Here is a 70884-nt window from a genome sequence, read left to right on the forward strand (position 1 = left end):
ATCCAAACAAGAGGGGTTTTTTCGTAAATTGACTATATCTCAGGGGGTGGTTGTAATTTTTACCCAAATATTAAATGTTTGATGCAATAACAAAAATCGGTACACGCACTAGAATAAGTTCTTTTACAGAGATCGTGCGTGTATGAAATGAAATGTTGGAGTACATAGTAGTAAATTGCTTTAACCCGTGACAGGTTCTTATATGTTTGCTCCTCTTCTTGTTTTTCAGCTAAAACCGTATGTGTCCCAGTGTGCACCACAAGCCGCTGACTCAGCTAAATAAATGTGCTTACTCGACAAAATATTCTGATTCAGACAGTAGAATTATGCTTTCAGACGGTAGTTCGTTTTGTACCTCAACCCCTCGGTTTGGTTAGTGTGGATATTGCTCGTATTTATTTATTTCTGCTTATTGTTTATGTATGTCTTCAAAAATTTATGCATGAAGAGAGTAATCAAACTCAGTTGTAAGACTTGATTTTTATGACTTTTGGAGTAGTTGATGAGTAACAATACGAACTAGATATCGACATGCTTTTGATAATTTTTGGTGTCTAGTTCTTCTTCCAATGATCGATTCAATCGTAATTTTATTACTAGTTGATTTGTTTGATATTGAACTTAAAATGTGACTATTGCCATATAAGGCAGTGGAATGATCAAACTTGTCCATTGCCAATGAAGTTCTTACTGAATTATTAGGGCCTGTTTGGCTAAATTTAATTTCGAATATTTTATAAGCTCCTACATTATTTGGATATGGAGCTTATGAGTTATGGGAGCTTCAATTTCGAATCACTATCTCCGGGGGCAACTTAAAATTTATGTCGACCGTTCAATAGTTTTCGGTGACATTTTGCTGGAATCTGATTTTTCATATATTATTTCCGGCTATTTTCTCTATTTTTCCGGTGATTTTTTCGAAAGCATTGTTTATGTTTCGCTGTTTTATTGTTTTTTTTTTCCTTTCTGTTTTCGAAATTCCTCTTCTTTAAATTTATCCCCTTGGGGAGTTTCCATCATCTCCCCCCTATAAAATTAAAAATAATTGGGTAAATTACAAACACCCCCCTGAGGTATGGTCAAATTACAAAAACACCCCTCTTGTTTGGATAATTACAACCACCCCCTCAACTCCTCAAATTTAGTGGAATCTTCGAGATTATATGGAATATTATCACTTGTGTACCCGTTTTATCCCATTCAAACTCTACATTATGAAGCAAGATGATCATAGTATGCGATTTTTAGCTTGTATATATCAGTTTGTGGTGCATCGGAAACTGTATTTTTACACAAAACGAGTACAAACTAGAGCACATTCCACGGAATCTAGATGATTATGTTGAATTTGGCACAATAAGGGTGGAGGTGTAAGAAAAAATCATAGTTAAGGGGGGTAGATGTAATTATCCAAACAAGAGGGGGATTTTTGTAATTTGACCATACATCAGGGGGGTGTTTGTAATTTACCCAAAATAATTTTAAGGCTAAAACTGTCTTTTTATGTTTTAGTCACCATCTATAAAATTAATCGTAAGGGAGAGGAGTGCTGTTAATTTAAGCATGTAGTAGGGGCGTTAAATTTTTGTAGTGAATTTGAATATAAACGAATCTTATCAATCGAAAATTTTACTAGCTTCTACTAATTGGACAATAGAACTTAATAGTAGTAACCGATCGAGGAGTAGTGTAGTCATATATAGTAAAGTTTTAATATTTTCATAAATTGAAGAATGTGTATTTAATTATTTATCAATTCGTTGATGAAAAAACAAAAAATAAAAATAAAATTGGTAGCCTATTAACAAAGAGAATACATGTATGAATTTAATTATTTTCATTTTCCTTCTCTTTTTTTCTTTTTTGGTTCATTTTTTTCTTTTTCAAATAATAAATGTGAAAACATGACGAAGTCATGTTTAGGAATTAGAAATCAATGACGGTGTCCTAAAACCGTGGCTTTTAAGGGAGTTAGATGCTAGACCTATGGGTGGTGTGAAAGAGTCGAGCTCGCCTCTTTTAGCAGGCTCCAGCTCCAGCTCGAGCCCAAAACTCATTTTGATTTTTTTTTATTATTAGAAATAAAATTAGATTATGATAAAACAAATTCAAAATAAATAATAAACTGTAATTATTTTTTTTTTTTAATATTTAAATGTTCTTTTTATATTATTTTTATAATATTTTTATATTATTATACATTATTTAAATAAAAAATAATATGTAAAAACAAAAAAAAATTAAAAAATAAGGTTCGCGAACCGGCTCGTGAGCTCACGAACAACTTAAAATAAGTTCTAGCTAGAAAAACTCGAGTTTAAGTTCGAGCTTTTTTCGAGCCGGCTCATCGAGCTCATTAGCTGCTCATCTCGTTTACCACCCCTAGCTATACGTAGTTATTTGTATCGGGTGGAATTAAACCGTATACTTGAGTAAATAACTATACACTAAGTACACATACACATAGGTACGGTGTGTGTGAGTGATTTTGTATAAATCTACGATTAAATCTACTCAATGCAGATAATTAGGTGTAGTATCTAATTTTCAATTTTCCAAAGAATGTAATGTCGGTTGCCAATATATTCCAATTTTTCTTTGAAAATTAAATAGTGTTCAAATTCTACGTCATAAAGAATCAATATATGATTGATTTCTAAGATTATTTTTTTTATATGTGGATTAGGTGGTCTTTGGAGTTACTGTTGTGGATGAAAAAGTTGTTCAATACTTCCACGCCACTTTACACATTATGATTTCTCTCTCTCTCTCTCTCTCTCTCTCTCTCTCTCTCTCTCTCTCTCTCTCTCTCTCTCTCTCTCCCTATATATATATATATATATATATATATATATATATATATATATATATATATATATATATATTAATACATTCGGACTAGCAACATTCTATTAATTTAGCGGAATATTAAATTATCGAATTAATAGTTTAGTAGGTTTTTATCGAGTCGGGACCAGAAGAAACTATTATTTAAGCGAAGTTATTATTTTATCGAGATTTTAAATATAGAATCTCGATAAATTAATAATTTCGCTTAAATAATAGTTTCTTCTGGTCCTGACTCAGTAAAAACCTACTAAATTATTAGTTCGATAATTTAATATTCCGCTAATATTAATAGAATGTTGCTAGTCGTATTAATTTATATATATAATATAATATAATATAATATAATATAGTATAATTTAATTTACTTTAATTTAATTTAATTTATGATGAGAGAGCCCACCTTAGTACACATCCAACACCCAACTCTCAAAAATAGACTTGTCAAAAAAATCCCTCTTTTTGAAGCACCCTATGAAGCCCCTATGAAACATCATGGAAATTCCCCCATGCATATACTTCCACATCTCTCTCTCTCTCTCTCCATAAAATTTATATATATTACATGCATACATATGTTATACACACAAAAAAGACACCCAAATTAAAATGGAATCTACAACTAGTAGATCCAATTGCAAAAAGCACAAGAGGCACATACAATCCCATGGGGTTTGCTCCATTTGCCTAAGTGAAAAGCTCTCACAATTAATATCCACACCTATCACTAATAACAACAACTCCTTATCACCTCCACCTTCTTCTTCGTCTTCTTCGTACGATCTTTCGTCTCTCTCTTCTTCTTCGAACCCTTCGTCGTGTTCTTCTCCGATGGCGATCGAATATTCGCGCCAACGACTAATGGAGTCATCGAAAAGCAGAAGATCTACTAGGGTTTTCAAGAATGTTGTGCTCAACAAGAGTAGATCAATGGCTTTCATAAGCGACGAAAACGGGAAGAATATTAAACGAGGGTTTTGGTCGAAATTCTTGCCGAAAACAAGAAAGGGATTATTGATGCACTCAAAGACTATGAGAGAAAGGGCCATACAACATTAATTCATTCATTAGTTGAGTTTTTTTTTCTTTCTTTATTTATTTTTTTTAAATAATAATTTATCTATCAAGATCATAAAAATATGGTTGGATAGATGAGAAAGTTTGAATGTGTGATAGAAAAATCCTACAATTATTTATTCATTTGTTATTTTGCAAAATTTGTGTTAACTAATTTCGATAGAAACATTACTTGGTGATGTACTCAAAAGATGATTCTTTTAATTGTATATTTGTTTATTTTTGAATTAAATCTGGATCTGGATTTACTTTTTTTCTCCCTTTATTGCAATGTTGAAATTAATTTAAATCCAATTATAAATGAAAAGTAATATATATAAGTTGATCGATCTAATTTATATTTCTTGCCTTTGTTAATTAAATGATCAGAAGTGTAGGAATTAATATAAGCAGAATCCAGCTTTGCAAGGCCGGAAATGACAGGTAATTTAGGTTAAAAGAAATTTAATTTATTTATTCTTTGACTATAAAGAAGTTTGAACTCCAAAAAAAAAAAACAATAAGAAAAAATTAATTTATTAATATATTAGGCTTTTATTGAATGACTAGTCAAAATATTGGTTGATGGTACTTTTGCTTACGGAAAGATAATTGAATTGTACAAAAGATTTCCTCGCCAGCTGGCAATTTGGACTCTAACCACATTCCTGGTACTTTCTCATTAATCAAATTAATTAATAATCATCATTGAGAATTAAGAGAGAAATAATTTATGTTAATGTTACAAACAATAGCATTCAAATGCAAATAAGAGGGTGTTTTGGTTAACCTTATAAGATGTTAAAAGGAGCTTATAAGATGTTTTAGAGCTTATAAGCTCTTCCAAAGTGTTAGGTAATTTTTTTAATAAAGATCTTATTTTAAAAAAATAAGTTGTTGGAGAGCAAATAAGATCTTTTTAAAAAAATACATCTACCCCACATTTTTATTTAAGATCTTATAATAAGTAAAATAAGAAATAAGATCATTATCCAAACACTCTAAAAATCAATCCTAAAAATAAGATGTAACAGTTTATCAGCTCTTAAAACATCTTATCAGACGTAAGAGCTTATCAGCTGTTTAAAATAAGCTTAGCCAAACACCCAAGAGGGTGTTTGGTTAAGCTTATAAGATGTTTTAGAGCTTATAAACTCTTCCAAAGTATTTGGTAAATTTTTAGAAAAAAAAATCTTATTTTTTAAAAAAATGAGGTGTTGGAGAGCAAATTTTTTTTTAAAAATACTTCTAACCCACATTTTTATTTAAGATCTTATAATGAGTAAAAATGTGAAATAAGTTTATTATCCAAACACTCTAAAAATTACTACTTAAAATAAGATGTAGATAGCTTATCAGCTCTTAAAACATCTTATCTAAGAGTTTATCATTTGTTTAAAATAAGCTTAGCCAAACACCCTCTAAATATAGAAAAATTTGTCATAGGTCCCCAATTATAACAAGTCGAGTGCCCCAAAGCCAATGCATTTCGAAATCATGAACCACCGCACTGCCCTCGGTGGTAGTACTAATCTCTTTGACGGGAATCATACATTTTCCTTGAAAGACATCGAACAATAAAATATGGAAAGCATCTGATACTACAACCGGGATCCTAAGTTTCCGCTTGCCAATTGCGTCTATACACTTGTTGAGTTCAACATTTCGAAAAAGGAGTAAACGACCTTTGAAGTGCTTATTGCCTACAAACTCTTGTCCAATGTAGTCTCCATCGAACCACTAATCGGTTGACGAAAGAGCTCGTCAATTAACTAAGCATCGACAGCCGCATTTGGATCAGTAGTCTTGTCACAGTGCAATATCTCAACAACAACAAATTTGATTCCAAAAATATCTCATGGGTCGGGCTGGGCAATTAGCGTCGAATTACCTATCCGACCCGATCAACTGATTTTGCTAAATATTGAAAACTATTACCGACCCGACTATTATGGGTTGGATAATGGTTGACATTTGACAACCAACTTTGTCGGGTAAACAATGGGCTGGTTGGTTGGTATTATCGACCATCTATTATTAATTTTTTTTTAATATAATAATAAGATATTTTTAAGTGTTTTTTCAGAGGATATTCAAAATTTTCGAAAACTTTTTATGTTGCAAATATATTAACTTTAAATTATTTTTTTATTAAACTTCTAAAATAAGTAAACGTACAATAAAGAATATAAAATAAGAATTATAAAATAAAATAGTACATAGAGAGGTTTATAAACTTGTGTTTTCACTTTTTGAGTTTTGATTATTTTATTTTTTTTAACATTAAGAAAATAAGAATTACAATTAAATATTTATAATATTTTTTGTTATTAAAAAAGTCAGTTGGCCAATATTACTCGACCAACCGACTAAACTGAACACCACCGACCAACCTATTTATATAAGGATTGGTTAAAATTCCCGACAAAAAAATTATCGACTAAAAAAAGTGGATTGATTGGCCGATAAAATCGACCCATGCCCAACCCTAAAATTACTAGTATTTAAATTATAATATAATAATTTACAAAATAATATTACAATAAAAAAATAATGTCATATCAACATTACAACAATCCCGTTAGCTCCATTTGGTTGGAGGGATGAGTTCGGATAGGATGGGATTGGGGCTTCATAGGGAAATTACATTGTATGGATTAGTAAAAAAATATGGATGGTATCTCGGGTTTGGTTGGTTGGATACGGATCTATGGGATTGAATCCAAATGAGCCAAACTCGATAATGGTTGGGAGGATTGGGTGGGATAATTTGGTTAATTACATTACCACCCCTCGCAAGGCATTTTATTGCTATATTATACACCTGTGAATTTTTAAATTATTGCTTGCTCCACCCATTATTTCCTCCCATTTTCCTGTAATTATAAAATCAGCCCTAACATTTTCGGGTAATTACATTTCCACACATGATAAGCCCTTTTTATTATTGTATTACCCCCGAGTAATTTTGAAAATATTGCTTTCTTCACCCATTCTTTTCCTCCCATTTTCATTTAATTATAAAATCAGCCCTAACATTTTTGGATAATTACATTTCCACACCTTCCAAGCCCTTTTTATTATTATATTACCCCAGTATTTTTTAAAATATTGCTTGTTGCACCCAGTCTTTTCCTCCCATTTTCCTTTAATTATAAACTCAGCTCTAACATTTTCAGATAATTACATTTCCACATTTTCCAAGCCCTTTTTATTATTATGTTATACACCTGTCAATTTTTAAAATATTGCTTGTTGCACCCATTCTTTCCTCCCATTTTTCTTTAATTACAAAATCAGCCCTAACATTTTCGGATAATTATATTTCCACCCCTTGCAAGCCATTTTTATTATTATATTATACACCTGACAATATTTAAAATACTGCTTGCACCACCCATTATTTCCTCCCATTTTCCTGTAATTATAAAATCAGCCCTCATATTTTTGGATAATTACATTTCCACCCATCTCAAGGCCTTTTTATTATTATATTATACACCTGTCAATTTTTAAAATATTGCTTGATGCACCCATTCTTTCATCCCATTTTCCTTTAATTATAAAATCACCCGTGACATTTTCTGATAATTACATTTCCACCCCTTGCAAGCCCTATTTATTATTATATAATACACCTGACACTTTGTAAAATATTGCTTTGCTGCACCCATTCTTTCTTCCCATTTTCCATTAATTATAAAATCAGCCCTAACATTTTCGGAAAATTACATTACCACCACTTTTTAGACAACACCCCATTTTACAATTCTTTTATGTATTGACGTTGTTCGTCGGAAGTTGGAAGGAAAAATTTGTTGTTATTTTCACCCTTGTGTTCATTAATATTCTTAACATAATCACTTATGTTAGTTGTTAATAATGTTATTTTTTTTGGTTTTTAGCAGTTTTATGCCACAAATACGGAAAATTAGCTGGTGAATTTTGAAATTTCAAATTTTATACACTGTAAATCCACAATTCGAGCTTGCAAGAGAGGAGTAAAGGAACAAATGTAAAGTCTTTTAAATATTTTTGCATTATTAACAATAGTAATATAATATTATATTATATTAAATACAAGCTTGTCTTCATTCAAAACAAGAATAATATAATTGCAGCACTTTTCCCTCTATCGAGCTTGCAGGATATGGGTAAAGGAAGAACTCTGTAAATTCTTTTTAAAACACTTTATGCATTATTTACAATATCAAAGTTGTATTATATTAAATTACTATATACCCAATCATTCGACCGTAGCATCAATATTCCTAAGAAAATCTACTAAAAAATGGCTCCTAAGAAGTCAAGAATTTTCCTCCAAGAAGACTTCTTGTACGAGTTAAACTGGGATCAAAAGATCGATAGCACGTTCATGCAAGTTTTGGCGTATAAGGCACGGGTCGGCAACTTCGTTGTTGGAAATGACAACAATTCATCACTCCTCATGGCACAAAGTGTGATCCAAAAAAAGCACGGCGAGTTTTTCTCACTCAAGTACATTGGTAAGAAATTGGGGATCCTAAAGACTAGGCACATAGAAATAGTATTGTCGTTGCCTCGAAAATCAACCGTACATGGAATCGGTGCCGGCGGAGCCGCTTCATCGTCGTCCGATGACAAAACAATCACCTCATCACCCGGTTTTTGTTCGACGACACGAGGTGCAAATATTGTCTTTAGTTCCTCCCATTCGCTATCCCCATATGTTCGATACGCGAAAGCGAATGTGTGTGCCTAAGAAAGGAAAATATTTGATCAGCAATATATTACACTCAACAGCTATTCAAATAATTTATGAAAGCGAAACATAAACCAAAACACATTACCTTCAAGATTGTTTTCCAAACCTCACCAGATGCGGTGACCACGTTACTTGTTTCATCGTATTCGACCCCCGGAAGTGATAACATGTAGCCGAAAGTTGTGTGCCTAGTCTTTAGGATCCCCAATTTCTTACCAATGTACTTGAGTGAGAAAAACTCGCCGTGCTTTTTTTGGATCACACTTTGTGCCATGAGGAATGATGAATTGTTGTCATTTCCAACAACGAAGTTGCCGACCCGTGCCTCGTATGCCAAAAATTGTATGAATGTGCTATCGATCTTTTGATCCTAGTTTAACTCGTACAAGAATTCTTCTTGGCGGAAAATTATTGACTTCTTAGGAGCCATTTTTTAGTAGATTTTCTTAGGAATATTGATGCTACTGTGGAATGGGTGGGTAAATCCCTTTGGGCTGGTCACTTAAATAGAGTAGTAACTACGTGAATAAGAGACCCTTTATCACCATGAAATCATGTACCAGAAGCAATAATTGAAAGTAAAGGAGGTGAAAATCTTATCGGATCCATTTTTGACATAATATTCTCTCCTTTCATTGATGTGGTTGATAGACACATGATGGGATGGGAGAGGGAAGAGGAAAAAAGTGCAGCAAACATATTTTTCTTGTTTTTCTGAAGACAAAATTGTATATAGTAATTTAATATTAATACAACTTTGATATTGTAAATAATGCATAAAGTGTTTTAAAAGAATTTACAGAGTTCTTCCTTTACCCATCTCCTGCAACCTCGATAGAGGAAAAAGTGCTGCAATTATATTATTCTTGTTTTGAATGAGGACAAGCTTGTATGTAATTTAATATAATATAATACTGATATTATATTTAATGCATAAAGTGTTGTAAAATAATTTACACATTTCTTCCTTTACTCCTCTCATGCAAGCTCTGATAGAGGGAAAAGTGCTGCAATTATATTATTCTTGTTTTGAATGAAGACAAGCTTGTATTTAATATAATATAGGGCAAATTACCAAAACCCCCCTGAGGTAAGGCTGAATAACGAAAATCCCCCCCTTGTTTGCGTAATTACGAAAATCCCCCTTGACTAACGGTTGACCAATTTTTTTTAACAGAAAACGTGAAAAGTCTATTATACCCTTCTGTTAAATATGTAAAAAATAAAAGAAAAAAAACAAATTACGAAAACCCCCCTGAGGTAAGGCGTAATTACGAAAATCCCCCTCAATGGAATATTATGATTTATTTGTATTTAATATATACTTTTTACATTTCGTTTGTTTAAAATTGAAATATAATTAAACAAATATTAAAAATTATTAAAAATATTTTTACCGTAAAATAAGAAATACGAGAATATTTCAAAAATATGTAAACTCGTTTTGATTGAATAAAAAAATATAAAATATATAAAAAAAAAATACAAAACAAGTAAAAAAAATTATGTTACAAGATATGTTTAATTATTTTATATATTCTTTTTGTATATTTTTAATAATTATAAAATGAAGAAATACGTTATAGTTTTAAAATTAAAATAACTACGTTTTTTAAGTATTATAAGCCCCCCTACGGTGTTACTTTTGACGAAAAAATATAATAAAACATTGACAATTACCATAATATTAAAAAAACTATTAAAAATATTTGTAGCATAAAATAAGAAATACGAGAGTATTTCAAAAATACGTAACCTCGATTTTATTGAATAAAAAAATATATAAAAAAATTAAAAAAGAAATAAAAACTTTTAATGTTATCTTTAATTATTTTATATACATTTTATCTTTTTAATAATTATAAAATGAAGAAATACATTATAGTTTTAAAATTAAAATAACTACATTTTTTAAATACATTACAATTTACCCCCTAAATAATTAATATGCTTACAATTACCCCTCAAGGGCAAGAATGTCATTTTCGGAGGAATATTCCATGGAATCAAAAAGATTCCGTCAGAAGTAACACCGTAGGGGGAATTTGTAAGATGACAACATACCTCAGGGGGATTTTCGTAATTACGCAAACAAGGGGGGGATTTTCGTTATTCAGCCTTACCTCAGGGGGGTTTTGGTAATTTGCCCTATAATATAATATTATATTACTATTGTTAATAATGCAAAAATATTTAAAAGACTTTATACATTTCTTCCTTTACTCCTCTCCTACAAGCTCGAATTGTGGATTTACAGTGTATAAAATTTGAAATTTCAAAATTCACCAGCTAATTTTCCGTATTTGTGGCATAAAACTGCTAAAACCAAAAAAATTAACATTATTAACAATTAACATAAGTGATTATGTTAAGAATATTAATGAACACAGGGGTGGAAATAACAACACATTTTTGCTTCAAACTTCCGACGAACAACGTCAATGCATAAAAGAATTGTAAAATGGGGTGTTGTCTAAAAAGGGGCGGTAATGTAATTATCCAAGAATATTAGGGCTGATTTTATAATTAACGGAGAATGGGAGGAAAGAATGGGTGCAGCAAAGCAATATTTTACAAAGTGTCAGATGTATTATATAATAATAAAAAGGCCTTGAAAGTGGTGAAAATGTATTTATCCAAAAATGTGAGGGCTGATTTTATAATTACAGTAAAATGGGAGGGAAAAATGGGTGGTGCAAGCAGTATTTTAAATATTGTCTGGTGTATAATATAATAATAAAAAGGGCTTGTGAAGGGTGGAAATGTAATTATCCGAAAATGTTAGGGCTGATTTTATAATTAAAGGAAAATGGGAGGAAAATAATGGGTGCAGCAAGCAATGTTTTAAGAATGATTGGGGGTAATATAATAATAAAAAGGGCTTGGATGGTGCGGAAATGTAATTATCCAAAAATGTTAGGGCTGATTTTATAATTAAAGGAAATGAGAGGAAAAGAATGGGTGCAGCAAGCAATATTTTAAAAATTACTGGGGGTAATATAATAATAAAAAGGGCTTATAAGTACGGGTGAGTTCGGGACGGAATTTCGGGAATTCGGGATTTTCGGGATCGGGATTTCGGGATTCGGGATAAAAATTTAAAATCTCAATCCCGTCCCATACTATTAAATCCTGGTATATCTGTATCCCTAAATATTTCGAAAATTCGAGATTGAGATAGGAAAAGCCCATATTTTGACTAAAAACTTAGAAATATTGTATTTTTTTTTTCCATTAGTATTAATTTTTACACTAAACCAACTTAATATATTATATACATACTATTGTTCTTGCACTATTTATTTTTACCACAAAACTTGGAACAAATAAAATTTAAAAATAAGTTGAAACGATATATTATATTGTATTTCTCATCTCCTGGACAATATATATATATATATATATATATATATATAATAATAAAAAAGCCTTGCAAGGGGTGATAATGTAATTAACCAAATTATCTCACCCAATCCTCCCAACCATTCCTGAGTTTGCCTCAGATTCAATCCCACATATCCGTATCCAACCAACCAAACCCGAGATACCATCCATATTTTACTAATTCATACAGTGTAATTTCCCTATGAAGCCCCAATTTATCCCATCCCACCCCATCCCATCAACGAAAAGTGGCCTAATTCCATGATCCATACCCGGGCCCAAGTGCAATCCAACACCCGCTTGGGCTGAACCAAAGCCGAGATCCGAGTGGATTAGAGGAACTATCCACCCGGATCAGCCCAACTAAAATGGGCCTTAGAAGTTAGAACCGTTAAATTTGTAAAATGTGAAATTGTAAATTACACACCCACACTTGAGGTATGCTTAAATAACTTTAAGATCCATGTGGTATTGATAATTACACTCACCCCTCTGAAACATAGTTAGAAGCTCTAATGAGATAATGCATTGGATGCGTTATTCCGATAGAGTTCTAACGGACTGTTACTTTAGCTAGTGGTGGAGACAAATAGAGTTAGGGGGTGACAGGATTCCCCCAACATTTCTTAAATCACCCATAACTCTTGGTTGTCTCTAGCACTTCGTGGAACTAATAGTCCGTTAGAACTCTATTGTAATAACGTATCCAATGAATTATCCCATTAGAGTTTATAACTACATTTCAGGAGGTTAGTGTAATTATCGATGCCACACAGGAACCTTAAAGTTATTTTAGCATAACTCAGGGGTGTTGATGTAATTTAACCAATGTGAAAAGATGCAGAAAATTCCAATTTAGTGGTTAAAGTAAGTTTTGAATATATTTCTTTATTTTAATAGAAATCATAAAATTTAGGGACTGAGTTGAAACATTTGAAAACTGAAGTGATGAAATCAGAACAAATATAAAATTGTCGGCGTCACCAGCCCTAAATTCCATTTCCTCCGCCGCGACGAACACCGCCAGAAGCCGTTCGATCTGCGTTCCGTCCGATAATCGCCGCCAGCATATATTGCCGTTCCGGCTGATAAATCGCTTCTTTTAGATTTTAGAACACGCCAGCCGCTATTGACTGAACTTTGTCGGCGGTGGCCTCCGTTCCGGCCGCTATAACGGCATTCCGGTGAACTATGAGAGGAACTCACCGTTTATTTTCTTATGTTAAAACCCCTCTTCATCAACCCCCCTTTTTATCCAGGTAATTATTTATTTATTTATTTTGAATTTTTTTTGCACTCTTATATGAATGTTAGGTACATCTTCTTGTTATTGTTATTTGTTACATATAAATTTATTTTGAATATATGTTTTTTTCAAGAAAGGCACCTGCTTGATGCCGAGGGTTCGATTTCTTCGTTTGGTGGAAGCCATAGAAATATATACTCGCGGGTATTTGGGTTCGAATGTCGGGGTTTACTGTCGAATAATCGATCGTGTTCGATCAATTTCATGCGGCAATATTCTACTCATAATGCTGCTAAAAATATATACTCGCGAACATTTGGGTTCGTGTGTCGGGGTTTAATCTCGAATAATGGATCGTGTTCGGTCAATTTTGGGCGGCGATACTCGACTCATAATAATGCTGCTGCTGCTAGTATGGAAAAGAAATCGAACAAGATGCTTTTATACTTGACCGGATTGGTATTTGCTATGGTGGGGTGTAGTTATGCTGCGGTTCCTCTGTATCGGAGATTTTGTCAAGCTACTGGTTATGGGGGCACTGTTCAGCGTCGAGAGGTGAAATGTTTTTTTTTTCACTTATTTTTTCGTCTGTTATTATATATTCTTTGTTTATAAATTTCGTGATGGAATGCGTGTTGATCTTTTTGCCAGAGTGTTGAAGAAAAGATTGCTCGTCATTCGAAGGATGGAACTGTCGCGTCTAGGTTTGTGAATATCTTATCTCGATAATTTGCTAGTCGATTTCTTTGAATAGGATATAGACATTGAGAACTTGGATTGAAATGCGTGCACTTAATGAATTTTTAGTCGTTCTTGCTACAAAGTGACTTAAGCAAAATCTTGAAGATGCATACACACATGCATATATATATGTCTGTGTGTGTATGCGTGTGTGTGTGTGGAATAAGATAATTTTTTGTTCCTTTGACTTTTTTTGTTTTTCCTATCTGCATCGTGGATTTTCTACAGAGTTTTCATTTCGTTTCTTATGATTAAGACCATCGTTTTCTGGGACAGTTGCTACATCATATGTTAAGTCTTCCCTTATTTTCACAATCGTATTTGTTTCTTGAATTTTAATTTGAAAATTGAATAAGGCGAGGACATATTATTTACTACTTGGAATCTTCTGTATAGCACGTTCCACGATCAATGTAGATAGTTATGGTTCAAGCTCGACAAAATTTTTGTTTTGTATGACACACATTATTGCATGTGTTTACAGGGAGATTGTTGTGCAGTTCAATGCTGACGTGGCAGATGGGATGCCGTGGAAGTTTGTTCCCACGCAGAGAGAGGTGATCAAGTAGAATTATGCATGTTTTGCCTTGTGCTCAAATAGAATTATACTCATTTGTCGTAATCGAGTGCGCTAATAACTTATAGGTAAGGGTAAAGCCAGGGGAGAGTGCGCTTGCTTTTTACACTGCTGAAAATAAAAGTGCAGCTCCGATAACTGGCGTATCGACTTATAATGTTACTCCGATGAAGGTATGGATATTGCTATTTTCTATAATAAACTCCCTGGCAATTCTTTTCTTTTTCTCCAAAATATACGAGTCTCGATGTTTTTTTAGATCCCGATCTTTTTGAGGCATGGTGTCAGATATTCTGCTAGTGATTTCCTAAACAAGACAGTTATCTGAATTTGTTTGTTGTATTTCAACAACTTTGCTCCCTAATGGAATACGAAAATATGTATTAAGTGTACAAGAATTTGTTATTACGTTTACGTAACCTCGTCAAATGCTTTAATATCTTTGTCTAGTACCTGATTGGTAGTGGTTGATTTGGAATTTTATCTCGTTTTATCCATTTTCAGGCAGCAGTTTACTTCAATAAAATACAATGTTTCTGCTTTGAAGAGCAAAGACTTCTCCCAGGCGAACAGATTGACATGCCGGTATGTAAATTTCCTATTCTCAGTGCGTCGTCAAATGTTTTGCTTGAGGATTTTTTTTATTTTTAACGATGAAAAAATATATGTGTGTAGGTGTTCTTTTACATCGACCCCGAGTTTGAAACAGATCCGAAAATGGAGGGTATCAACAACTTGATTCTTTCATACACATTCTTCAAGGTTTCCGAAGAGAAGTAGTGCTTCCTGCTCGGTTCACTTTTTGATTCTTGGAAGAAAAAGCATTTTCAACTACATTTTATTCCAATAGCCCAATATATATCATATGGAAATAGACGATGTTCTTGCTCTCTTTCTAGGACTTCGTCTCTCCAACCAAACACCCCAAATTTTGAGTTCGTTCCATCATTTGGTGAAATAATGTCGGTAAAAACATTAATTCTCTATATTTACGTGTATTTAGTGGAATGGACAGATATTGTTAATAAACTTTCAAGAAAATATATTTTTTGAATTTGTGTTTATTATGTTGTTGCATTTTCGAAAGTTTGAATGGGGGAAGAGGAATTAAATTTGTATGTCCATTTTGGTTGAATACACAGGGAGAGGCAAATAAATAACTAAACACTAAATTTGTAGACAGGGTTTTTGAAAGTTTGTCTGAAGGAATTTTGTAATGGGTAATTCAGATTTTGTGATATAGAAAACACTTGTTAAAAATTAAATTAAATTTAAATAACAAAAGAAAAACAGTCTTAATTTTAAAAGTTTCAGGGTAGATAACGGCCACTCCATGAGGCGAGCCAAATTACGAAGAAAAAAAATCCCTTCACAACCACCCCTAAACTATGAATCTTCTTACACGTCCAACCCGTTGCAGAGTCAAATTTAGTGATATCTTCTAGATTATGTTGAATATTCTCTAATATTTACCCGTTTTATCTCATACATTTTAAAACATTAAATTGTGGTGCATCAGAAACTTGCATTTATACACAGAACGAGTACGAACTAGAGAACATTCCACGTAATTTAAAAGGTTATATTGAATTTAACACGATAAAGGTGGACGTATAAGAAGATTCATAGTTAAGAGGGTGACTGTAATTACTCAAACGTGAGGGGTTTTTTGGTAATTTGACGTTACCTCAGGGTGGCCGTAATTTACCAAAAGCGGCATTTTCTACTCAAATACGCCACTGGAAATACGCAACACCCGCCGGAATGCACTGATCAAATTTGTTAACCTCTTTCATATCTTTTCATACAAAATCTTTTAGAAAAAAAAGAAAAATTGAAACTATAGCAAATAACGAAAACCATACACTATTATTTGATATAAGTTTAGACAGTAAACTACTTCTTTTGCTCAGAAATGCTTCCACAGTGGAGATTTTCCTACAGAATACTGCCATTTTCAATACCTTTGTCATGCCACTTTACCTATCGTACGATACACCGCCATTCTCACAAATCAACAATATTCTTCTTCTGTAAACATAAGCTTAAAACTAGTAAGTCTCAAGACTTAATAATAGGTTAAAATTTGAAAAAGGTAATCGAGGAAAACATATATTATATACCTGTCAAATCCCATTTCTCATTCGCACTTTATCGAGCGGTATATGTGGCGAACAAAGAATAAAGAGGCACGGAAACCTACAGCTCCGAGCATTAGGAAGAAAGCATAGCACACAGAAGCCATGTACCCAAAGAAGAATGAGGTCTGCATAAAGCCCGACATATCCGACCGTGCATAGTAGTAATACAGACAGTAGCCGTAAATGAACAAGCCCGTTGATCCACCACAAAGGAAAGACCTGATTTGATAGGGACAAAAATTCAAAGAGTTCAAATGTTAAGCAGCCACAAAAAGTAGAACATAATCTACTTATTTATTCATTGTTAGCCAATAAATTTTACATGGAGGAACTTCAAACACTGAAAAGTAAGACCAAATTATTCAGTTACATATCTAAAACACTCTGTTACGGTTTGTTGGTCGGGGACCTCAATGAAGTTTAAGAAGTGCTCTTAACATGTCAACACCTAAAATGATTTCAAATGTCCGGAAATAGTTTGTCCAAATAACAGAGAGATTTTGACCAGGAGAGAAGAAATAAACAACTATGTCATCAAGTGACATAACACATCAGAATTGTTATAAAAAGGCAAAACAAGTAGCTAAGGTTTTCCTTCCCATGCGAGAAATGGAGAGAACTAAAACCACTTCCCATTAGCAACAATACACGCATACCCCTCTGCGTCCCCCATGGAGGGGGGAAAAGGAAGATGACAAGTAAATAAAAAAACTGAACACAAGAGACAGCTCACAAGGGGGATAAAGCATCATCAAGAATGAATACACCACATATTTGGCATCTCTAATGTTTAAGCAAATTCAACATGAAAACATACCTCCACCACCATTCATGATCTTCAGCAGCAAGTTGGAAGTATGTCAACGCCACAGTAATAAATGCAGTGACAATCAGGAGGATAATGAAGACAATGAATAAAATACTGTAAATGGTGTAAATCCTGTGACCCCAGACACTGGCAAATATGTAGTAAAGTTCAATATAGATGGCACTGAATGGCAAGAAGCCGGCCATAGCCATCTGAGGCACAGTTGAACGGTACCAAGGGAGCGGCGGAATCTCTCTAGGATATTTTGTGGTACGAACAGGAGCTTGAAACTCTGCCTTACTGTTCTTTCCTGCAATCCCTCCCAACACTAATAAAGGTGACGTCACAAGAGCCCATATCAGAAAAATCACCACAATGGTACCAAATGGGAGAGCGGCAGTTGCATGATAAGCAATGGCAACAGTGTTTAGGAAGCAGAATGTGAGAAAAAGTGGCCCACAGAACAGGCCTCCAGTTAGTAATAAATTCCGGACCTGTAAAGAGAGAACGTAATCTAAGATCAGTAACAGGTCAGGCAGGCAAATATGTACACACGTAAACTAAAAGATATATAATAGATTGCTGCTGGTTAACTTGTCTCGTTTATGTTGGCAATATTCATACTAATCCAGCACTGGCCTGGCAGAAACTCAAGAGTTCAACTCATTTTTAAAATCAAAGTTTCATAACAAAGATTGGGAAGACAACTGAAGATAATAACAAAGAAAAACTAAGTCTTCTCAAAGCTTAAAAAGCTTCACAGTAAATGAAATCTCTGCAACTTGTCTCCTCAGCTTCATTGACCAAATAGTATCCAGAAAACATCACATTTAAAAAGAAGAAATCCATCTTAAAACAGGAAATCCAGAGAACTTTTACAGAACATAAACATATGTGGCAATTCAAGATGAAACTAAAGAAATGGTGTTTGGCGCAAATTTACTAACCCAATTTGTCCCCTCTAACTGGCAATAGAAAGCGGCCGCTGTATAGCCTGCAATGCCAGACGTAAGAGCATATATGACCACCAGTGCAGTAAAAAGAGCTCCACGGTTGTAAGGATAAAATACACCAACAAGAGCAAGTAAGAATATAAAAGTCGCCCTGGAAAAAGGAAAATTTCAATAAAGTCAATTTATCTCCAATAAAGAAAATATTCCACAATCCAGTAACCATGAGTACATTTTGCCGAGAAAATGCAACCTCTAAAGACCTACTTACAGGGTAAATAGCTGAGTGCCACTTCCAAGAGCAGCAGCAAACAAAGACTTGTACTTCGGGAACCTGAAAACATCACCATGAATGTATTTCCACCCAGTTTCTTCTTGGTCATCTGCTGCCTCCTCGTCATGGGCATATCTTTGGTGAAACAAGAAAATTATTGTTAAATACTTTGCAGTATCATCGTTTTCCTAAATGTTGAGGAATGAAAAGACTATCTTACTTGACAAAATCATTTTTTAGCACACGCATCAAAATCGTAGCAAGAAACCCAGTGAGGAGGAGAACAGTCACGCATGAATTGATAATTGAAAACCAATGGATCTCTAAGTGGCGAGGTAGTGAAGAAGAATGAGAGTACTTCTCCATCCTCTTCTCAAAAGCAATATTAGTCTCTTTCCATTTGGCAGAGTACACGAACTCCACATCAACTTCCTTATCTTCAGTAAGGTCTACAAGAGCACTGGGGTCTGTGCGTGCATTGATCTCAATCACACGATCCTTGTTATAAAATATTTCGAAATGGAGATGCTTAAATAGGTAATATTTGTACTCGCTGGGATCAGCTTTGCCTTCCTTGTCAACCTTTCCGAGGAAACCCCATATGGGCAAGTCATCATAGTACATTTGAAAATAGTAGTCTTTTGCTACCGCACTTCGAAACACAGCAACTTCTTCCTTTGACAGCTGCTTTTTACAAATGACTTCTGACTCTCTGTCAGCCAGAAAGTCAAGCTTGTATGGAGCACTGACCAAACGATCTCCATTTAGCACTTCACCAAGAGCTTCACTTTTATCTTTAACATCACCTGTTAGCACGAAATGTTAGCAAAAATAAGGAATTTGACATGAAAGAAAAAAAGCAAAGGAGAATAAGATTTACCTGGAGAACAAAATGGGAGATCAAAGTAACGGTATGTTTCGCTGCAGATTAGAACAAATAACAGGATATGAGCATAACAAAAGGAAATTAATAGGTGATAATGCTAACATTTTGAAACAAATATATGCAATACATAATCATACTTAAAATAAAATTGCATGCATATTGCAAAAATAAAGCAGTTGATCACCTCAGAGAAACCTTACTCGAGAATACATCATGAAAAGCTACCTTACTGCTTTTAAGGCCAACATCCGTGTGTGTTTGCCAATGTTTTTTGTTTAAAACCAGGTTCCAGCCAAATTTTTAACTAAAATTGAGGACTTAAATTTTTTTAAGGTGGAGTTGTGGCATTCATCAAAAAACTAAATGGGATAATTATACAAGGAATAATCACTTCATTACTCACAATGCTTTTGATTCTTCCATATTTGCTTCTTTTTTTTTTTTTTTGGTTTTCTAACGCTAGAAGGGAAATGAATTGAACACAGTCATTGAAATCCTCTTCCATAAAAAAAAAGTGATTGGCTTAATACCAGTTAACAACCATGAATTTTCCACTTCAACCTTACTTATTTCAAGAAAACCCCCTTCAACAGTATCAAGATGAAGCTGTATTATCTGCCATAGATAAATGGCATGTCCTAAACTACACTCAACCCTAGAAGTTTACAAATTGCATTTAGTACCGTACACGGGTTAGATTTGTACCATAGCCACCAATTTTTTAGCATGTAAAAATCAAAGCCAAAAACCCACTCCCTTCAATTCTGGTCTTGTTTAACAGTGTCCATCAACAAGGAGAAATGATCTCAATCATCCCCAAATTTCACAAACCAACTAATCACCAATCGATCAAAAATTAAAGCAATAACAACCAAATCAACAACACACAAAAATCCCCCAATATGCAATTAAGCCCTAGCAATCAAATCCCCAACCAAAATTTCACCAATGCAGTATCTAGAGTCATATACAATAAGAACATTCGAAGGAAAAATCACGAAAAGGAGAGGAATATTTACCTAGGGTTGTGAAAAGGGCCGACCTTGTTTGCATACAGCGGCACCGGATCGCCGACTTTGTACTTGTGATCTGATCCGTCGGATCTCGCCGCCGGAAAAGCAGTGCAAAGGAGCAGCAAAACGACGGCGCGCCACTCTCCTCCTCTCGCCATTTTTGGTTCACAAAACACCGTAAAGAGTCGCAGAGTGAAATGGGTTTATAATTCAGTGGACCTGAAATATTACAGTTTTAGAAAGAGGAGAGGAATTTTAGAGAGAGAAAGTAGCACAGATCTCGATCTCATTTAATAAGATGGATCAATTTTGAAGGTAACTAAGGCCACGCGCGGTTAGGAGAGAGTGGGATACAAATAGTTGTAATTAGGCACGTCCATTATGATTTTAAGAATTAAGACTAATCACCTACAGCCTAGTTAGGTGTTTGCCACTTTAACCACTAATACCATAAATCAAGTGATGGGGGCCCAGGGGGCGAGGGATTTCGCCTTTTGGTGCAAGTATTTACGATCCACCGGAAAGTGTTTTAAAAATGGGGAAAATGATTATCTAAATATATAGCAATAACAATTATAATAAGAAAAATATATTATATATTATAATTGTATTTATTAGTGATATTTTTTTTTTAGGGAAAACCTTGATATATTAATCAATTGCCAAATTGGCTAAATACGAAGGTAAATTGGCTCCTTCAGTATAGGTGGAAAAATGCAACGAAGCTAAATTATGCGCTAATCGATTATATAAGCGCTTGATAAAATGAACATATTCAAAAAAAAAACACAAAAAAAATATTTTAATAAAAATAAAAGGGACAAAAGAACTCTTTCAAAAACTACTTTATTATCAAGTTATTTGAAAATTATATTTTCTTTCAAATATTTCTAACAAATATTTTTACCAATTATAATAAAAGATCTATCAATCGAATGAATTAATGAGAACACTTTTTTTTTTTTTTTGAACTAGTTTTTTTTTTGCAATTTGTACGCTCGAAATTATGTTGGAGATAGAAGAAAATAACAATTTAGTATATTTTCCGCACCCTATAAATAAAAATCCAATAAAAATGAAATTATCCTCGTTAAGTTTTAAATATTCAATTCAGAGTACATTGTGAATAATTTATTGTGTACGATAGTGCAAAGTATTATTGTTTTATTTTAAAGATGCAAAGTATTATTATTTTATTTTAAAGGTGCAAAGTGCCATAATACTATATTTTACAGGTGAAAAGTGTCAAAATACGATATTTTAAGGATGCAAAATTGAATTAAACCAGTAATTAAGCAAGCTCTGAAATTTTAATTTCACATGATCGTCTAAAATTATTCATGATTATTTTTATTTTTATTTTCTTTTTGTAAAGATATAGTTCAATTGCAACAAAGTCAATCATCAAGTGACCAATTGATCGACATTTATTTATTATATTATTAAGGGTAGAATTATGTTCTTATGTTTGAATTATTATGAAGAGCATAATAATATAATTGTATATTATGAAGGATATAATTATATATATAAAAAGGAAAAGGTAAATAGCAATTAACCCCTTGTGGTTTGAACATTTTGCACATGACCCTCCTTATGGTATGAAATTAAGCATATAACCTTCCTGTGGTTTGTACATTTTGCACATAACCCTCCTTATGGTATGAAATTAGGCACATAACCCCCTTATGTTTTTTTTAATTTTACAACACAAAAGGTATATAATAATAGTTATTGGACGATTGACAATTTATTTAAGTTTAGAAACCAATTTGAAAAATCTCATATGCTACAAATCAAATATAAAAGGACTAAAATCGATATAAAATTATGAACTGTCAATTTCTTTATTCAATTATAATTCGGTAAAATAATTCTACATATTTCAAAGCTTTAAGATTAATAACTTTAATATTATTATTAATCATGACTGTTATTTACTATTTTCTATATAATATATTATATTATAGTTGTTATTGAATTTTATTTTTTTAAGAAACAAAGTATTTATGATAATTTATTCTTTTCCAGTTTTCTATTCAAGGGGGTTATGTGCTTAATTTCATACTATAAGGGGGTCATATGCAAAATGTCAAAACCACAAGGGGGTTATGCGCCTAATTTCATACCATAAGGAAGTCGTGTGCAAAATGCCAACACACAAGGGGTCAAGTGCAAAATATTCAAACCACAGGAGAATTAAATAAGTGCTATTTACTCAAAAAAAAAAAAAAAAAACTAAAATACGAAAATGATCAAAATTTAGATATCAACAATTGTGAAAATCAACCCCTTCGAAGAATAAATATCTTACAATTACACCCTTGGGGTATTTGGTGTTAAAATAATATATAAGTAGGACACGTAAAAGAGATGTGATAACTGATAAACGTCGTTCGAGCTTTAATAATACCGTTTCGACTTCAAACGTGATTTTGTTCATTTTTTATTCTAAATTTTGCAAAACCCGAAAATAAGATTTATGGTATTTTGAGTTAGTTTTCTAATCCAACTTGAATCACCAAAATTGGATGTCAGACGAGAAATATATACATGAATCAATGGATAATGCTCACAACTTTAATGTATTTAATGTATTGAGGTATCTAAAATTCAAAATGTGACTCATTCATGCATAACTTTGTCACACGGCATCCAATCTAGCGGATTTAAGTTGAATTAAAAAACTAACCCAAAGGACTACAGTTTTCGTGTTTCGAATTTTACCAAAATCAAAATAGAAAATATGTCAAAATAAGGTTCGAAGTCAAAACGATATTAGTAAAATTGAAACGGCATTTAACATTTCAGCACATAAAATTCGTAAAATTGGAACATTTTAGAGAATATTTATAGAGCTAACCGATTTTGTTAATTTTAAGAGGAAATTAGATGCTACAATTGGTTATTTATAAATGAGTGGATTTGAATCGTAGATCAACACATAATCACACACACACCCATGTGTATGTGTGCTTAGTGAATAATTATTTAATCAAGTCTACGGTTCAAATCCAGATGTAAATAATCAGATGTAACATCCAACTCTCCATTTTAACCCCGTAAAGGAGTAATATATAAGTCGGAGATATACTTCAGGAAATTGATGAAATTATGAAAACTAAAGGGGTTTATTTCGTAATTACACCTTACCTGAAGGGGGTGGTTGTAATTTAACCCAACTTATTAATGTAGGATTATTTTCTTTTTTCGCTCTATTGCCCAAATTCGGCCTAGGGCTCGCGCAGTAAAGCTCGCCATATTTTCTCTGCAATTCATTGATTCAAGGTAAAGAAAACCCTTCCAAATTCTCGTTAATTTTCGAATAATTTCTTCCTGGGTTGTTATTCAATTGAACAGTACGCGCAATTATAACCAAATTATTGTTTGATGTTCAATTGAACAGTACGCACAATTAACCTTTTGCTATATATTAACTAATAAAAAGCAAAAAAAAAAAAATAACTTTTGTATTATGAACTCGAATTTTTGAGCTTTAGCATGGAATTAGGGGCTAGTTAAGTTTTAGGCTTTATGTATTTTTTATGGGTTTTTTTTTTTTAATTAGTCTGAAGCGTTTTGTTAATTTTGAGGATTTTGAATGAGAATTAATGGGGAAAGTTTCACAATTTGAATTTTTAAACAATTTCTATGGACTTTTTTTTTTTTTTAAATAGTTTTAGTAAATGTCTTTTGACCTGAATCTGTAACGAATGAGGTTTCTTTTTATTTAATTTTTTTTTTTAATTTATGTAGGTAAATATATTTTTTTGTTTCCCAGTCTTAATTTTCGGTTTTTAGTTTGTATTCGAGATTTCAGATGATCGACTGTTCATTTGTTTTGGGTCAGGGTACCGGTTGATGAACGATGGCTGAAATAAAGTCATCCGGTAGATCGATTGACCAATTGCTGGAGAAGGTGCTATGCATGAATATACTTTCGTCCGAATATTTTCGAGACCTTTTGAGATTGAAAACCTACCATGAAGTAATTGACGAGATTTACGTAACCGTCACGCACGTGGAGCCGTGGATGACTGGCAACTGTCGAGGGCCCTCGACTGCGTTTTGCCTTCTCTACAAATTCTTTACCATGAAACTTACCGTCAAACAAATGCATGGCCTTTTGAAGCACCCCGATTCTCCTTACATCAGAGCGGTAAGTAGAGTTCGTGTCGAAACATTTTTTTACTTAGCGCGACTTTGAAAAATACTATGTATTGTGAGGATTAAAAAAATTGGTGCTTTTGCGACTTTTGTGGTTCTGTATTTAATCATTTATAAGCTATGTTACATAGACACGGGAACAGGGATACGGCGACACGCAGACACGGAAAGTAGGACACGGGAACGTGGGGGATACTTGTAAATATTAAAAATATAAGGGTCTATTTGTAAATTATTAAAAAAGTTTTTTTTTTGCTTTTTTACAATATTAAAATTTACACACACACACACACACACACACATATATATATATATATATATATATATATATATATATATATATATATATATATATATATATATATATATATATATATTATTAGTTTTCGTCCAACGTAGGCAGAATAGTTGGAAAGAGAAGAATAATACTGCAGTAGGGCACAACAGAAGTAGAATAGGTTTGGGCTTTTTCAGAAAAAAACCTTTTTTTCCTTCTTTGACACGCGTGTCAATTTTGGATACCCGTGTCCAAGTATTTAAATATTACAGATAAAACGTATCTGACACGGGGAAACTTGTCCCTTTAGCCGTATCTGTGTAACAGAGTTTATAAGGTGTTGAGTTAGAACTGTAAACAGTTATAGAACTATTACGTGAAAATACTATGAAGTGTGGACTCCGTGATTGTGAATAGTAAGTCGAATAAGCTTAGATTGCATTGTGGTGGAAGGAATTGGATTTTTTTAAGCGAAGAATTTGAAATAACTTATAAACTTAATTGGAAACGCGCCATAATAATTTAAAAATAGCTGAAGTTAGGATTTCGGAGATTTAAAATTTCATTGTATTATGAGATCTACAGAAAAAAAGTTCAATAGATTGTTATTATGCATTTGATCCTTGGCCTCATAAACTTTATAAATGTAACAATTTTTTTTTAATTTTTTTTTTAATATATTTCTTTTCCATTTGCTGTTGTATAACCTATGTTTTTTGGCATGAGAATGACGATTATGTACTTGTCTTTTTCAGATTGGATTTCTCTACTTAAGGTACGTTGCAGATCCAAAGACTTTATGGAGTTGGTACGAACCATACCTAAAAGATGATGAGGTATGAAAAAGGTGACTTTTTCCCGTGTATTTCTTTCTTCTCATTCAGTAATTTATATGACGTAGTTTTCAAATTTTTTATCGTGTAATTTTTTAGTAACTATAATATATTAAGAATTTGTCCGTGTTACTTTGTGAATCATAATGGATATCTGTCGGTGTAGTAATACCAAATTGAAATTAGACGAATACATGCTACACGGTTTTTGTTAATAGCAACTAGTTAATAAGCAGTGCATAATACCATTTATCGACTAGGGAATTACGGCATCTTTTTCTTGTATCAATCGGGATTTAATTGGAAATTCCGAGACGTTCTTCCAATTTTAATGACTTTATAATCGTTTATTGCAATGAATTGGTGATTTTTCTATGTGGACAAAATCTCTTCCGTATGATTCGGGATTCTTCTGTTTTGTTTCTGACACCTGATGGCTCAGGTGGAGCGATTTTACGATTCCTCAGTGGTGCGTCAGCATGATTCTTGTTCAGGTGACCATGTTCGGAAAAAAAAAGTCTCATTAGTTTTCAGGATTTAATATGTATGAAATATCTGGCTGTTCGTGGTTTTCATTTCTTTTGAAGGTTTTGAACTGCTAATGGCATTATATTCTCGTCTCAAATTGTATAGTGGTGGTTTCTGTGGGAGCATGACTTTGTAGCCGTGCATTAACTTTGATCTTTTAATTTTTTATACTTTTGATCGTGACTATCAGATAGCTTAACGTTTTATGGACATTGTTAATTTCTATCCAGGAATTTTCTCCGGGTTCTAATGGCCGAACGGCAACAATGGGCGCGTATGTAATTGATTTGCTTCTTGGACAGGTTAGCCGTTACCAGCTTTTGTTTTTATACTTTTATCGACTCAGCCGTTAAATATTCTCGATTGGTTATTATTTTTTTGAATTTTTTCAGTACTACTTCGACACGCTTTTCCCCCGAATCCCAGTTCCAGTGATGCGAACTGTAGTAGCGAATCTCGAGAAAATGAAGCTGCCCACTAAACACTGCGGAGTCACGGGCGAGTCGACGCGTGGGTCGGAGGAGAGTGCTCGGAGACCACCTTCTGTCAAAGCATCACTTTCAGTCTCTTTCGGTCAACGGGCCCCACACCGTGCTTCCACTAGGGGCTCCTCTCCAGTCCGCCGCACCTCCACTCCATCTTACGATAGAGACGAAAACTCCAGAAGGTCGCCGAACACTCGTCGGAGCCATAGTCGTGATTTACCCGATCGAGATTATTCAGACAGAGATAGAGACAGAGATAGAGACAGAGATAGAGACAGGGATAGGGACAGAGATAGGGATAGAGACAGGGATAGGGACAGAGATAGAGACAGAGACAGAGATAGAGAGAGGAGGTACGATTATGACAGAAGGTCACGTGAGAGCTATAGAAAAGATTACGACAGAAGAGAAGGTAGTTCTCGTCGGAGCAGAAGCAGGAGTCGTAGCAGAAGTCGGAGCATACATGAAAACAGTAGACACGAGCAGAATATTCCTAGTACTTCAAGACATGAAAGCAAGGAAAAGACGTCTGCGTCCAGTAATTTAGCAAAGCTTAAGGATTTGTACGGTGATCTGGGTAGTCAGAAAAAGGACGGAGGCGAAGACAAGGGTGGTCCGAGCAAGCCTAGCGGTACCGAGGAGGTGATAAGGCTCGGTGGTTCTTCGTGGAGGTAATAGGGATTTTTCATTATTTTAAAAACGAAAGAAAATGCACTTTATTTATAATCCTCGTTATTTACTTTGGTTACTTTATATTTCGAACTCGATATCGTCATGGCTGACAAATGACGATGAATGTAATAGCCTTGATGTGTAATGAATGAAGAGATTATTCGTGTATATTTTAAAAACCTTTTTATTCGATTTATTGCCTATTCGTTGAAATGGTTTGGGACAATGATTATTTACTGCAATGGTGATATATTCTCTTTCTCAATACGGGGTTTCTTTAGATGCTGCTATATTTGGTGAAATTCATCGAATAGTTTTTCGCATTTGATTTACACACAATACACGACTAGTTACTAGTCGCGAGTCTTTTGTTCTTCTTGGCACAAATTCTTGGGTTTTGAAAAAAACAGAAAAGTTTTCAACGTTTCAATTGATCGAAATGAATCGCAATTTCGAAATACTCCACATCACAAATTAGTAAAAAAACACAAAATAATAATGTATCCTTAAACACAATTACACAACCCAAGAACCAAATACTGCATCAATGGCTCAAACTAAATAGCATCTAGTTTGAGAAAAAAAATAAAAATTAAGAAAACACAACTCTCAATGCGACAATTGAGTTATTAATCGGAAAATAAAAATCCCGGTTTACTGCAATTAGTGCCTTTCTGTTATATCGAACTGCTAAAAAACTACCGATATTATTTTATCTGCAAAAGCCCCCAATGATTCAATTTGTTTTAGCAACACCACCCCCTGAACAGGGGTGCTGGTTGCTAAAAAAAAGTTAAATCATAGGGGTATTTTTGCAAATAAAATAACATTAGGGTAGTTTTCAGCAATCCGATACAACACAGGGGTACAAGTTGCAAAAAAACTCGTAAAAATCGTCGTAATTAGCAGATACCGCTGGTCTTCTTCCTATCGGCCACCATCTTCCTCCAAGCAGCAGTGATCTCCCTCTGCACCTCAATGGCAGTCTTCTTAACACCCTCATGGTGCTCTTCCTCAACCTTGAGCTTCTCCGTAACCCTAGACGGGAGCGTGTCGAGCTCGTGGAGGACCTTCTCGATGTCGATGACGAGCCTCTCGGCGAGGGTCCTCGAAAAATCTTCTCGGACCACCACGCGAAGTACGGTGATGTGCTGCGCGTCAGCCGGCATGGTGTACGCCGGGACGATCCATCCGAAGCGGCGGAGCATCTCGGAGATCTCGAACTCGTTGTGGCGGCTGTGGTCTTTCAGGCTGAACGCCACTAGCGGCACCCCCTCGTCTTTCGACACTATGGTGAACTTCCCCGTTTTCTCGAGGCCGTCCTTTAGGACCATCGCGTTTTCTTGGCAGTTCTCCATTATGTTGCGGTATCCCTGCATTTTGTACGTATCCAATGATTAGTTTCTTGAATTTTGTTTTTATTGTTAATGTTGATTACTATTTCAACTTCCTGTTTTTCTTTTTTGATATAAATCGATAAATATAGTTAAACCTCTATAAATTAATACAGTCGGGACTAGCAAAATTCTATTAATTTAGCGAAATATTAAATTACCGAATTAATAATTTATAAGTAGGTTTTGACCGAGTCGGGATCGGAAGAAACTATTATTTAAGCGAGGTTATTAATTTATCGAGGTTCTGCTGGCACTTGTGTATTATATCGAATTGCTAAAAACTACATATGTTGTTAATATTAACAAAACAACCCCTATGATGCTTTTTTTTAGCATAAAGCCAGCAAATGGTGAGTCTTTAGTGGTAGCTTGCTAACAAAACTTAATTATAGGGGGTATTTGCTAATATTAACAATAATAAAAATATGGTGTTGAAAATTTAGTGAGTAATTATTACCTCATAACCCAGGCGAATAAGTTGATAGTACTGAGCAATTATTTGACTAGAACCTGCAATACAAATATATATATGTTAAAATTAGGTGCGTAAATTGGGAATAGCCTTTTCAGAAAAAAATCATTTTTTTTTTCAGAAGTGAAAAACTAGTTCTAATTCCGTTTCGAAAAAATGGGAGTTGGAGTATCGGAAATTGGAATAAAAAATTCGTTCCAAAATCAGAAAATATGGGATCGAAATATGTGGAATTCGGAAATTTATAATTTTTGATCACCTAAAATATAAAATACACAATAATGTTGGTATTTTAAGTGTAATATTCGAAGAAAAAAATTAGAATTTTCGGAACTTAAAATTGGATTGGAAATCGGAAAATCTCAGATATATTCCAATTCCGATCCAAATAATTTCAGAAAATTCATAACTCCGAATTTCGGATTGAAAAATATTGATCCAAAATCGGAAATTTTCCGTTCCAGTTTCCACCCCTAGTTAAAATTCATTAGAGAGAGAGAGAGAGAGAGAGAGAGAGAGAGAGAGAGAGAGAGAGATGCGAAAACAATGAATGACCTTTAGAGAAGTTGAGAGTGAAAGTAGGTTGGTCAGTTCCGAGATAGTTAATGTGAAAGATGAGTTCATCAGGCAAGTCATCTTTGGTCCTCCAGACAACCCAACCAATACCGGCGTACACTAGCCCGTACTTATGTCCGCTCACGTTAATACTCTTCACTAACGGCAATCTGAAATCCCACTCCAGCTCCGGGTACAGAAATGGTGCAATGAACCCACCACTTGCTGCATCCACATGAATTGGTGTGTCCCATCTGCACACACATATATATAAATTTTAAATAAATTAAACTTGTCCCGGAATCGGATTTTTTTTGTTCGTATAGGAATTGGGCGGGAATCGGAAATTTCATTCCTTTTTATTGGTCTATAATATAATACAAAATTTCGCAGTAATGTTGATTTTATATATTAAATGTAATTTTGAAACAAATGGCTAGAAATTTATTCCAGTAAAATAAATCAAAAAATAATTGGAATATCGGAATTTTGACCTAAATTAAAATAAAAAAATCGTATTGAAATATGTGAAATTATGAAATTGTGTTCCGATTTCCACCTCTGCGCATATTTATAGTGCTTATAATTACTCCCTCCGTTTTTTTTTTAATTCTAAAATGTCCCCTTAATCATTTAACTTTTTTCCATATTAAGTGTCATTTTAAAGTTTCGAACCTGAATTAATTTCATTTTTTTTTCAATTCTACCCCGACATGCATGAAAAATAGATTAATGAAACTAGAAAGATGAAAATCCACAGAGGGGTAATTTGGTCAAACTACGAAAATTGCGCACATATCTATCTTAAGCGATAACAAAAAAAAAATGAAAAACATCATACAAGAGTTAGACGTATAGTAAACGTACCCCGTTTCTTTATTCTTCTCGACGAGGAGATCATTGAGTCGTTTGACGTCTTCGAATTCTCCGTTAAGCGTGGACCCCAAGATAGCGGCCACGCAAATAGTGTTCTCGTCCACCATCTCGACCGCCTTGTCGGGGTTCATCACGTAGTAACCTTCTTGGAGCTTCACCTCCTTGAGCTCCACTTCGAAATATCTCGCGAACTTCTCCCAACAAACTTGAACATTAGCACCGGTCACGATATTTGGCTTGTCGTACGGCTTACCGAGCGCTTTCATCTTGTTTTGCCATTTCCTCTTGAATGCCAATCCCGCGAGCATTATCGCTTCCGATGATCCGACGGTCCCCACACCTACGGCCGTCTCTTCTTCTCCGAGCGGCGCGTTGAATAGATGCGCGATTATGTTCACGCATCGATTCTGTTTTATTTTTTTTTGGGAAAATAATTTTTTTTAGTTATTAAAATTATGAATATAAAAAAGATAATTTCAAAAAAAAAAATAAAGAATGCTTTCACTAAAGGGCTCTTTAACATTTTTCTTGTCCTAATTATGATATATTATTAGTTACTTTATACCTTTAATTATCATTATCTTGAGACTTAAATATTAATTATATTACCACTACTTGTTTGAAAAAGTTGGGAGGCTAGCTATCAATGGCCACACTATTGCACTACGTATTAAAATAAAAATTATATATTTGACTTTTAATCATGGAGGGGTGGGACCACTAATTAAAAAAGAAACTATTTTATATAGATATTATTATTCTTTAAATAGGTAACACAAAATTCTACAAAACCTACAAAAATAAATACATCCCCGGCCCCACCATCTCCAACTTCTTTGATGAGACAAATTTCAAAATTAAATATAAATATTTAAAAGATCTTTTTTAAATAATAAAAGCAAATTGCAAGGAAACTAAAAAAAGAAGGATAAATTGCTTTCACTGAAGGGTTCTTAATTGTTTATTATTTTCCATGTGATCCAATTTTCATCTTTTGAAAATTTAGGGTAAATTACAACTGCTTCCTCTAGGTAAGGTTTATTTACGAAAAAAACCCTTTAGTTTTTAGAATTACATCCACACTCTGTAATTTGTAGATTTCTTAAAGTAACACCCTTTTATTGGGGTGAATGTAAGAAATTTATAGATTGCAGCGGGCTAAATATAATTTCTTAAAATGAATGTGTTTTTTGTAATTACACTCTACACCAGGGAGGTGATTGCAATTTACTCTAAGATTTTGGGTAGTCGGCAGATACGACAAAATAATGAAAAGTCAAAATAATACTTATAAAACAAAGAAAATATTAATCAATAATAAAAGAATAATAATATCAAGAATTAAGTGAGGACAATTATTGATGCCCTTGGGGGTACCCTTGGTACAATACTTTGTAGCATACAATTATTGATAAGGTACAACCCCGCCACGTCCCCATCAATTAAACCAATCAGAACATGCGCTTGTCAGATAATAATATAATAATCATACAAATGAGAAATAATATTAATAGTCCAATATTTCAATATTTATATTAATTAATAATAACTAGGTATATATTGAATAAACATTTTTAAAAAATTATGCATAAATACTATACATATATTCTACGAATTGTAATCAATTAAATTATTTTATTTTATTTATTTTCTTGATTAACTATATGAGGAGAAATTAATATATATGTATTTATTTATATTGGGCTCAATTTAAACAACTAAAATATCCTACAATTAGTTATATTTAGTATATTTCTTCCGAATCGACACAATAATTGGTTGAATTTTCTTTTCAATTTTGGGCATCATTTGGTGGTGCTTCATATTTTAATCTCCACCAACTTTCTTTATTTTTCAAGAGATTATATAACAATTCCTAACTTAATATACAAGACTCATTTTTATATTAATTTAATCTATATATAAAAAAAAGTTCTGTTCAAAACAGCTTATAAAATGTTAAAGAGCTTAAAAGCTCTTTTCGGAGTATTTGGTAATATTTTTAAGAAATATTTTAAAACTTTAAAAAGTAAATTGATTAAGATCTTTTTAAAAAAATACTTTCACCACATCTTTCTATTTAACATCTAATAATTAGTTTATAATCTCATTATTAAAAACAGCTCATCAGATGTTAAAGCATATCAGTCGTTTAAATTAAGTTTCGCCAAACAGACCCTTAAATACTAACAATTCTCTAAATAGATCATAAAAATAATACACGTATAATCTATTCTAGAGTCACGATTGAGGATCACCTAAATATAAGGGTAAATTATAAACTTATTCTTTTTTCCCCATCTTAATTATTTCAAAAAAAAAAAAATGCAAACTTATAAAATTGAAAAACATGACAAAATAATTATAATATCATTCAAAATTAATACTAAATGAATTTGATATTATTAACTAACATATACATGTAGAGAGAGAGAGAGAGAGAGAGAGAGAGAGAGAGAGAGAGAGAGAGAGAGAGATGACCTGTAACTCAGTGGTGACAGGGTACTCATCCATATCAACATAGTTTTTGTTAATGGAAGCCATAACAAGCTTATCGCACTCTGGTTCCATCCACGTGGTCACAAATGAGGCCAGATTCAGACGTGGGTTTCCGTCAAGCATCAGCTCGTCGTTTATTATCTGGTACGCTGCTTCCTTCGGTATCGAATTCTCCCCCATCTTAAACCTAATTTTTTTTAATTCAACACTTATTAATTCATTACTTAACAATTAATTAATTAATTAATTAATTAGTTAATCTTTTTAATTACTCACCTTGGAAGAGCATGCTTAACATATCGAGAAGCAAATGTGGAGTGAACGGACACGTCACTTTGAGACACTGTCTTGGAGAGCACCATTGTGACCAACCAGAATGTTTTAGAGAGAGAAAGAAGAGAGAGAGAGAGAGATTATTATGAATGAATGAATGAATGACTAGTTTGATGAATTGTGAAGGCATGGTAGGGTCAATATATAGAGTGAAAATACAAGTGGGAGAAGTGGGGCCCACTTTTTTTATTACTTTTTTTTATTAAATTATTTTAGGGTCTATTAGATATAACCCCCTTAAACATTCAAATAATAGGGGTAGATCCAAATTTAAATTTGTCATTTTGATAAAAACCCAAACTTTTCTAAATTACATAAGTACCCTCAATCAAATCCCACAAATCCCGTTACTTTACCTTTTGAAATAATATCAAATCCCTCTCTATTTTCCCGTTAAAACACTATCCCCACAAAACCACTCTCAAAATCTGCAAAACGTCCCATAGAAAACCATAAATTTATACACCGGCGATTGACGATTTTCTGCACTCCGAAATCCCTCCCTATTTTCCCGCCGGGTTCGCCGCTTCCACCTCCGACCGCCGCCACCTCCGTCACCGTTGTCGCCGGTGGCCAACGACGATAACAACGATATTGGCCATAAGCAACACCTCCACCATCGCCTAGTCCTCCACCACCACCACATCCGACCACCTCCACCTCCAAGACCGCCAAAAACGACCAAGACCTCCGCCGCTCCCGCATCCAAGGTCGTAACAATCAATTTAGGAGTGATATCGTCTTTCGCCGCCGTCGCCGTCGTCGTCACTGCTCCAATCTAGGGTTACTCAAATCTAGGGTTTTGATAATTTTTCGGCCCATAGTTGATTAACGAGATGCATAGTCGAATTACATCTGTATTAATATACTATCCCATATCATTTAATAGACTATCCCACTAGTATAATTTTACTATGGATCTCGTTAATCAACTATGGGCCGAAGAATCATCAAAACCCTAGATTTGAGAAGTGACGGCGGCGGATTTGTGTTTTAAACTTAATAGACTATCTCATATCTTTTAATAGACTATCCCATGTATCTAATTCGACTATGGGTTTAGTTAATTGACTATTGGAAAAATAATAATATATATGGAAACTGAATAATATGTTTGTTTGAAATACTAATCAATTAGGGTAATTTTCCTTATTATATGAAAACGATTAGGGTAAATAATAATATATATGAAAAAATAATAATATATATGGAACTGAATAATATGTTTGTTTGAAATACTAATCAATTAGGGTAATTTTCCTTATATCGTGTAATAGACTATCTTATTGATCTAATTCGACTATGGATCTCGTTAATCGACTATGGATCCCGTATTATTCAACCACATAGTATATTAATAATTTCAATATAGTACATTAATCTGCTATGATAGAATATTACGTTTATATTAGTGATATGAAATTGTGTTACAAACAATATACCACTGAAATGACAAGAACATTGAGAACAACACCAACGTAAAGTATTCCAACATAACCAATAAAATAGAACATTAATAATCTCATAATTTCAATCTAGGGTTTTGATAAAATACATAAAACACATCATAACACAATCAAACCAATATGTCGAGTTAAAAAACTCTAGTACATTAATAATATCATAATAGTATAATAAAATGATAATGGTAGTATCATGCGGTATTCATAATAGTATACTACTGTATTACAACGGTTTAACACTTAACCGAAGTTACCGAGCCATTACATCGTAAACACCTCTTTATAGCAACCAACCCACCAAACCTCAACAAAATCCGTACGAAATTCGCCATCGAAAAAACCTAAAATCATGAAACAAAATGAAAAATGCAGAATACTAAAAAATGATTAAATAGACTGCAAATACATTTGAATGACAATACATTAATATCATCAAAAATAAACTTAAAATGCAAAATCCATACGCTAAATTAAAAAAGACTACGAACTATATTTTAATGTACTACCCAACACACTTAAATCGACTGTTATAAACAAATAAACCAACTATCGATCGGGATAAAAAACATGAACTCGACCACAACGAACAATTATTCCGATTATTGCATAAACCAACTACGAAGCTCATATAAAACAACTCTGGTCCGATCTGCGTGAACCATCCTCTTCTAACTCTGTCAATCCTTTTCCAAACAAACATCATCATCTTCTAACGGACAACGATGAACGCTTAAATCCGAACCTATTTCCACGCCGGTGAAAAAACGATGGAAAACGATGAAAAACGATGAAACGCTGGATAAATTCTTCAAAACCGGTTCAAATCCGAACCCGATTGAAAACGATGAAAACGATGGAAAAAGATAAAAAACGATGAAAACGATGAAATCCGAACCTATCTTCAAATCCGATGGAAAACGATGAAACGCTGGATAAATTCTTCAAAACCGGTTGTACAAGATTTGATAGAAACCGCCAATATACTCACGTAATTTTATTCCGTGATTTTAGGCAACATATCAGCAATCTCATATCACGTAGTTAAGAAAGTAAATACCGTTCAAAAATAAAACAAAATAAAAAAGGGGTATTAAAGGAAAATTACATAATATATTTTGTCAAGTTGGCAAATTTGGGTGTATCTCAAAAAGGGAAAAATTAATTGGATCTACCTCATTAGAAAATATGAACAAGGGGGTTATCCCTAATAAACCCATTATTTTAATTGTGGTAGGGCCTAAAAATTATTTAATTGGTGGAAAATTGCAAAACTATTCAAGAGTTACGTGATTTGGGTCAGCCCATGTGTTTATTGAGGTTATTACTAGTCAGTCAATTCATTCGACGTGTTAAAAATGAAACATTTAATTGACTATTATTCAATTTTTTTTGTGATTTGATTGTATAAATTGTGTTCACTTTAAAAGTAAAACAAGATTTGTAGGTAGATTGTAAATATTGTTAACTTTAAAACAAGATTTATAGGTAGATTATATAATTCAGCACATTATTTATTATTTCTTTAGTCAAGTCAAGATAATGTAGCTTTGGTAAGCGTCTTCCACCTACCTAGTACGTGGGTTCAAGACACAAAGAGGAGAATTGAGGAACCAGTAAAAATTATTGCAGTCAACCATAAGTCACAAACTCGATCTAGGGACTGTTAGTTAGGAGATTCGAATTTGTATCAATTGACACAGGTTCACTAGCTCCAACCGCTGGGTCATCCCATGTATGACATGTTACAATATCCTATTATGTAGGATAAATTACGCACACATCCCTGGAGTATACTAAAATAACTTTAAGACCCTTGTAGTCTCGATAATTACAATCACTCCATAAAACATTGTTAGAAACCCTAACAGAATAATGCATTGGATAAGTTGTTCTATTAGGGTTCTAACGGTCTATTAGTTTCAGACAGTGGTGGAGACAACATAGAGCTAGAGAGTGACATGACTCTCATAACATTTCTTAAATATTTCTTATTTTATATAAGATTTATAAATTTTCTTCTATGGTTGCATTAACGGCCCCGCGAGGAACAAATATAGTGCATATGAGTCCCCAAGACATGAAATCTTGGTTTCCAGTAATTGTTTCAAGGGTGTGGCTGTAATTATCGATTTTATAGAGACCTTAAAAGTATTTTAACATATCTCTGGGATGTATGTATAATTTACCCTATTATGTATATACGATGATGCATAATTAGGATGGGGTTAGAGCAACTCCAACAAGGTGATGGAAACCTATAATTTACATATTTTACACAATTTGAATCAAAAACCACATCTCCAACAACAAAATGCAAAAGCTTAGAATATGTAAAAATGTAACTTTGGTTTCTCAAATTTGGAAAATCAAAGTTATTTTTTAACAAATTGTGTAAACATTTAAAATAATAAAATAATCATACTAAATCCCATTCAACCACAAAATATGGTAGTTCAACTCCAAATAATTTTTTTAATTAATTAAATTATCCTAATTTTAAATTATATTGACAAAAATATTTATATATAATACTTATTTATTAATAATATTAAAATATTAGTTATTATTATTATTTTTAATAAATTTTTAAATGATTTTTACAATATAGTTGTTGGACTATGGTCCTTGAAATAATTTTTGAAATAATTTTTTTTGAAATTAATTAAAAAATAAGTTTTGAAAAATAATAAAATATAATAATTATGTAAAATACAAACAATGTTGTTGGAGTGTGATGTTAAAAGTGGTGGTGTATAACACTGTTGATATGCTAAATTATAGATATAGACAAACCATTTTTAAATGAGCTGTTGGAGATGGCCTTAGTCGTATTTGGTTGATGTAGAATCGAATATTCGAATACAATGAATACTCAAAGTTTATCAATAAAAATAAAAACTAGTAATTAATAAAAGAAATGGAAAAAGAAAAAAGAATGACAAGTGGGAAAATGGAGGGCAGGTTCCTATATGATTGGGATTTCGGAGTGCCGCGTTCCCCGGTTATTACCAAGTCAAAAGATGTCGCCTATATTCTATATACATTATGCAAATATTTAATTTTTCTTTTTTTTTTTTTTTTTTTTTTTTTAATTTATTATTACAATCCCACTGTCTGAAAGCGCGTACAAATTAAAGTAGAGATCGGAAAAAAGTGACAAAATTTCATTATAATTTGAGATCATGTTTCTTTTACTTGATTGGCTATTGGGTGAATGAATCATGCATTTCCTTTTACCTACTGCCTATAAACAGCACGATCGATATGCATGAATAAATGAATAAGTGACGTATGAATAGAAGTCGATTATTGAAATGAAATGGTAATGGGGAATGAATATATTATACCATTTCCTATGTTTTGTATCGACAGTGAATAATGAAGGTGATGTTATATAATTAATTCGATTTATGAGGGCTAATTACAATTATTACATGGATTAAAAATAGTAATTTATATATCCAGTTAGTTTAGCCTATAAGGCGTAATTTCAACTATCCAATGAATTAATTTGGTACGTTAGACTTAAATTTAATTGTTTATGAATTATTGAAGTTAAAAGTCAAATGAAGCCTATTAAGTGAGAAGTTTTAAAGGATTGAGAGTAATTTTGTGTATTAAGTTTGCCTTTATTTATAGGGTAAATTCCACTTTACCCCCTCGTACTCTGCCCAAGAACCACTTTACCTCCTCATACTCTCAATTTCATCGATTTACCCCCTTGTACTTGTACAATTTCCCAATACAGTCCTCTTCGTCAACTTTTTTCGATTTTGACTCTGACGCCATTTGGTCAAGAGTCAAAATATTGACGTAAATATTGATTTTTTTCGATTTTGACTCTGGTGATTAGAAAAGAGAAAGTTTCACACATTCATATATTTTTTTTTTCTTTGCACTGGGTGGAATCGATCAATTTTTGGGTCTTGATTTTTACTAAGTTAGGGGTTCAATTTGGGGATATCTTGGAAGGGGAAGTGGTGGGAGAAGAAGAAATGACAATATTGACGGAGGAGAAACGACGCGTTATAGGCAGTGGCAATTTTGTAATTTACAGAGTTGACCAAACAGCGTCAGAGTCAAAATTGACAAAAGTTGAAGGAGATGGCTGTATTGGGAAATTGTACAAGTACAAGGGGGTAAATCGATGAAATTGAGAGTACGAGGGGGTAAAGTGGTTCTCGGGTAGAGTACGAGGGGGTAAAGTGGAATTTACCCTTATTTATAATATATATTAAAAGATGGTTGATGAGGGATCTCCTCCATGGTTATCGAATCGAAAAATATCGGCGTATCGTTTTTTTCCGTGTATCGTATCGTGTCGTTATCGTATCGTATCGTACGATACTTAACTAACTATTAAAAATAATAAAATATATATATATTTACATAATAAAAATACTATAAAATGTAAAATTTAATATTTTAAAGTCAAACCACTCATTCCTAATTTCTTAAAAAAAATAATCTATCATAAAATATGACAGAAGTCATAACTGCTCATAAAAATAACATCAATAAAGTTCAAATTTTGATCTCTAATTTGTAAAAAACTAATCTATCACTCATAATCTTCACGATCAATGTAACTTAAATTTTTTTCATCCACCAATTTCAAACGAGTGTCTTCTCATGTTCATCAATCTCTTCAACTTCATCAACTCCAACTTTGGCCTTTTACTATTTTCTCTTATCAATATAAATCTTGGCGTGTAAATTTCTTGGATCTAATATATGTAAAAAACATTAAATAATATTGAAATTCGTTTTCAGGCCCAGATAATGTGAATATTCCGTTTTCTTCTTTTTTTCTTTTATTTTTTAATATTTTCAATATTTTTAAATTTTTTTAATATTTTGACTAATATCGTAAATATTGTATCGTATCGTGACATGTCGATACGATACGATATCTCGCGATATTTAACGGTATTTATGCATAACCGATACATATTATGAGTTGTATCGTTTTGATTGGAACCGTACCGTCTCGCGATATATATCGCGGTATCTCGCGACTTAACTACTATGCTCCTCACAAACCCCATTTTATAAAGAATAAATTTAAATGGGTTTTTTTTTCTTTTACCATAATTCAAATCGAATCACATAAATAAAAAGGAAAAATTAGAGAAAACCCCCATCTAGGAAATATAGTTAAGGAAACACTCCCTCCCAAAAATAATTAGACAAAACTCCCTTATTAGCTAATATTCAATCCATATGATATTTTCATAATTTCAAAACTACCCTTAGTTGTCTATTATAGTCTTTCAAAACCCTAATCTTATATTTAATTTTTCAGTCTGCCGCTTTTACGTTTCTAGCTTTTCTCTCTTCTCTGTTTTTTTTTCCTCTGTTTTTTCCAGCAATCTTCTCCGCCGCTGCCGCCGATCGCCGGAAGATGGAGAAAGAAAGAAGAGGAAGCACCCATGAAACATTATAAATGGTTTTGACAATGATTCTGAATTCGAATGCTAGGATTGCTACATCGGTGGCGAAAAGAGGTAAAATTGTTGATTTGTCGCCAGAATCGGAGTTTGATGGGTGGTAGTTTTGCTTTGGTTGGTAGTGCGAGTTGTGAGTTTATTTATTTATTTGTAATAAAAAACCGTCATAATATCAAAGTAAGGTGGTGATGGTGTGTTGTGGCGGCGATGTGGTGACGATGGAGAGGCAGAGTTTATGATTTTTTGTTGGATCGGACGGAGGACGACACGCAGTGGCGTATCGAGTAGTGGGCAAGGGTGTGCAGCTGCACACCCTTGGTTTTTAGAAAAAATATATTTTTGTATATATATGATATATACCATTAACTGTGAAAATCTTATAAGGTTGTTTTGGTAGTTCAAGTGGCAAGGTGCAGGGTTCGATTCCCAATCTGCTACATGGTTCCTCATTTTTTTTTTCTTTTTTTTTTGTTTTTACATATTTGTATTTTTTTGAGCTTATACTATTAAAAAAAAAGTTAGGAGGCGCTGCCCCCGAACTCCCGGAATTTTTCAGCCATCATATTTATTAAATATTATTTAATTTTTTTTTTATTATACTCACTTTCGAACACCCTTGGCGGAAATCCTGAATTCGCCACTGACGACACGTGTAGAGAATTTCGCGCAGACTGAAACCTTAATCGATTATGTACATGCTCATAGTCGATTAAGCTAATCGACTATGCTCTGACAGTCGATTAAGGTTGATCGACTCCGATTTTATTTAGTTTTTTTGAATTTTTTGTTTATTGATTCCAATTGTATAAATCATTTATAATGTTTGTACTATATTTTCTGTTTTTGTAATATATAGTTGATTTTGCATTTTTACGCAGTTTTAATTTGTTATTTTTAGTAGCAGATTCTTAATCGACTATTCTTCACATCATAGTCGATTAATATGCTTCATTGACTCAAATTTTTATTTTATTTTTTGGATTTTTTGTTTATTGATTTAAATTGTATAAATCAATTATAATGTTTGTATATTGTTTGTTTTTGTAAAATATAGTTGAGTTTGCATTTTTGTAGTTGTGATTTGTTATTTTTAGTAGTCGATTCCTTAATCGACTATAGTTCATCATAGTCGATTTAATATGCTTCATAGCCGATTAACATACCTGATAGACAAAAAAAGTTAAAAAACAAAAGAAAAAGATTAAAAAAATATTAAAAAAAAAAATGAATAATAATAATAATAAATTGGGTAAAATTCATTTTGCACCCCTGTACTATGATAAATGTATCGTTTACCCCCCTGAAGTATTGAAAACATCAAACACCCCCCTGCCGTTAGTTTTTTTCTTCTAATTCCGTTAGTCAAACACTTTGACCGACTATTGCAAAGAATGCTGGCTTTTTTTAATGAAAATACCCCAAAAAATTTCTATATATAGGAAAACTAACGGCACAAAACCCACAAAAAATGAAAACTAAAAGCCCTGAAATCTATATATAGAAATTTTTTGGGGTATTTTCGTTAAAAAAAAGCCAACATTTCTTTGCAATAGTCGGTCAAAGGGTTTGACTAACGAAATTAGAAGAAAAAAACTAACGGCAGGGGTGTATTTGATGTTTTCAATACTTCAGGGGGGTAAACGATATATTTATCATAGTACAGGGGTGCAAAATGAATTTTACCCTAATAAATTAATAATAATAATAATAATAATAATAATAATAATAATAATAATAATAATAATAATAATAATAATAATAATAATAATAATAATAATAATAATAATAATAATATATTAAAAAAAAGGGAAAGAGAGAAAGACATGACTAATGGGTCATGGGGATAGTGTGTAAGGTGGAGGGACGTAAATGGAAAAATAGGTGACATAAATTTGGAGTGGGTTTTTCTCAAATGATACAAAATACTTTGAGTCTTTCTCTATTAAAAGAAGTATTGAGGGGAATATCAAAGAGCTCTAAATAAAAAAAATGAAATTTAATATTTAGGTCTTTCTAATGCAATTTTTCGCATATCAATAAAATTTTCTCACCTAAAAAAATATGAAACTTGTGTTATGATTTTTCAGGTAATTAAAGCTTTTCTTTTTTTTGTCCCTCCTCACTGAATTTCATCCAAAATTTGTTAATTAATATTATATATAGGGTTCTAATTAGGAACGGATCACCCGATAAACTGAACAAAACGGATGCCACCGACTAAGGCTCTGTTTGTTGAGCTCTTAATGAGCTCTGAACACGCCTCATCTCTTATTCGGTCAGCAGTAAGCCATTTAGTGCGTTTGATGGATAGATCTGAATGAAACCAATTTCCGCTGAGCGATTCAGTTTACAAAATCTGACTTATTGATTAAGAGATACATCTGAATGGGTTTTAGACAAATATATCCCCAAAAACATTGAGCATTCTTTGACCCATTGTCTCTCTCTTCCTTTATGTCAAATGTTTGAACACAAATAAGTAATTAGTATCTTCAACACCATCGTCTCTTCCTCCTCTATTAACCAATTTTACTGAAATTACTTGAGCAGCCATGAAAAAGCTTTAAGCAATTTTATATATACGCACCTATATATTTAAATAATAGGCTTCAAATTATCACAACGAGAATCGGTGTCAGTCTCCATCGACACTAGCTGAGGGAGCTCGCCGGAGATAGAACTGAATCGATAGTTGGTTGGCCGATGACGATGTAATTCTTTCGGCAAATTGAGGATGGCAGATAGGGGCAGGACTCAATGAGGGAAGAAGACTGTTGTATATATGACAGTAAATTAAAGAATAACTTTCAATTCTGACTTTTCATGAAAAGTTGATTTTAATTAAATTATTTTATATTGCATAATAAATGGTTCTCCAAATAAAAGACCTTCCACGAAAGCTTTTAATATTGTAATTAGTTTTATAATTTTTAATTGTAAAATTAGAATTACTAATAATTCAGCTAGTAAATAAATTTATGGTTAGGGCTAATATAGTAATATTATATTATTCAGACGCAAAAGATGTTCAATTATCAAATAAACTTACTCGTTCAGCATTCAGTATTCAGATACTATTCTTAATCATTCAGATATTTATTCAGCGTTTAGCATCCAGTGCTTAATTTTATCAAACACACCCTAAGTGACATGTGGAATTAATTTTAATAAAATATGAATTATCATGCTGTCTATTGTGGGACCTACTATAAAGTATAAACCCATATTCTATTTTTTTTTTCTCTCCGTTAATAAAATGTACATGATCATTTTATGAATATTTTCTATTAAATATAGTAAATTAAATTATATACTAAATCAATTTAGTGTAAAAATATTCGGTAAACATAAAAAAAAGAGATAATAATTATGGGGAAGAAAAAAATAAAGTGATTACAAAAAAAGAAAAAAAAAAAGAAAAAAAAACCCTAAACTAACTTGACTAGGAAATTGGTACATTTGGGATTTGGGAATTTGCTTCATTGAATTGTTGATCATTGAGATAAAATTATTTTAAGTTAATTAATTAAATAAATGAACATTAAATTTGTCAATTATTTTTTTTATATACCATATAACATTAAAAAAAAATATTATGAACATAGGGTAAACAGCTTACTATAGATTACATATATATAAAAGTTAATAAATATTTCACTCTAAAATAAGATGCATAAATATGTGAAATGTGCATGAATAAATTCAGGTGTGTATGGTGAATGTTACAATATAAAATTCATCAAAAGTAAGGGATGAAATATATACATGTTATATTTATTCTGAAAGGACCACTCAAAACTTCACGTGCAATTTCATAATAACGTGTCCAGATAACAAGTTGTCTACCCATAAACGGATAATATTTAATAATTTATACATTGCCCCACTTGTCAATACTCCAATGTTTAATAATAATAATAATAATAATAATAATAATAATAATAATAATAATAATAATAATAATAATAATAATAATAATAATAATAATAATAATAATAATAACATGGTTCGAAATATTTTCAACAAATTACCGAATACAATATTTGATTATTTCAAACTACAACAAATTTTATTATGATATATCAATGTTACATATACAATTGTTGCTTAATAACATAAAATATAAACAACATTAAGAGTGAGATAGAATAATAAATAAACGATATATATAATTTAAAATCAAGAAATATTATTGCAAATGTAACCAAATTACAATTCGCATTCATTGATGCCACTGTATTTTTCTTTAGAAGCAACGTACGGCTGAAACACAATATAAGAATAAGATGTCTAGAATAGATCACTTTAGCATATGCTCAAATTCTCATATTTTTTTTTTGGGAGAAAAACACAGTTTGTGAATAAATATATATGCTATCACATAGTGCACAAATATACCAAATCATTCACTATATCACATATAGTGTACAATATCTCAAAAACTCCATTATCAAAGTTTACTTTAGCGAAACCAGGATTTTAAGTCTGAGGGGCCGAATGCATTAAAAATATTCTGAATGGGGGCCGAATGCATATAAACACATGTCGTCCGCAAAAAAATATAAGCAAATAGTTGAATATAGTGCTTATATACACATAATAGTATAAAGAAGATCAACAATATATGCTATATCGCATAACGATGAACACGATGTACAATATCGAACTTCGATTATTGATGGTTTTTAATGTGGGTAAATGGTGTAAAAAGGATGGATGCATGAAGTTATAGTGGTGGTGTATAATAGATCAAAAAGGTAAGTAAAATGTAATATAGGATATGCAAATTTGAAATAAATATGTGAATTATTGCATTAGTTTATTGACATAAAAGAAAAATTGCAATGGAATTAATTGGAACAATGGTCCATATTTATGTATAAAGAAAAAAACTAAAAACAATCTATCGAAAAATAATTCAAAACTAAAGCATAAAATGGAAAACTACCAAAATCATTTCTTAATTTGTTATGACAAATCAAGTGTTGAATGGGTTATCGATATTTATGTATACGTTTATTTATTATTATTTTTTTTTTTGTTTTTTTAAGATATCCCATATGGAATATATGAATTCGATATCACAACAGATCCGGAAAATTGTATTCATGGAAATTATACTGAAATCGTTCTGCAATCATCTAAAATATAAGTATGCATGCTAGAATTTTTTTTAAACGTCAAATAAATTATTAAATTTAGTTCGAATTTATCATTGGGTCTTGGGATTCATATCCCAACAATTGGCATGAAAGTTTCTTTGGTAAATTCGTTTGAGATTTACCATGTTGTCCAATATCCGTAAAAACGATCCATGTATCGCAAGTATGATCTTTTCCAATTTTGTTCTAGTAAAAAAAACTCACTATTTGCAGTCAACATTTTTTCATATGAGTATTTTTAATCGAGATATTGATGAGACATCGTGTACCTATGATTGTTTTTGAATTTTCTTGATTTGTTCTAGATAGAATATTCAACAGGTAGATTGTAATTAGCATGTTAGTTTTTCGTTGTCGTTCTTTAATTTGTATTGTCTTGCTGTTTCATCTTCGTTTCTTAGTACGTTCCGAATTGCTCCAACATAAAAACAAACATGCTAATTACAATCTACCTATGGAAAAAAGCGAAAGATAACACGCGTTCATTAGTTTGGTTGTCTGCAAATTTTCTTATCGGTTTAAATTTTTTCGGAGGATTTAAAGTGAAGAAGTTAAATTATTGTCATATTTTGATTTTCTCCGAGTTACAGTTTAGAGAAATTTAATCCTCACAACGAGTTACCATTTGCTTAGGTCTAGATCTGAATTCCAGAACTTCCTATACATTTGTTGGAGAATGCAACACTTTTTCAAATCGAAAATTTAACTAGTCGTCTAATATAGGTAGATCCTTACCATGTTGGAGGCAAGGAAGATAAACATGTTGAAATTAATCTCGGATTTTTTTTTTTTTGGCGAAGAAGAAGTCTCAAATCACGAAGCAAATTTGGGTTTTCAAAGTGAGACTGAAGGATAATAAAGTTAGCCGATTATCCTCCTCGGCGCAAAAAGTTGAGGTAGTTGATTCTTCACCGGAGCGAGCGACGGTCGATCGAGGAGATATGACCATGGTAAATTCTCTAGTCGACGTTGCTAAAAACGAAGAACTCATGGTGGAGGTCTTCCTAATTCTCGACCTAAGCTTGCCGATCTTCGTTACCAGATTTCAACTTAATTACATTGAAGCTTTGCCTAAAGCTACTCTCGAGCCACCTCCCGGAGACGGTGGTATAATTTTGGCGGCTCCATTTGTTTCGTCATCCAAACAAGACATTATCTTTTATATGAAACGAATGCGTTGATAAATTTTCTAACTTTTAAATTTTTCTTTAGTTCTCAAAATTAACATTCTCGCAAACAATCGTCATATGAATCGTAAGTGCATATGTGGAGGAACAAAGTGAACATGAAGAATCTGAGTTTGAGAACGATTTTCCGAGCTCGAGTTTTCTGACGAGTAGAACCCGAGCTCATTTTAAGATGTTCCCGAGCTTGCGAGCCGGTTTGTAATTTTTTTTTTGTTTTATTTTTTTTAAAATATAATTAATATAAAATAAATAATAAATTCATATAGATAATTAAAAATAAATTACAATGTCATTTTTTTATTATTAATTTATAATACTAAATTTCTAATAATATTAATAAAAAAATAAAAATACACAAAATGACTCAGGCTGGAACTCGACAAGCTCGACTCGCCCGAGCTCAGAAAAACAATACTCGAAGAGCTTGAGCTCGTCAAAATGGATGCGAGCTCGAGCTCGCAAAAACAGCCAGGTCGACTCGTTTACACCCGTACACAAAACTCACAAAATCCTAACTTTTTTTTTTTTTTTTTTTTAGTTTTGAATTTACAAATTTATGAATTATTATCTTTTTCTTTTAGCTATTTGTTTATGAAATTCACCATAGCTAGGTTATTTATTTCACCGGCAAACTAAATTCGAATCAAATTTAAGTGCGAGTACATTACACTAGTTATTCAATTTTCGTGATGAAGAAAATGGCAGAACCAAATCGCAACACTAGGTCGAACCGGAGCTCGGCCATAGGGTTAGTAGCCGGCGGCGGAGTGGTGGTTGCTCCTCCATTCCAAACTTCAAAACCCTCGATTGTCGAATTGCATTCACCTATCGAACAAATCAAATTTCAATTTTCTCATCGTAATTTACTCATGCTATGTGTGAAGAAATGCGAGGGAAGAATGAAGAAATACGGCGGCGCCTGACCTAAGAAATTGCCGCTGCCGGAACTTCGCCGGTGTGTGAAATTTGTGCGCGGTCGAGTTGAACCGTGTTATTTTTTACATCATGCTGCAAGCGCTTGTACCTCGTGCAATATGTGCTGCACATTGAGCCAGTGAGTGTCTTGCAACTCTGTCTCTTGAATTCAGTCTATTGAATTTAGTGGTTTTACTGTTTATTCATTGCTTAGGTTTCCAAATTTCTGTTAGGCTGCATTTTGTTCTTTAATGAAGGATCACATTTTATTGGTGAAGAGTAAGGCAGGAAATAATTACAAAGGAAGATTTCTACGTTTATGTTTCAAAACGCCTATCCCATCTAAGAATATTAAGTTTTGAACGTTTGATGAAACTTCATATTGCATGGTAGTGGGCCATGAAGAATTTCCACTAGCCAATTATCACCCGAAAATTAATGTGTCCAGATAAGAAGTTCATACGAGTACGGATTGTTTTCCAAATTAACGAACATGTATATCAGTTGATGCGTTCTTGATATATAACAAATCGATTGAGGTTGTTTGGATTGAGTCGTTTGACAATAGACTGCAAATCGTTAGCTCTCACTTTAAGTTAATTTTTGAGCAATTGTGGTGGATTTTAAATCGTTCTTGTTTGGTGTCATTTCAAATCCTTCTCATTTGGAATCAATTTAAATCGAGTAATCTCAAATTATTCAATGCTAATGAAGCCTTAAGTTTTTTAGGGGAGAAACAAGGAGTTGGGGTATTTTCTCATTTATATTACAATATCTTATCTCAAGTTAGTTGCGGCATGTTGATTGTTACTCCATTACTGAAAAAAAAAAGATATAATGGCTGCTTCGTTTTTGCTTATGACCTCAATTAGTTAGGGTTTCGGAGTGAAGATCAGAGTATATGCAGGAATTGCATGATCATATGCCTCAAATCATGAATTGAACTAGTTGTCCGAGACTCACAAGCGAGACATTTGTCGTAATAAGTTATGCCAGCAAAATTATTTCTAGTTCGCTTAAACTGTTAATTATTGCTCCGTATAATATTAAATACGTTATCCGACAGCTATTATGAAGACGTATTTATATAGGTTAAAACAACTTGAGCTATTGGAGATGCATTGATTCAATTTTTCCCTACTTAATTTATTTTTTTGTAAGAACATTTCCTAAAGCGGTTTAGATTGATCTTTGAAGTATAAACTGTGATGCATACCAAAAAGAACAATTGATTAATAAAATGTATTTACAGTATCTGTCTATGTGAGTGGGTTCTGATATTGAATTTTTTTTTTTTTATCTGGAATAATTATTCTATTTGTCGAGCTATTAGTTGTCGGAAACTACTAAAACGCCTCTCTTTTGTTATTTCTCTTATTTGCTATTGTAAGAGTACTCTCCTGTGAAGTTGTGTAGCATCCACTTCCCAAACTTGAACAAGCATGCAATGCTATTTGGATTGATATTTTTACAATGCTAATGATTTAAATTTGAGAGGTACGGCTATTTAAACACGTTTAAGGAGGAACATGGTGAAAATTAAAATTTCGAGTAACGTTCATATAATTCCCTGCACATATAAGAATAGCACTCTGACTCTGAAATACGCGGATTAGTTGTTTGGGATAAGAATACCGTAATTTTTGTGAAAAGTATTAATGCATCCCTCTTTAGAAAAATGTATTCGTAGCCTTAAATGCAAAATTCTTTCGTATTTGATTCACTATCTGTCAAAATCCACATGAGAGATTTTGAATGACTGTGAATAACACTTGCAGATTGTGACATAAATGGCTGTATCCAAATCATGAATTTAAATTATCAATTAACCTGATAAGGTAAATTAAATAAAAAGGAAATTGTGAGATATTACTAAACAAGTTTATATTATATTTATCATCGAAATCCTTGACGCGGTTTGTGAAGAAGCGGTAATTAATACTAAGATTTGCTTTGTTTATCCTTTATATTCAACACGATGTACCACTTCTGTAAAATGATTTAAATTATTTTTTTACTGCATACACTATTAATTGTTTCATTCTGAAGTTTGGCCCCGTAAATCTAGAGTTTTAACTTCTCATCAAAGTAAGTGTAAATTTTCAATATGACAGAGTGTCCAAGAAAAAATCCTATTTGTACTAATAATAATTATATATAATGCAATTAGACACCAAGTATCCATGTATTCGTACTGATACTGGTGTACGTCCTAGAAAGGTGAGTTCTGTCGATTATGAATAAATGATAGTTGTATTCAATACTGTTGTTACAGATAAATTAGCCAACCAAAAATCGTGTCTAGATTCAAGAACAAATGAGAAGACGATGCGAATCATTACGTGTTTATTTTTGTTTTCCACAAATTTCATTTGCCAAGTTTTACTTCTGGCTAAAACGACAGCTCATTATTTACTGTATCTGATTTCCTCACTTTGCTTTTGTTTTACAGGAATTCTGTTGTAAAGGAGTCGCAAACAACATCAGAAACAACTATTCGTCTTCGAGGTAGAGAAATGGATTTACCATATGGAAGAGGTGGATCCGGTGATGAAGAAGCTTCCGACTCTCGAAAGGGCAAGAAGCAATATCATCGTCACTCTGCACAACAAATTCAGCATCTTGAAACGTACTATTGATTTTTACAACTCCTGCAATTATTGAGATATTTTATTCTCTGTTGAAACTTGTTTTTTTTTTCTTCAATTTGGTTTTTCTAAGCCTTCATTTGCACGGCCGATCAGACCTTTTTTGCATTTACACGACGCATTTGAAACAAATTTCTCTGTTTTTGTTATTATTTGTCATGGAGAATTTCAGTGATTTCATTCTATTATTTACAGAGATGGAGATTGGTAAATATTTTGATGCACATTGACAAAAGAAAGACATTTTTCATCTTTGATCTATTAACTTAGGATCGAGAAGGTTTTTGAAAATTTTCCGCAACTAAAAACTTCCAGAGTTTCAAAAGGAAATATAGGTTTTTGTCGTGATAACTTGTTATAGAAAGTTTAATAAATAAAATTTTGATCCTGTAAATTCGGACCGTGATCATGTTTCTAATGGATCACTTTTACGAACTTCTTGGTTGATGTTTTGGAACACGTGTACGATTTCTTGAATTTCTACTATCGTCGATCTCATAAATGTTTATTTTTTCTCCTCTGATTTTCTGGTTAATGATTTTTTTTTTAATTTATGACACTCTTATAGGTTTTTTAAGGAATGCCCACACCCTGATGATAATCAGAGACGTCAATTGAGCACCGAACTAGGCCTTGATCCTAAGCAGATAAAGTTCTGGTTCCAAAACAAAAGGACTCAGAAAAAGGTGCTCTATTGTGTGTATATACTTGATACATGTATTCTGATTCTCATATATATATATATATATATATATATACATATATATATATATATATATATATAATGTATATATATTAATTCATCCACGTGAAAATCTTTTCTGACATTTTTTTAATGTTGCCCTTTTTTTTACGTGTCTCATGTTTCATATGCATTGATGATGTTTTAATGATTTTTTTTTTTGGGAATATATTGCAGGCTCAGAATGAGAGAGCTGACAACAACGCCCTTCGGGCTGAAAACGAAAGAATTCATTGTGAGAATCTTGCAATGCGAGAGGCGCTGAAAAACATCATGTGTCCGGCTTGTCATGGTGCGGCTCTTGGGGATGAAGAGAGCCAGCAGAGTTTACAGATGTTGAGGATGGAAAATGCACGTCTGAAAGAGGAGGTGGTTTGTCTCTAAGCAACCCTTGCTTGTTTCTTAAAATTGTCTTACGTTAATTATATGACAGAGTGGCCTGTTTTTCTTTCAAGTTCCGTTATTGAGTACACGTGTATATCAAATAATCATGAAATAAATCACAGATTAACATTCGAAAGCATTGCATTAATTGTTATTAATCAAACATTTTGATATGTTTAATTTAGGCGAACTTCTTAATGTTTGTTTTATGACACTTGTTCAGCATGAAAGAACGATGGGGTTCTTTTCCAATTACGTGGAGAATTCAAACATGCCACCTGGTACTGAGAACTTGTCGAATGTTCCTGGAAATAGTTTTCCTGGCAAACGTGTGGAAACTACAGTCCCTCTTGATCATGAACAAATACCGAGACATCCAGAGATGATCAATTCACCTTATAATCCGAGTGGGATAAAAGAGATGGATAAATCCATCATCGTCGAGACAGCCATTGCAGCCATGGATGAGCTGGTGGAGCTATTACGTATGAAAGAACCAGTGTGGGTCACTTCTCCATCTGATGGGAGATATATGCTGCACCGCGACAGTTACGATAAGCTTTTCCCTAAGCCCAATCATTTTAAATCTTCTAGTGCTAGAATGGAATCATCGAAAGACTCCGGCGAGGTGGCAGCGCCGGCAATTAATTTAGTCGAAATGCTTCTTGATTCGGTATGAAATTTAAATCCTTTTCCAATGTGCTGTGTTCAATGTTCTGCTTTTAACTGAAAGAAATTGTATCTTGATGATTTCCCAGAATAAGTGGAAGGACATGTTTCCGACTATTGTTACAAAAGCAAGGACCATTGATGTACTTGATACTGGAAGTTTCGGCGGTTCTTTACATTTGGTAAGAACATTCAATTCTGTACTTATGTGTATTATTATAAAATTTGTCTGGATAAAATTGTGTATAATAATTGTATTGATGCAGATGTATGAGAAAATGCACATTCTGTCACCTCTTGTGGCTCCTCGTGAATTCTTTTTCATTCGGTATTGCCGACAGCTTAGTGCAAGTACTTGGGTGATGGTAGATGTTTCCTACGATTTCATCAAACAGATCCAAGATGCTGCCCCTACTCGCTCCTGGAAACTTCCTTCAGGGTTTATGATTGAGGAGATTTCAAATGAAAAATCAAACGTGAGTTCAATAAACTCCTACTTATTTTTATTTTTTTATTTATTTTTTATTTTTTATTTTTGTATTTGTCTTGGGTGGGGGTGGGGTTGTAAGGTAGACCCGCACTTGTCTTCATGTTCATTATATTATCTGATTTCCATCCTCAGCAGCTAATATTAAGATGACGATAAATTGATAATGGAAAAAAAACAGTCATGAATAAGATAAATGATTTTAACAACGGATTCAAAAATCTTTGACGGGCACAAATAATATGTATAGAACACGTTCCTTAGTAATTAATGAATCTATTCTGGCAGAGAGTTATTTTGCTAGTGCATTAATGATAGTATGACGAGGAAGCTACATCTTGCATTAATATGACCGGAAACGTTTTGGGATTCGTGCTTATGTTTTCTGCAAGTAGAGATTTAGCTCAAAAGAATTTGATTTCATTGTGTTTTGTAATGCTACCACATAAGTAAACATTTGAAATGATTTTCTCGGTTCCATAGTTACGTATTTTAGATTTTGATGCAGTCGCTTGCTGATTTTTTTAGATAGAGAAACTTGTGATTTGATCTATTTTAGCTGGAACTAAATATTAATAGAATGAGTTCAAAACACGTAGCTGCCACCAGCCATATGTGGATTTATGACTAAATAACATAGAAGCTTGGCATTCTTTATTTGTGCTTTCCCACATTATTTAATCCCCCAAAGTAATTGTTGTTTTACATTTTTAGCTTTAAGTTTTGTTGATTACTTCAACTTCTTAAAGTATCCGCATGTCGAACACGTTTCCATTGGACACCTGTCGGACAGTTGTTGAACCATTTTTATAATTTCAATAAATTAGCGACACGTCTCAATATCAAATCTCGAAATCTTTTTGGTGCTTCCTTAATTATTTACATGGTTTGATAATCAATTGCAGATTGATAGTTAATATTAATTGACACACACACACACACACACACACACACACACACACAAATTTATATACCATAATTCATAAATATACCCCTATATCGACGACAACTAATTTTATTTGTTTCAACTGCGTTAATAATTTTCCATTGGTAACTATTTCCTTCCATTATGCATCTCCTTGATCACATACCACATACTATTGGACCTTTCTCTTCCTTATAGATTACATGGATCGAGCATATTCAAGTGGACGATAAAACGCTGACTCATCGCCTCTATAGAGACTTGGTATGCGGTTGTCAAGCATACGGAGCCAGAAGGTGGATAGCTACACTTCAAAGGATGTGTGAGAGGTTTACATATTCAACCGGGCTAACTGCTAGACCCACACATGAACTTGAAGGAGGTATTACTATGTCATCTATCCTACTTTAAAAGTAGGAACATTTGTGTTTTTCAACTTTTTGTTAGTACCTATATATATATATATTGCTACCACTAAATTAAAATATGAATTAGGTAAAGTGTGATTGATGTTACAACTAATGAATTTAATACATTATACTCCCTATCTTCATATGGTGGAGATTTGAAGGTTTGGAGTACTCTGTATTGTTTAGATTCTTATCAAATGTTTGTTTACATTGTATCTTTTAATGTTAATTTTACTATAATTATATAAAACTACGTGCAAATGCACGTTCCTCTTACTAGTTTTATTTAGTGTTATGATGGTATCAACCCTCGAAAATTGAGCATAAAATGGTTCTCGTTTTCTTTTTTTGTCCCAGTCATTGACTCATCTGAAGGTCGGAGAAACCTAATGAAGCTATCTCACAGAATGATAAAGAACTTTTGTGAAGTATTGGGCATGTCAGACAGACTCGACTTTCCTTATTTGTCAGAACTGAATAACAGTGGAGTTCGAGTCTCACTTCGAAAAAGCGATGGACAAGGACAACCCGACGGTTTGATTGTTAGTGCAGCGACGTCTCTCTGGCTTCCGTTTTCAATTGAGAATCTCTTTAAGTTCTTTAGAGATGAGAAGAAAAGAGCTCAGGTTAGAATACGTTGACATTATTTTTTTGGGTATAGAAACTCATAAATAGGTGTAGGAAGACTAAAAATGTATTTCCAATGCAGTGGGATATCTTATCGAGTGGAAATCCCGTGAACGCAATTGCACGCATCTCGACTGGCGCAGATCCTGGAAATTGCATCTCTGTTATCCAGGTTAGTTTCTGTACTTCTCGGTAGTGTGATATTATTATTAATAATTAATACCCTTATTCAATCCACGATACATGACCAGATCACTCTAAATAATCTATAATCGTGAATTGTGTGACTGTCACGCTTATTTCATTACATGCATATGGATGGAGATTTGTTTTTTCAATTTTGGGATATGTTGTACATGTTAATATATAAAGGAATCAGAATTATTCGTGCTCTATGAAGTCAAACATGTAGTAGTACAGTCAATGACTTTAACAAGGTAAATAGGTATATAAAATTGTATTCTGAATGTGTATCAGTACATTCTTTATTCGTTTTAGGGCTATTGCTGCTTCTTGAGGTCCAACTTTTATATGTGCATATCCGTTTCCCAGTCGATTGCTACCAACATTTGAATGAGGCATAATTTGTTAGATTAATAATGCAACACTATTAAATCTGGAAAAATATCGAACTCATTTCTTGATTATGTGAACCATTTCGTTAACAGACTTCCAGATAATGCATGAAACTTAAATTACAAATTTCCGAGTCTTAATTCCAAAGCTGTTAATAAAAATTAAACTCATGAAATCACTTTCCTTGCAGCCGTTTGTGCCGAAAGAGAACATATTGATACTTCAAGAGAGTAGCATAGACTCCTTGGGGGCAACTATAGTATACGCCCCAATAGATTTGCCAGCTGTCAGTTCAGTTGTGAACGGTGAGGACACGATGAAGATCCCGATCCTACCCTCGGGATTCATAATCTCGAGCGATGGCCGTTTCACGAGCAACAAGGGAAGTGGAGCTTCTGCAACTACTAGTTCAAGCACAACAAGCGGCTCCCTCTTAACGGTCGCTTTCCAGATATTGGTGTGCTGCAGCTCTCGGTCGAAGCAGCTAAACATGGAGTCAGTTGCCACTGTGCACACTCTCATAAGCTCCACAATTCAGAAGATTAAAGTTGCTCTCGAATGCCCGGACTTGGAATGAAGAATAATATGGCGTTATCTATTTATGCTCGGTATTTTTTATTTTTATTTTTATTTTTGTGCTCTTATATGTTAGCACATCTCGACTTTTGTGTTGAAGGATTTAGACTGTGAGATTAATTTGCTCTAACTATTCGTGTTTTTAATCGTGGGCGAGAGACAGAATTAATTCGACTGTTGATTTTGAGAATGTTTACAAAATTAACCTCATTCAGTTATACTCTTTAGTTTTGAAGGCATATTATTTTATCTCTCTCTCTCTCTCTCTCTCTCAAGTTTCTTGTTGTAGTTGATCTTAGTTTGTGGAATAGCCAAAGTAAATTCGAAACGTTATTGCTTTCGCTTTCGTGTAATTATTACAGTCGATGGTTATCATATGACAGTTTCGTAATAGATTCTGTGTATTAGAAGATTGATTAAAGTAATAACGACTACGCTCGTTTTGAAGCAACGTTCGAAATAGTGCAGTAGTTTTTTTTAATAAATATTTTTAATACAAAAATAATTCATCTAACATTATGTTGGAAGTTGGCAAAAAATTCTTGAATATCAAATAGTGTGTCTCTTTGTCTCTGCATTCAAATACATTAGTTAAAGTGATGTTTGTATTTCCAACTTCATCATTGGTGTTCCCAACCTCATCTAGATTCATCGAATTTAATAATAATAATAATATTATTATGATTATTATGATATGTTTATGTTTATAAATTATATAAAGTGAGATATTAAAAAAAACTTTTTTTAAATAAAATAATAGAAAAGTAATATATAAACATTACGTTATAAATTGTATGCAAAAACTTCAAAATTGTAATTTTTAGGGTAAATTCCACTTTACCCCCTCGTACTCTGCCCGAGAATCACTTTACCCCCTCGTACTCTCAATTTCATCGATTTACCCCCTGTACTTGTACAATTTCCCAATATAGCCCTCTCCATCAACTTTTTTCGATTTTGACTCTGACGCCGTTTGGTCAAGAGTCAAAATATTGATGTAAATATTGACTTTTTTCGATTTTGACTCTCGAGTTTAGAAAAAAGAAAGTTTCACACATTCAAATATTTTTTTCTTTGCACTGGGTGAAATCAATCAATTTTTGGGTCTTGATTTTTGCTAAGTTTAGGGCTTCAATTTGAGGATATCTTGGAATGGGAAGTGGTGGGAGAAGAAGAAACGACAATATTGACGGAGAAGAAACGACGCGTTATACGCAGTGGCAATTTTGTAATTTACAGAGTTGACCAAACGGTGTCAGAGTCAAAATCGGCAAAAGTTGAAGGAGAGGGTTGTATTGGGAAATTGTACAAGTACAAGGGGGTAAATCGATAAAATTGAGAGTACGAGGGGGTAAAGTGACTCTCGGGCAGAGTACGAGGGGGTAAAGTGGAATTTACCCTAATTTTTATTCTAAATTAACCACGTTTTTTAAAAATTAGATACATTATTAACAAAAAAATGATTCAACAAATTGCACCAAATCATTATATTATATTTAGTTTGCAGTTGTATGTAAATTACTAATTGGCCCCCAAACCCCTAATATATCATCTTGGCTCCTCATTTCTCTCTCTCCAGCGCCGCACACTCCTTTCTCTCTCTGCAAATTTTCATTATTTTATTTTGATAAAAAAAACCCGGTTCATTCACCGGATAAACCGACCGGTCCGGTTCAGAGAACATCATTTTACATGGACCCAGAAAGTTTGTAGCCGTGAATTAGCAACAAAATATCAAACAAAATTCCGTCGTCGTTTTATGGTTGTTTAACCAGTACACTCAAAAACATTCTTATCAAGAAAAAAGAAAAAAAAAAAAAAAAAAAAAAAAATCAAACAACGGACCTCAATTTTTCTCGCATATTCTCATGATTCCCCGGACCCAAATTCCACCCACGTGATTTATCTGCTTCAGCAGTAGTGTATGTATAAATTGAAGGTACAAAATTTAATCATTCATCACCACCATTAACGTACGAACGCCTCACAAACCTCACTTATCTTCTGTGAACTGGTAAGCAGCTAAATTTTTTTCCGATTATTACTCGTCTCCAAATCTTGACTCTTCTTTTCTTTTTTTCTTTTTTTTTTTTGCGACCACATTTTATTTCGGTATTTATTAATGACAATGATTAATGATTTTGCTGCTTCTGTTTCTTCTTTTGAGATTTTTCTTTTGCGGGTTTTCACCTTCTTTGTGTGTTATGAATTTATATGATCATGTTTGTACAAGTGTCGCCGACACTGCTGTTCCAGTTCCATTGCTGTGTCGCGGCTCGAACGAACAAATTTTAATTAAAAAGTAAAAAAAAAATAGAATTAATGTCGAATAAGGTTTTTAATGTTAATATTACAGTAGAATTATGTACAAACTATAATTAAAACTCCATTTTTTAATTTAGAACAAAATTCATTAAACCTTGAGAAGTTTAAAAATTGTTATATTTTTATGATCTGTTTATTTCATAACTTATGATCAGTTAATAATTGGAATCTGTTCTTACTGCGTTTTCAGAATTCGAAAAATCGGATGTTGAAAGAGTCGAAAATTTTGGTATTTGAATGCTTGAGCTTAACCGAAAGGGTTTCTTTATGTTCTTGTTTATTATTATACAGAAATGGCAACAGTAACAGCGTCGCAGTTCGTGTCGCATATAAATGGCGGAGCATCTTTAGTAGATTCCACGATAAATCTGGCCCAAATTGCCCTCAAGAGCCAACCCGTAACTCACTATGGATTGCGATCATCACTAACCAACAGGGTCGATATGCTTCTTCTCCAAACCAAGAAGAACAATGTTAAACAACAATGGAGGACCACAGTGAAGAAAACCGAGAATGACGTGGCGTTGTCCGGAAATATTATTTGTGGGGCCGGGATGAACTTGGTATTCGTCGCAGCTGAGGTTGGTCCGTGGAGCAAAACTGGCGGCCTTGGTGATGTTCTTGGTGGTTTGCCTCCAGCTATGGCTGTAAGCATCTTTTTTATTTTTTTAATATTTTTTTAATTTATTTTTAAATGTTAAAATAATCGATTTTGATGTGTAGGCAAACGGGCACAGAGTGATGACGGTGTCGCCACGGTACGATCAGTATAAAGACGCATGGGACACTTCCGTAACTGTTGAGGTTTTAACTCTTTATCGATCGATCAAGTTGCATTTCTTTTTATTGCAAGATTCGATTGTAATTAGTATTAATTGCTACAGATTAAAGTCGGAGATAAACTAGAGACCGTCAGATTCTTCCACTGCTACAAGCGTGGAGTCGACCGTGTTTTCGTCGATCATCCAATATTTCTTGAGAAGGTGTGTTTTTTATAAATGCAATTCATTTATATCCCGGATCGATCTTACGTTTGTCGGTTTATTTTTTGTACGGCTAAAAGGTTCGCGGAAAAACAAAATCGATGATTTACGGCCCTAATGCCGGAACAGATTACCAGGATAACCAACTGCGCTTCAGCTTACTGTGTCAGGTCCGATTTAATTATGTTCGATCATCTAATTAAGCATATTTTAATATCATTCAACGGTCGTTAATTAGTTGCATGTTCGTTCTGTTGCGACTCGTAGGCTGCTTTGGAGGCTCCGAGGGTTTTGAATCTAACTAGCAGCAAATATTTCTCCGGACCATATGGTTCGTATCCTCGGCATTAGGTTTTACGATAATTAAGCCGTTATTTGCCGAAAAAAATAAATAAAGAAAATCGGAAAGAGTGCCTCATCCTCGATATTTTCTTCGTTTTAGGTGAGGATGTTGTCTTCGTTGCTAATGATTGGCACACTGCTCTGCTTCCATGCTACCTCAAGAGTATGTACCAATCCCGAGGAATCTACACCGATGCCAAAGTAACGAGATAATCAATTCATTATTTATATATGTGTGTGTGTGTGTGTGTGTGTGTGTGTGTGTGTGTGTGTGTGTGTGTTAAGGACTAATTTGGAATTGTTTAATTGCTAAAAAGGTTGCATTCTGCATACACAACATTGCCTATCAAGGAAGATTCTCGTTCGCGGATTTCAACCTTCTTAACCTACCCGATCAGTTCAGAAGTTCGTTCGATTTCATCGACGGGTATGAAAATAAAATACAAGCATATATAATAATAATATGCATGGCTACGAAAAAAATTGCCGGTTACTTATTTTCAGGTACGAGAAGCCGGTGAAGGGACGTAAAATAAACTGGATGAAAGCCGGGATATTGGAATCGACGAGCGTTGTGACGGTGAGCCCTCACTACGCGGAGGAACTCGTTTCCGGCGTCGACAAAGGAGTCGAGCTGGACAATATTCTACGCAAGACTTCCGTTAGTGGTATCGTAAACGGCATGGATATTCAAGAGTGGGACCCGGCTAGTGATAAACACATCGACACTAACTACGACATCACTACTGTAAGATTATTACACAGAACAATTTTATTTAATCTTATTTTTTGCCAAATTACCGTCACCCCCCCTGAGGTATGGCCAAATTACGAAAATACCTCTCTTGTTTGGGTAATTACAGCAACCCCCTCCTTTAAAATATTACGTAAAATTTATGTAATTCGTTTATTTGCCGAACCAAATCGTATATTCAGTTCGGTAAATTCAGTTCGGTAAACGGTATGAAATGTTGGCGTACCAAAATTTCGGTTCGGTTTAACCGATTTAACATCTCTGAATTTACCTTTGGAGGGGTTTTTCCGTAATGAATACATAGTTGAGGGGGTGGGCTGTAATTAGCCAAATAGGAGGGGGGTTTTCGTAATTTGACCATAATTCAGGGGGTTGGCGGTAATTTGCCCTTTATTTTTAGATTGCAGAATTAATCAATGATTTGATTTTCAGGTAACGGATGCGAAGCCATTGTTGAAGGAAGCACTTCAAGCACAAGTAGGTTTGCCGGTAGATCGGGAGATTCCCGTAATTGGATTTATTGGAAGACTCGAAGAACAAAAAGGCTCGGATATTCTCGTCGCTGCCATTTCTAAGTTTATCGGGATGGATGTTCAGATAATCATCCTCGTAAGTAGTAAATCACATTTTTTTTTAATATGTCAATAATAATTTAATACAGTCGAGATTAACAAAATTCTATTAATTTAGCGAAATATTAAATTTATCGAAATTATAATTTAGCACGTTGTCACCGATTCGGGACCTGGAGAAATTATTATTTAAGCTCGGTTATTAATTTATCGAGCAGGGAACTGGGAAGAAGAGTTTCGAGAAGCAGATTCAACAGCTCGAGTTGTTGTACCCTGATAAAGCTAGAGGGGTGGCCAAATTTAATGTGCCATTGGCTCACATGATAACTGCTGGTGCCGATTTTATGTTAGTTCCAAGTCGATTTGAACCTTGCGGTCTCATCCAATTACATGCCATGCGATACGGAACGGTACGTAACTTTTTTAATCTTTTTTTTTTTTTTTTTATTTTTTTTAATTTTTAAATTTTTTAATATATATATTTTTCGTATGGATCAGATACCGATCTGTGCTTCGACCGGTGGTCTAGTTGACACGGTGAAAGATGGATATACTGGGTTCCACATGGGAGATTTTAATGTCGAGGTTTGTTAAACAATTTTTTTTTTTTTTTTTTTTCTGGAGTGTCGATTTAATAAAACATCGAGTACAATTTGTTTCAAAGATACTAATTGTTTTTTGTTCTTAAATGTTGTGTCGAAGTGCGCCACTGTGGACCCCACGGACGTACTAAAAATAGCCACAACCGTTGAAAGAGCTCTCTCGGCGTACGGTACCCTTGCCTTCGAAGAAATGATTCAAAATTGCATGTCACAAGATCTCTCGTGGAAGGTACCTAGTTATCAAACAATTTTGATTTATTTGGAACAGACATGCTTTAATACAGTTGGGACCAGCCAAATTCTATTAATTCAGCGAAATGATGAATTTATCGATGTTCTACTGTATATATACATGCAAGCATGCATATTCAACTTAATTAATGGCATTATTTATCGCATTTATTGAATTATAGGGACCGGCAAAGAAATGGGAATCTCTGCTACTAAGCTTGGGGGTAGCAGGCAGCGAACCCGGTATTGAAGGTGACGAAATTGCTCCGCTTGCAAAGGAAAATGTTGCTACTCCTTGAAAACGAACTAGTTCGTATAATCGTTTTATTAGATTTTTAATTAAGGAACGAACAAGCTTATTATTACTACGCTCGTCGCAAATTGTCGCTTTGATTTTACTATTGTCTCGGTTAATCGACTTTTGCCTCGTGTGATCAAATATTAGATTCATCTGATCAATTTCATGAAGTACTTGGATAAATTTAAATGATTTAATAAGTCAATAGGTGTACATAAAATTGTGTTCTGAATGTGGATTTATATATTCTCTATTCATAGGCACAATTTTTAATCAATTGCCAACCAAATGAAGTATAATGTTTGAGATTAATATTGAAACACTATTGGGTGGTGTTTGTAAAATCTTATTTAAAAATAGAATATTATAGATTATGAGTTAAGTTGGGTTTAAGTGCTTATTTCTAAAAGTTGGGGGTGTTTGTAAATTTGCTGAAAAATTAACTTAAATAGAAAAAACAGGGTCATGGGTGCTTAACAAATTATAGCTTAAAATTGCTTATTTTAAGAGAAGTAAAAGTAAAAGTTCATATTGCAAACACTTAAAAATAGATTTTGAGAAAAAAAGTTCATAATCTATTTGTAAAAGTTTTTGCAAACACCAACTAAATCTGCAAAATTATCAAACTTATTTTTTGATGAAAAATGGCCAAGTAGTTATGATAATTATTTTAATCAAAAAACAAAGTTATGATAATGGGGATTTTGTGCACAAGGGCAACTCCAACGGGAGACCCCAAATTGAAGACCCCAAATACTCATTTGAGGCTTGGTAGTTGGTACAGTGTTTTGGGGCTTCGCAAAAAGGTTTTCACTCCAATGGCAAACATCAAATGGGGATTCCATTTTTTAATTTATTTTATTTAAATGAAAAATAACACTTAAGTAAATAATTAGCATATAAATAAAAAATAATATACAAAAATAAACACTTAAGTAAATAACTCTAATTAACCTAATATATATACCCTAATCCCCCACCACCAGCACTTTGAGCCGCCAACACCCCTCTCTCTTATTCTCATCTGTTATCCTCTGTTCTCTCTCTTATTTCCTTTTCTTTTCTCCTCTGTTATCTCTCTCTAATTCTCTCCTTCTCTCCTCTCTCTTATTCTCATCCCCTGTTTGTTTTTTTTTTTTTTTTTTTTTTTTCTTATCATTCTCCCCAATCTTCTTCTTACTTTTTTTAACCCCTTTTCTCTCATCTTTCTTTCACTATTTTTTTCGTGCTCCAATTCACAAGGAAATTCAGAAACTCAGAAACCCATAATGTTACTTTTTTTTTCGTTGTTTTTCTTTTAATTTTGAGTTTTGAAATTATGTAACTTTTTCAAACTGAAATGGTCTTCTTTATAGGAAGGTTTTTTTTTTGTTTTTTTTTTAATTAAAGTTGAATCTGCAGAATAAAAGAGTCGTTGGGTGGAAATGTATCCGTTGGGAGGAAATAGATCCGTTGGGAGCTTTCCTCCAATTTTTGATTACCCAATTTTCAGACCCCATTTTTTATGGTAGAGATGGGGAGGTCCTAAAATGGGGCATGTTTTGATGGCTCGGTTGGAACACAAAAATTCAGACTTTGGCCATCAAAATGACAGTTATTGCTTTTAGGGCCTCATTTAGGGCCTCGGTTGGAATTGCGCTAAGAGGGTGTTTGGCTAAGCTTATAAGATGTTAAAAGGAGCTTATAAGATGTTTTAGAGCTTATAAGCTCTTCCAAAGTGTTTGGTAATTTTTAAAAAAAAGATCTTAATCCTTTTTAAAATAAGCTGTTGAAGAGCAAATAAGATCTTTTTAAATAAGTACCTCTACCCCACCTTTTTATTTAAGATCTTATAATGAATAAAGATAGGAAATAAGCTTATTATCCAAACACTCTAAAAATTAATCATAAAAATAAGATGTAACAACTTATCAGCTCTTAAAACATCTTATCAGACGTAAGAGCTTATCAGCTGTTTAAAATAAGCTTAGCCAAACACCCTCTAAGTCTCCAACCAACCATCTTTATTGTTCTAGGTTTACGGGTTATATCTCTTTCACCAATAAGCCCATTCTTTTAATATTTATTATAAATGAAGGAAACATTCATGTATATGCCAATATTACCCCCAACTCTTTATAATAAATTCTTAATTGTAATCCCAATTTAATCAATTTTGTTCACAAAAATCCAATTTCGACCACAAAAATCCAATTTTGACTTTTTTTTTTCAAAAACTTTTTTTTTGCCGCCGGATTCCGGCGTTGACTTTTCGATTTTTTTTTTTTCCGGATTTTTTCGCCGGTCTCCGGCGTTGACTTTTTATTTTTATTTTTTTTCGCCGGTTTCCAGCGTTGATTTTTTTAATTTTTTTTTTTTACGTCTGCCGCTAAACGTTGACCGTAATTGTGCTGTCACTGACAGTAAATTAACGTAATTATACTATCAATGACAGTTAATTAACGTAATTGTACTGCCGTTGACAATACATTTATGTAATTGTTCTGCCCTTGACAGTAAATTAACGTAATATATTTATTTTTTATTTTTTGTTATTTTTTTTATTTTGTTTGATTTGTTGACAAGTCAACGTAATTATATTACTGTCGTTGACAGTAAAATAACTGTAAACACAATAATATTACTGTCAACAACATCATTATTATTATTTTTTTGGGCTTTTTGTTTTGTTTGAGTTATTCACGGAGTAACGTAATAATATTACTGTCTATTATTGTAATATTACTATAAACACAATAATATTACTGTGGTTGACGATAATATTACTGTTGTTATAGTAATATTTCTGTCAACCACATCAATATTATTATTTTGTTTGAATTTTTTTGTTTGTTTGAGTTATTCACGGAGTAACGTAATAATATTACTGTCTATTATTGTAATATTACTGTGGTTGACGGTAATATGATTGTTGTTATAATAATATTACTGTCACTCACAGTAATATTAATTCTTTTGGCTTTTTATTATGTTTACACTTGTTGAACGATCAACATAGTAATATTACTCTATTACACAATAATAATGAGTTTTGTTGTGTTAATATTACTGTGATTAATATAGGAATATTGCTGTGTTAAACTGTAGTTTAGTTAACTTTACTGTGTTTAATAGTAATATAGTTAATATTACTGTCAATCACAACAATATTGTTGTTTAAACGAAAAAAAATGTTACAAAAAGAGAAAAACAAAAAAAAAAAAAATCGAAAAAGTCAACGTCGGAAACCGGCGAAAAAATCCGGAAGAGAATATTTTTTTTTGAAAAGTCAACGCCGGAATCCGGCGGCAAAAAAAATTTTTGAATTTTTTTTTGGAAAAAAAAGGTTTTGGGTCAAAATTGAATAATTTGTGAAATTTGGGGTCGAATTGAGGTTAAATTAAATTAAGGATGAAATTGAAGCATATTAAAGTATGAGGGGCTATTTTAGTCTTTTACAAAAATCTAGACCATGTGTGGACTTATTTGTAAAAGAATTTTTTATCTGAATCTCTTTAAAAATAAATACCAATTGATGAGTTTATTTGTAATGACCCCTATGATAATTATTTAGTGCTCACTTAAGTAATACTCTTTTAAGGTATCTATTATGTAATATTTTTTGCATATTATAAATAGAGTTGTGTTATCTCTTCTAACAATCAAATTCAAACAATAGAATAGTATATTTATCATTTATGTGGTGAATATGATCTCCTATAAGAATTTCTTTTGTGTTTTTTTAGATTGTGAATTTAAATCGAATTGAATTCTTCAAATTTATTCGACAACTGAATATATTAATAATAAGAATATGATTTTCTCTTATTCATTATTTTTAATTTGTTTATGACTAAAAGGTTATGTAGCACGGGCACAGAAACCGCAATACGGTGAAACGGGAAAATGACTACGTGGAAACGTCATGTCCCAAAAATAGGGATACATGAACTTGGGAAAACATATAAATATTAAAAGTATATGGGTATATTTATAAATATGTTATATAAACATATGTATAAGTTTTTATTTATATATAAATTATTTGTATACAAACTTATTCAAAATAAATTTTACTATTAACTATGAATTCACAATTGATTACTAAATTATGTAAATAATTAGAGAAACAACAATAATTGAAAATTTGTTATTCAAACATATTCCTAACTTTTTAGAAATTGCAGAATGGCCCATAAGGTATCCAACATGTGTCTTTGAATTTCCGACACGATAGGTTACGTTTCCAAAAGGCGAAAACATTAAGAAGTTGAAGTTTCCGCATTACATAGCTAAAAAGTAAAAAAAAAACCATAAGAATCATGTGCAACATACGTGTAACATTGCTTTGTTCTTCTATATCTCTAGAGTCAATAATTTTATGTGAGGAACTACTGACCTCAATCACTTGCTGCCGTTACTCTTCAATATTCTGTTGAGGTCTATCTTTTAGAGGTACTAAAATCGGATTCTTCTTCTTCCTCTTCATCGAGAGAAATTATTGAATGAATAATTACTAAAAAAAAAAAGTAAATTCGTAAATTCGCATTTCGACATGCGTCGCAATTCGTTTATCCCTTTATTAAGTAAAATCAGAACAATTTATTTATTTATTTCATAACCCCTCAACAACGAAACGAAATCAAGACAAAACTTTCCGGAAATGTTTATACGGGATACACGAGTTTCCACATTGTTCGAGTTCTTCAAAACACAAATCATCGAAAACACAGCACCAACAGTGATCTATATGATAATTACATTCTTCAGTAGAATATGAACAATACTTCATTTGCTTTTCTCCATTAATTTTTGCTAGCATTTCTCTGCTATTATCAACACCTGTTGAATTTAAATAAAAAAAATATATATATTCAAAAATTATATAAATATTACATATGATGAAACACGTAAAATATATATATATATATATATATTCAAATTATTCTTGTGAAAACGAGCTAACAAAATAAAAAAAATAAATTAAATTTCATGAAAATAAGACTAAATGAAAAGTGAATTTAAAATAATAGTACAGTTAAATGTATATATTAAATCAATTTATGAATTGTGAATGAAGAAAGGCTTTATATTTCACATTGGTTGAGTTGTTGAGCGTGAGATTGATACTTCAACCGTTGGTAAATGAGATTAAAATAGTAACAAAAAAAAAAAAAAAGAGAAATAAGAAGATCGATTAATTTGACTATCAATCTTGACATTGCAATTTCATGTTGGATTTATGGTAATTCATTCTTTATTAATGCAAAATCATTTTAATAAATACATAGTGGATACGTGGATTCACTATGGTCTATATATGTATGAATCCAAATTTTGGTACATTTCAATCGAATCTAATCGAATTGAATTCAGGGGAACCGATCATGTGGATTAGACGTATTTATAAATCCTAATTAGGGGTGGAAATCGGAATGAAATTTTGGAATTTCGCCAATTCCGTTTCGATAATATCCGACTTTAGAACCGTGTTTTTCATTCTGATTTCCAAAGTTCCGATTTTCAATTCGAATTTAGTTCCGAATACTTCTATGATTTTTTGAGATATATAATATAATTTTATAATATATTTCATATGTTATATATTATATGAAAAATATAAATATCGAAAGGTCAAGTAAATTAAAATCTTAGATTGTATTAAGCGGTATTAAAACCTTTATGTTGCATTTTTTCCTGTGATAAAATCTATGTTTCAATTTGTTGTTCCCACATGTGTTTTTGTTTATTGCATTTTGTCGAACCCTCTTTTGGATTTTCTTACATTTTCCTGCAAAATTTCAAAAAAGACAATATTGTGAAAATTTCCATTATTTCCGAATTTGGAACAAGATATTATAAATTAATATAATTTCCGAAATTTTTGAAATTCCGCCGATTCCGAGGCATTCCAAAATCGGAATAAATTTTTGATTTCCGATATTTTTGGAATGAAAATTGGAACCCATTTTTTACTTTAAAAGAAAAATTGAAAATTTTCAAAAAAAGCCATTTCTGATCCATTTTGTTCAATTTTCAGCCCTAATCCTAATCCACATCATTACCCCTAATATCAATCCAAAATACGTACACTAAAGAGGTTTGAAATGTGAAACTATATATAATACAAAGAGAAAAAGAAAATCAAGTGGAACTTACATTCGTGAGGAACGAAGAAGGCAACAAGGGTCATAAAGAAGAAAATAAAACCAACAATATCGCCAGAAGCCATTGAAATGTTTGTTCAATATTCATAGAATGAATTTAATTTTATAGCTGTCCAAAAAAAAAAAAAATTGTGTTCACTTTATTTGATTATATAATACATCACTTTATTTTAATCTATATATAATCTATATCTATATCTATATAATCTATAAACGATGAATTCCACCGTTAATTGCTTGACATTTAACAATTTAAGTGGTGACATTCCCTCAATTTTGTCCTATTTGACAAATTGATTGATGAAAATAAATTATCAAAAAACATGTCATAATTATGCTTCATTTTGGAAATTAACAAATTCGGTTTATGGAAAGTAATTAACTGTATAAACTATAAATCATAAGCATGCATACGATATTGACAACTATATTGTGTTACAATTGTATAAAATAAATTATTTATGCAAGTTTATTGATTTTCTTCCTTTTATTTTTCCGGCTTATTTTATTTAATAATGTAATTTTATGCAAACACTTCATTTCAAATTATGAAACATTAAATCAGAAAAAATAAATTACCGTAAATAATCTATATTTGTATATATTAGCGTATATAATATATACGCTAATAGTATAGTTAGTATGAAATTAGGATATATTGATTGTGGTAAATAGAATACTAAATAGGAGATATTTATAATATATTAAATGCAAGATTACAATATTGCGTGATTTGTTAACATTTTATTTTTTTGATTTTGTATAGAAAATCATGTTGATTGATATTTAAATTAGAACAGTTTGACTAATCTAATGATCGGTCATTACCAGATTTGTATCTTGATTGAATTACAACTAAATTACACTAATTTTGTGATTTTGTTTATCAATAATATCCAATTACAACTAAAGTAACTTTTTTTTTTTTTGAGGAAAAAAATAAATGTTGTATTAAAATGTTGATTCTTCAACAGAAATGGATTCTAACAATGACACCAATTCCCACAAATCCATCAGTCGAGTTGACGACCGCATCGAAGTTCATCTCGATCACGTCTGAAGACGGGGGTTTCCAGCGAATTAATATCCACCATAGTTCTCGGGTTCCTATTTCTAAGTACATAGGCAGATAGATGGCTGTCTCAGTTACTCCTCGTATTTTCGTACAAATAGAATAACTTCCCTAGCTTCTTTGAACTCACCATCAAACACACATCTCTCTGAAATCACACCATCCGTCGATTTCTTCATGCGCAAAAACCATTCACGTAGCTCACAACCATTACCACAGGATATTACATAACGGCTAACGCCCGTACTTGCCGAGAGAGAGAGAGCAGTGAGCACGTCAGTAAGCAATGGATTGAATCTTCCTCCTCCCACCCACTATAGGAAGAATATGAGAAAGAGAAATAATAATATGTAGAAACCCCCATTATGTTATGGGTTGATTACATGGAATATATATAGAGAAATATTGTAAGGTAATAAAGTTTGACTAGGTAACTAAATCCTAACTAATCTAGGTAACTCAATCATACTAGAATCCTAATATTACAAGAGTTCTATAATATAATATTCTCTAACACGCCCCCGCAGTCGAAACGTGACGAACGTGAAGACTGGACAATCACTTGCTAGCACGCTCCCGCAGTCGGAACGAATATACTCCAAACGTGACGACTGGATAAAAAAAAAAAAAAAAAAAAAGAAACCTGCAAAATCCAGCAGTAGTGAAATCTTTGATAAACATACCTGCCAAATTAATAGAAAGAAAATAATAATAATAACATGGAGAGATTTTCTTTTTTTTTTTTTTGAATCGAGAGAGAGAAGAAAAGAGATGGGGGAGAAGAAGAATAATTAGAAGAAGGATAGAGATCCAAGAGATAGAAAAGAGATTAATCGACTAAGAAGAAGAGGACGTCGAAAAAATATATAAGTGAAAAGAAGAAGAGTACCACCACCGGGAGAAATGGTTTGGTGGTCGCCGGCCATGGAGAAGAAGAGAGGCGACGGCTAGATTTTAGGCCATGGAGAAGAAGAAGAAGAAGATAGAGATAGAGAAGATGCACCAAACCTGGTGCTCTGATACCATATAGGAAGAATATGAGAAAGAGAAATAATAATATGTAGAAACCCCCAAAAGCGCTTCGCTCGTTCGGCTAGGAAAAGGATGATCCTAAAAAGTCAGTCTTCTTCATTCGTACGGTCCAATTTCCTGCAGAGTAGTAATGAAATGATCCTAGGCTCGCCAATCAATCCCTCGACCCCAATCAATTGTGACCGGCCCCGTAGGCCTGCCTGTGCCTTCAGGCGAGAAAGAAAGAGTAGAAAGATAGGTTTTCAAGAGATTAGTCAAGCAAAGCTAACCGAAGTGTATGTTATGGTTGATTACATGGAATATATATAGAGAAATATTGTAAGGTAATAAAGTTTGACTAGGTAACTAAATCCTAACTAATCTAGGTAACTCAATCATACTAGAATCCTAATATTACAAGAGTTCTATAATATAATATTCTCTAACACGCCCCCACAGTCGAAACGTGACGAACGTGAAGACTGGACAATCACTTGCTAGCATGCTCCCGCAGTCGGAACGAATATACTCCAAACGTGACGACTGGATAAAAAAAAAAAAAA

The 70884-nt window shown here is 32.8% G+C and overlaps 7 protein-coding genes and 1 long non-coding RNA gene across 15 annotated transcripts in view; 5 read left to right on the forward strand and 3 right to left on the reverse strand.

Moving 5' to 3' along the window:
* The window catches only part of LOC105965354 (uncharacterized), a 3422-nt gene extending 2884 nt beyond the window's left edge, over positions 1-538 (forward strand). Inside the window, exon 4 of the mRNA XM_012989899.2 lies at positions 230-538. Coding sequence (XP_012845353.2) covers positions 230-283 — 54 coding nt within the window. The 3' untranslated portion in view covers positions 284-538. The remainder of the gene's footprint in view (positions 1-229) is intronic.
* A 7679-nt stretch (positions 539-8217) lies between these two features.
* On the reverse strand, positions 8218-9119 carry LOC148768876 (uncharacterized). Its single transcript, XR_016033290.1, has 2 exons — positions 8736-9119; positions 8218-8643 (listed from the first exon to the last, which is right to left on the reverse strand). It is a non-coding gene; the product is annotated as an uncharacterized LOC148768876 (long non-coding RNA).
* Positions 9120-12455: 3336 nt separating this feature from the next.
* On the forward strand, positions 12456-15662 carry LOC105965316 (cytochrome c oxidase assembly protein CtaG / Cox11 family). Of its 2 annotated transcripts, none has more exons than XM_012989857.2 (7): positions 12456-13293; positions 13418-13835; positions 13932-13984; positions 14506-14578; positions 14667-14771; positions 15103-15183; positions 15274-15662. In XM_012989857.2, exons 1-7 carry the CDS (start codon positions 13226-13228, stop codon positions 15376-15378), a joined length of 903 nt encoding a protein of 300 aa, XP_012845311.2. In that variant the 5' UTR covers positions 12456-13225; the 3' UTR covers positions 15379-15662. The 2 variants fall into 2 exon arrangements, with proteins under 2 accessions (XP_012845311.2, XP_088678581.1); XM_088822455.1 differs by having other exon boundaries at positions 12964-13293; positions 13414-13835.
* A 701-nt stretch (positions 15663-16363) lies between these two features.
* LOC105965108 (transmembrane 9 superfamily member 3) lies at positions 16364-21125 on the reverse strand. The gene is made up of 8 exons (XM_012989624.2): positions 20677-21125; positions 19652-19692; positions 18992-19577; positions 18769-18906; positions 18495-18651; positions 17557-18041; positions 16722-16958; positions 16364-16629 (listed from the first exon to the last, which is right to left on the reverse strand). The coding sequence occupies exons 1-7, from the start codon at positions 20826-20828 to the stop codon at positions 16739-16741; spliced, it is 1779 nt and encodes a 592-aa protein (XP_012845078.1). The 5' UTR covers positions 20829-21125; the 3' UTR covers positions 16364-16629; positions 16722-16738.
* A 2561-nt stretch (positions 21126-23686) lies between these two features.
* On the forward strand, positions 23687-27845 carry ATSRL1 (PRP38 family protein). 5 transcript variants are annotated; one of them, XM_088822451.1, is made up of 6 exons: positions 23851-23958; positions 24521-24829; positions 25870-25950; positions 26390-26441; positions 26706-26777; positions 26868-27845. In XM_088822451.1, exons 3-6 carry the CDS (start codon positions 25943-25945, stop codon positions 27633-27635), a joined length of 900 nt encoding a protein of 299 aa, XP_088678577.1. In that variant the 5' UTR covers positions 23851-23958; positions 24521-24829; positions 25870-25942; the 3' UTR covers positions 27636-27845. The 5 variants fall into 5 exon arrangements, with proteins under 5 accessions (XP_012845080.1, XP_088678577.1, XP_088678580.1 ...); XM_088822452.1 differs by having other exon boundaries at positions 23891-23958; positions 25870-25961; XM_012989626.2 differs by lacking the exon at positions 26390-26441 and having other exon boundaries at positions 23687-23958.
* A 237-nt stretch (positions 27846-28082) lies between these two features.
* LOC105965109 (glutamate decarboxylase) lies at positions 28083-36511 on the reverse strand. The gene is made up of 7 exons (XM_088822449.1): positions 36441-36511; positions 33708-33956; positions 33414-33618; positions 30924-31339; positions 30057-30310; positions 29487-29539; positions 28083-29005 (listed from the first exon to the last, which is right to left on the reverse strand). Exons 2-7 carry the CDS (start codon positions 33791-33793, stop codon positions 28535-28537), a joined length of 1485 nt encoding a protein of 494 aa, XP_088678575.1. The 5' UTR covers positions 33794-33956; positions 36441-36511; the 3' UTR covers positions 28083-28534.
* Positions 36512-47458: 10947 nt separating this feature from the next.
* On the forward strand, positions 47459-56224 carry LOC105965116 (homeobox-leucine zipper protein ROC8). Of its 2 annotated transcripts, none has more exons than XM_012989633.2 (11): positions 47459-48080; positions 50394-50570; positions 51158-51275; positions 51509-51703; positions 51939-52388; positions 52474-52566; positions 52651-52860; positions 53995-54178; positions 54564-54832; positions 54916-55005; positions 55600-56224. In XM_012989633.2, exons 1-11 carry the CDS (start codon positions 48061-48063, stop codon positions 55984-55986), a joined length of 2193 nt encoding a protein of 730 aa, XP_012845087.2. In that variant the 5' UTR covers positions 47459-48060; the 3' UTR covers positions 55987-56224. The 2 variants fall into 2 exon arrangements, with proteins under 2 accessions (XP_012845087.2, XP_012845088.2); XM_012989634.2 differs by having other exon boundaries at positions 47614-48080; positions 51509-51700.
* A 1466-nt stretch (positions 56225-57690) lies between these two features.
* Positions 57691-62259, forward strand: GBSS1 (UDP-Glycosyltransferase superfamily protein). Of its 2 annotated transcripts, none has more exons than XM_088822457.1 (14): positions 57691-57924; positions 58602-58957; positions 59034-59114; positions 59195-59293; positions 59374-59463; positions 59561-59624; positions 59736-59836; positions 59953-60062; positions 60140-60383; positions 60822-60998; positions 61180-61371; positions 61460-61546; positions 61664-61792; positions 61977-62259. In XM_088822457.1, the coding sequence occupies exons 2-14, from the start codon at positions 58604-58606 to the stop codon at positions 62091-62093; spliced, it is 1845 nt and encodes a 614-aa protein (XP_088678583.1). In that variant the 5' UTR covers positions 57691-57924; positions 58602-58603; the 3' UTR covers positions 62094-62259. The 2 variants fall into 2 exon arrangements, with proteins under 2 accessions (XP_088678583.1, XP_088678582.1); XM_088822456.1 differs by having other exon boundaries at positions 57703-57999.
* The last annotated feature ends 8625 nt before the right edge of the window (positions 62260-70884 follow it).

The sequence above is a fragment of the Erythranthe guttata genome, chromosome 8 (genome assembly GCF_056151865.1).
Source record: "Erythranthe guttata isolate IM_541 chromosome 8, IM_541, whole genome shotgun sequence".
Taxonomy (NCBI): Eukaryota; Viridiplantae; Streptophyta; class Magnoliopsida; order Lamiales; family Phrymaceae; genus Erythranthe; species Erythranthe guttata.

What these genes read in the sequence shown, in the direction of transcription:
- LOC105965316 (XM_012989857.2), top strand. Translation starts at nt 13,226, where the DNA reads ATGAGAGGAACTCACCGTTTATTTTCTTATGTTAAAACCCCTCTTCAT. An exon ending in GATGGAACTGTCGCGTCTAG is followed by an intron (nt 13,985 to 14,505) that starts GTTTGTGAATAT and finishes ATGTGTTTACAG; the next exon opens with GGAGATTGTTGTGCAGTTCA. An exon ending in GCGAACAGATTGACATGCCG is followed by an intron (nt 15,184 to 15,273) that starts GTATGTAAATTT and finishes ATATGTGTGTAG; the next exon opens with GTGTTCTTTTACATCGACCC.
- LOC105965108 (XM_012989624.2), bottom strand. Translation starts at nt 20,828, where the DNA reads ATGGCGAGAGGAGGAGAGTGGCGCGCCGTCGTTTTGCTGCTCCTTTGC. An exon ending in GGCCCTTTTCACAACCCTAG is followed by an intron (nt 19,693 to 20,676) that starts GTAAATATTCCT and finishes TCTAATCTGCAG; the next exon opens with CGAAACATACCGTTACTTTG. An exon ending in GATCATGAATGGTGGTGGAG is followed by an intron (nt 16,959 to 17,556) that starts GTATGTTTTCAT and finishes CTATCAAATCAG; the next exon opens with GTCTTTCCTTTGTGGTGGAT.
- ATSRL1 (XM_012989626.2), top strand. Translation starts at nt 24,539, where the DNA reads ATGGCTGAAATAAAGTCATCCGGTAGATCGATTGACCAATTGCTGGAG. An exon ending in ATTCTCCTTACATCAGAGCG is followed by an intron (nt 24,830 to 25,869) that starts GTAAGTAGAGTT and finishes TGTCTTTTTCAG; the next exon opens with ATTGGATTTCTCTACTTAAG. An exon ending in CATACCTAAAAGATGATGAG is followed by an intron (nt 25,951 to 26,705) that starts GTATGAAAAAGG and finishes ATTTCTATCCAG; the next exon opens with GAATTTTCTCCGGGTTCTAA.
- LOC105965109 (XM_088822449.1), bottom strand. Translation starts at nt 33,793, where the DNA reads ATGGTGCTCTCCAAGACAGTGTCTCAAAGTGACGTGTCCGTTCACTCC. An exon ending in CTGTCACCACTGAGTTACAG is followed by an intron (nt 31,340 to 33,413) that starts GTCATCTCTCTC and finishes AAAATAAAACAG; the next exon opens with AATCGATGCGTGAACATAAT. An exon ending in CACTCTCAACTTCTCTAAAG is followed by an intron (nt 29,540 to 30,056) that starts GTCATTCATTGT and finishes TTTGTATTGCAG; the next exon opens with GTTCTAGTCAAATAATTGCT.
- LOC105965116 (XM_012989633.2), top strand. Translation starts at nt 48,061, where the DNA reads ATGTGCTGCACATTGAGCCA. An exon ending in ACAAAAGGACTCAGAAAAAG is followed by an intron (nt 51,276 to 51,508) that starts GTGCTCTATTGT and finishes AATATATTGCAG; the next exon opens with GCTCAGAATGAGAGAGCTGA. An exon ending in ATGAGAAGAAAAGAGCTCAG is followed by an intron (nt 54,833 to 54,915) that starts GTTAGAATACGT and finishes TTTCCAATGCAG; the next exon opens with TGGGATATCTTATCGAGTGG.
- GBSS1 (XM_088822457.1), top strand. Translation starts at nt 58,604, where the DNA reads ATGGCAACAGTAACAGCGTCGCAGTTCGTGTCGCATATAAATGGCGGA. An exon ending in GCTTCAGCTTACTGTGTCAG is followed by an intron (nt 59,464 to 59,560) that starts GTCCGATTTAAT and finishes TGCGACTCGTAG; the next exon opens with GCTGCTTTGGAGGCTCCGAG. An exon ending in CTAACTACGACATCACTACT is followed by an intron (nt 60,384 to 60,821) that starts GTAAGATTATTA and finishes TTTGATTTTCAG; the next exon opens with GTAACGGATGCGAAGCCATT.